General features: G+C 40.5%; 1 long non-coding RNA gene across 1 annotated transcript; it reads left to right on the top strand.

The window, feature by feature from the left end:
* The first annotated feature begins 53382 nt into the window (after nt 1-53382).
* Nucleotides 53383-55836, top strand: LOC122038115. Its single transcript, XR_006127800.1, has 3 exons — nt 53383-53484; nt 53581-53667; nt 55770-55836. It is a non-coding gene; the product is annotated as an uncharacterized LOC122038115 (long non-coding RNA).
* The last annotated feature ends 16253 nt before the right edge of the window (nt 55837-72089 follow it).

The raw sequence follows: 72089 nt of genomic DNA, 5'->3' as shown, positions 1-72089 counted from the left end.
TAGGAACCTCCGCCTTCGCACTTGAGTTTTGTCCTGTAGTGAGAGACAGCTGGCAGGCTAGGGCATCTTTTCGTTTCAGGAACCTTCGCCTTCGCCGCATTGTTGGTATGTAATGATTACCCCGACGGACCGTTGAGATTCTCCGCTCCCTGACACTTAGCTCCTTCGATTCATTGTGCCCCCGCACCACCGCACTGTGGTTCGATTTGTGCCTCCCACTGCACTGCAGCCCTAATCGTCTAGACATAGCTACCGATCTTCAACCCGCATCCGCGCTTTGTACTTCCCGGCCTCAACCGCAGTGTCTCAGAGCTCTGGCCGCTCGATCACCGCTGCCTCCGACCCATTGGCCTATACTTCCAGTTCTTGGCCTCGCTTAGCTCGCTGACACCGCCTTGATCCTCGACTTTGTACTTCCCGCCCTCAACCGCAGATCCGGTTCGGCCGACTCACTGACCGACCGCCTATGTGCTCTGTGTTTCCGGGCCCCATCGCACTGTGGATCGAGCCGACTCCTCTCGCCGACCCCGACCGCCCATGTGCTCTGTGTTTCCGGCCCCACGCAGCTCGTGGATCGAGCCGACCTCTCCGCCGCCCCAACCCGCTCGCCTATGCCGAGCCCCGATCGCCTGCTAGCCTGTCTTTTGACCGCCAAGTCGCCATGACTATTGACCGCCACCTCCTCGTGACTTTTGACCGCCACATAGCCTGGACTTTTCTAATCCTTTCCTCTTGGGCCCCTCCATCACTAACCGTATCACAAGCCTCCCCCACAAGTCTAGTCGAAGGAGGACGACAGTCTGACTGACTAGACCTCTGCACATTTCTGTGACTTCGGCCTATCTTTGTGACTTCAGCAGATCTCTGTGTATCTACCTCAGCATATCTCTATGATCTCAGCTTTTGTGTCACGTTGCTTGGGATATCATGCCTCCTTTACTGTGTCGCCAGCCGCTTGGGGCGCCGCGCCCACTTAGTTGCTTGGATTCAGCTGCCATTCCTCTTTATAAGGAGCCTTAAGGTTGCTTCTCCGTGCTATCGCTTCTTTTTTACGCTGTCTTTCCTGCGTTCTGCCAACCGCTTCTCCACACGATGCATTCTCCTCCTTCTTCTCAGGAAGTTGCCCAACCACCCTCCCGAGTAATGGTAAACGAACTCACCACGCTACTTGTCTCAAAAGAGCGTGAGCTGAATCGCGTGTCTCAGGATCGAGATCGCCAGGTAGCTGCTCTGCGTTCCATGGAAGACCAGTACCGCCTTGCGAAGTACTGCGTGGATGTGGAGAGGACGAGGAAGGAGCAGTGCCAGGCTAGCCTGCAGCGTCAACTCGGTATCCAGGAACAGTTGCGTCAAGAGCATGAACAAGCGCTCTCCCTCCTCCGCGCAGGCCTTGAGGATAAGCAACGTACTATCACTCAGCAGCAAGCGGTCATCAGATCTTTGCGCGCGGAGCTGGCTCAAGCTGTGAACGCTCCCGAATCCCCCGACAGGTCTTCCCGCGGAAGTGTTCATTCCCCCGGGCCAATTCCCTTGCTGAACGGCGTTGCTACGCTCGTTGATCCGTCCCCTTTTGGCCCAGTTTCTCCTGCTCAATTTTCATCTAGCAAACACATTTTTAGAAATTGGCCCTTGGGTAAGAGCCTAGAGTCGCTTCATGATTTCTTTTCATGCATGTATTTCGGATAATAAAGTCAATGTAGTGCTTGAAAACTGCAACTGAGATGAACGTGTAAAACCTGATTTTGTAGTTAATATTGGCGCTGTAGGAGTAGGGTAGATGGCCTTTCACACCCCTTGCCCTGCGTGTTTGCTGCATATTTGCAATTTGCATAAAATAAATCCAAATATAGCTGACCTGATTATGGAAAACGCTTTGCTCAAGGTGAGGCACATCTCTCGGAAAGGTAGTTAGGCATATGCACCGAGTTCGCTTATGATTTTCGCAGAGGGGCTGATTTTTGATTCCCGCATGGGGCCGACCTGAAAGGTCGTTGGTCGTGAGGACAGAGCTCACTTTTGATTCTCGCATGGGAGCCGACCTAAGAAGGTCGTTGGGCGTGAGGACAGAGCTCATTTTTGATTCTCGCATGGGAACCGACCTAAGAAGGTCGTTGGGCGTGAGGACAGAGCTCACTTATAACTCGTGTCGGGGCGAGAGTCCGGGACTACCGACCTAAAGGTCGTTGGAGCGCGAGGCTTACTTTTAATTCTCGCATGGGAGCCGACCTGTCGGTGGGCGTGAGGACAGAGCTCACTTATAACTCGTGACCGGGCGAGAGTTCTGGGACCACCGACCTGTGGTCGGTGTGAGCGGGCTCACTTTTAATTCTCAGATGGGAGCCGACCTAAAAGGTCGTTGAGGACAGATCTCACTTATAACTCAGACCGGGCGAGAGTTCTGGGACACCGACCTGTGTGTTGGAGCTGGGGCTCACTTTTAATTTCAGATGGGAGCCGACCTAAGAAGGTCGTGGGAGGACAGAGCTCACTTATAACTCACACCGGCGAGAGTTCTGACTACCGACCTGTAGGTCTGGGCGTGAGCTGGGCTCACTTTAATTTCGATGGGAGCCGACCTAAAGGTCGTGGGCGTGAGGACAGAGCTCACTTATAACTCGAACTGGGCGAGAGTCTGGGACCACTGACCTGTAAGAAGCATGGAGCGCGGGCTCACTTTAACTCAGATGGGAGCCGACCTAAAGGTCGCTGCGGAGGACAGAGCTCACTTATAACTCGTGACCGGGCGAGAGTCTGGGACTACCGACCTGAAGGTCGTTGGGCACTTTAATTCTCGCATGGGAGCCGACCTAAAGGTCGCTGGGAGGACAGAGCTCACTTATAACTCGTGACGCGGGCGAGTGGTACTCCGGCCCGAGACCTGATGCGGCGCCGGGTCCGAGACCAAGACGATATTCCGGTCCGAGACCGTGGCGATGGAGACTAGTAATGATATTCCGGTCTGAGACCGGTGGCGATGGCGCTGGTCCGAGACCAGTAATGATATTCCGGTCCGAGACCGGTGGCGATGGGAGACTAGTAATGATATTCCGGTCCGAGACCGGTGGCGATGGCGCTGGTCCGAGACCTGCTGGACCCTCCTCGCTAGTAGCACAAATGTGATGCTCTCTTCAGCCTCCATCTGCCTCATCTGCACCGCCTTAATTACTTCTACCGGGCTGGGCGTTATTCGCCAGTTTTGCGCTCGTTCTGCCGCATCCCTCGTCTTCCTGCAAGCATATCATGCATAGTATAGGATGTGGGCGGAAGATAGGGAACCTGAACCTTATTCGACCCCGGGCACGCAACGCTCTTCTAGCTTGTGGGAGCTTCGCATGCCTTTGCATGCTGGTGTGGTTAACGAACCGGCCTGGGGGCTGTCTCCACCGAGATGCTTGCCTAGCTATTCCGAGTAAGCAGCTCCCCTGGCCGCCCACCCGTGCCTTCCTAACCTCCGCTGATCAGCCCTGTTTCTTGCGCAATCCCTACTGAATCGCCTGGCCTTTGCAGCTCTGTAAAATCTCCCGCTTGACCTTACCGAGGGATGCCTCTTTTTTAGAACCACACCTTGTCATGATTACCCCACCACGCCTATCTTTAATAGGTTTATTCTTATGCTGACACCTGTCCGTTGCATTTATGGCCCACGCTTCCTGACGTCAGTTTCCATACCTTTTTCGTAGGCCTCCGTGCTTACTTCCCTTTAGACGGCGCGAGGCGGGTTACCCAAAAAGATACTCGGCCTGATTCTCGATGCTTCCTAGGCCTGAATGGGCTTTATAAACCCTAAAGGTCATCTGCCGCTTCCTTTCCAATGCTTCGTTCTCCTCCTCTCCTCCTCCGTGCTCGTCCTTGTCAGTGCAACTTGTCATCTTCCGGCCTGAGCTCGCGACCCCTCTGCCCTTCTGATCGTTCCTGGCCTGTGATCCTTCTCGCCTCAACCCTTCTTGCTTGCTTCTTCCCCGCGACGATGGATGGTAAGGACCTCCCCTGGTATTCATGCTATCTTTCGGATTTGGACCATCGTGACCTGTCGGTATTACAATCCCTTCTGCAATTGGATTCCTCCTATGAGCTTCGACTCCCATCACCTAATGAACATCCTTCGTCCCCTCCTGAAGGCTGTATCACTGTCTTTAGAGATCAGATTATGGGCGGTCTTCGCTTTCCTTTGCACCCCTTTATTTCAGACTTGTGCCAATATTGCGGCATCGGCGTCTCCCAGTTTGCTCCCAATGTATTTCGGGCTATCTGTGGAACCGTCATCTTATGCCGTATCTATCGAATTTCCTTGACGCCTCACCTATTCCAGACTTCTATTCTTTCCGTGAGCCGAGGCGGGGATATTCAACGTTCAGGCCAAGCCGGGCTTTAAGTTCTTTGACGGCCTACCTTCTTCCAATAAGGGCTGGAGGTCCCGCTTTTTCTTTCTTAAACCGCCTTCCCCCTTAGCCGGGTCTTCTCGGTGGCGCCCCTCCCGGCTTTTCCCTGCTTTGCAGCTGCGGACAAGTTGACCGGTGTTATTGTTCGCTTGTCTGTGTTGATGCTGGAAGGCATTTTATACACCTTCGGTCTTAGTCCCGTCCCTGCAGAAATCGGAGCTCCCTTTGGTAAGTTGTCTGTTCTTGCACGCCGTTCTTCGCTAACTGAGGTGCCTTTTCTTTTTTATTCTTGTAGCGGCCGCTATCCTCCGTTCCTTCGCCTGCCAAGAGACGCCCGCAGTTGCTGTCCTTGAAGCCCTGCATCAGGAGCTGACACCAGGCCTACCTTCTGATCCAGCTGCTGCCCTCGGTCCTCAACTTCCAGCACCCCCGACCTCTGATGTTGTGATTGCCCCGCCGCTCTCAGTGCTACCTTCCCCCAGCGCTACAGACCCAGCATTGTCTCACACCTCCGATCAACCGGCGACTGCTTTCTCGCCCACTAGACAGGCTCCTCCTCTCCGTCCTACTCTGCGGCTGCGTGTGACGTGCAATAGCAAACGGACGGTCCCGGTCACCGCCACTTCTCCTCCACCTTCACAGCGCCAACGCGTGGTGATTCTTTCTCCCCCCTCCAAGTCTTCGGGCACGAGCTTGGCTCAGGAGACAAGTTTGGGCCAGGAACAGGCCTATGACCTGGAGGTGGCAAGCCCGCCGTTAGACCGATTTACTACGGCGCCACTCCAGAGCGTGCTACCCGCCCCGCCTTCATCTTCTGGTGGCCAACCCTTGGATTCGTTGACTCCTCCAGCCTCCTCCCCTCTGATGTCAACGAGCTCGGCCGTGCCTATTTCGGAACCGCCCTCCTCGGACTGGGCCTTTAGGTCCCTCTGGAGGCTTCCTTCGGAGACTGACCCGGCCAACGTGCCGGCTGCCAACCCCTCCCCTTTTTTTGGCAGGGTCGACTTCCACGGGGCCTTGGCCAATTCCTGGCAATCGGCTAATCGGCAGTTCTGGGAAAGCGACTGCCCTCTGGAAGAGTTCGATCAGATTGCTTGTTCTCTGGTCGCGGTGAGTCTCTTCTTTCCTTTTTTCCTTCTTCTGGGCATGCGTGTGTTTCCATAACCTCATTTCCCTTCCTATGGGCACTTGCAGACCTGCTCGGCGAGTCTGAATGTAGTTCAGCGAGCGGCCGAGCTAGAGCGGGAGAATGCGGCACTCAAGGCCCGTCTCCGGGAACTGGAACCCCCTTCATCTTTCACAGCTCCTTCTGAGCCCTCCCTGGGAGGCCTGGACTCCTGTCTGCCTACCGCCGGGGAATCAGCGGCCTCTGCCCGGGCCCTTTCTGACGCCGCATCCAACAAACTGCGGGCATTGGAGGCGGCCTTAAAGGCGAGTGAGTCCTCTCGCCTCAAGTGGAACACCAGCGGCGACTCGAACTGAAAACCGAGAGGCGAGCCGCTTGCCCAGGAATTGGCTCACTGAAACAAGGTCGAGCTCCCACAGAGGGGTCAAGCCCAAACCGTGTCCAAGGCTGTGGGTCGGAAACCACCTGCATGAGCTCTGGGAAGCCAGCCCAGCTTCAATCTTTGCACGGAGCTAGGGCCCTGGAGGCGAGGTCTCGGTCGAGTGACTGGCTGCATGGAGGCTACCCAGACAAAGACGCCATGACAGTAGTACCGCGGAGAGCTGTGGTTGAAGGCCTACCGCAGCCTATGTTCGTTCTTCCTTCTTCCTTCGAAGCTGGGGAGCTGGTCCTGCTGCTGAGTTACGGGGCTGCGAGGGGTGAGACAAGCTTTCGAGCAAGGTTATTTGCGGCAGCCCCCGCCACTTTCTTGGACACTGCTCGCCTGGCCCGGGAATTGCCGCAGGACACGTTCCCCTCCTTCGAGGCGGATGACGGGCTCTTCTTCCAGGCTGCTCCTCCTCCTGCGGCCGATCCAACCCCCATAGAGGTGTCTCCCCAGGATCTTCCTGTCGCCGTCCCCGAAGCTTCTGATGCCCTTGCCCCTCCTCCTGCTGAGCCGGCCGACCCGGCACCCCCTCTGTCGGCTTTTGATGACCCGTCTCCTCCTTCTCCGAATGTAGTGTAATTAGAACTATGTTATGCTGCTTACTTTTTGATGCGTTGATACCGGATTTTCTTCGGTGGTATTTGTGTAATGGTACTGACCTCGGCCCGTTTGTCTTCGATTTCCCCTGCGATCCTACAACTGTGCTGTGTCCCCTTCGCGTACTTATAGCTTGCTTTCTTCGGCAAGTTGCTCGTTGGTTTCGGCCGAGCTCCGATGATCAGATTTTCCTTATCTACTTTCCTTCGCTACGTAGCCTTTCCTCCCATCGCCGCCCTTCTAATGAGCTTGCCTGGGCTAAAGGTTACCTCGCGTGTCCGTGCAACCCGCTGATTTGACTTATCCGCCTTCTGGTGACCCCTCCGTACACTTCTGTCCTGTTTGGAACAACTTCCTAGGGAGGTGCTTCGTATATCGAGCCCTTGTCGTTCCCTTAATACCCCCTGGTAACCTTCTCGAAGCTCATCACAGAGCGTTCCTCGTCTACTCCAAACCCTGCATCTACCGTCCGTTGCTAACTTACGAAAATGTCCTGCACCCACCATACCTATAAGTATCATCTGACTCTTTCTTTCATCATCACAGTAGAGCACTCAAACGTCGCCGCCGCCGACTAATTTCCTTCAAGACCTTGTAGTGATTCGTCCCTTCTCCTTTGGCGTTCCTTTGCGATTGTCCTTTCCACCCTCTAAGGTGTTATCTTCCTCCATGGCCTCTCCTTCCTGGGCCTCTCTGTTGGCGGAGCATTTCCCAGGCGTTTCGAACTTCGCCGAGTTAGATTGGGATGACCTACGGTACACTTATGAAATCCCTGCTAGCTTCCGCCCTATCATCCCTACTAGTGCAAACCTTTACTTCGATCCTCCGCCGGGTTCGTGTACTTTTTTCACTGAGCAATTTGTGTCTGGCCTTCGTCTACCTCCACATCCTTTCCTATCTGGAGTGTGCTGCTACTTCCACATCCCCTTGGGTCAGTTAACTCCCAACTCCATAAAGATTTTATGTGGCTTCGTGATACTTTGTGAGGTTTGCGAAGTTTCCTGGTCTGCTCCTCTCTTTCACTGCTTTTTCGCTCTCGCTCGGCGTGCCGATGGTCTTTTTGACTTTCAAGCTCGCAGTCAAACTGCCTTTTTCTCCCGTCTTCCTCCTCCTCACGCCAACTGGAGGAAAAAATTCTTTTTTCTCCGGTTTCCTGAAGAGACAGGCTGGCCTATGCATTGGCAACCTGAACTTCCTCCGCCTCCGGCGTTGGAAGAGTTTCACATGGACCTCTCCTATGCTGCAGCCGCGACAAGAATGGAGCATTGGCGCCTGGATCTGACGAGACTGTTATCTGAAGACATGCTTTCTTTCTTCCGGCTGAATCCCTCCTTCTCCGGGGCTCCGCGCTCCTTAGGTAAATCCACGCTTAGCTCTCCTCTCCTGCTTAAGCTTGTTTTCTCTGTAAGGGTAACCTTCCGTGTCGACGCCTACAGCGGAGGCCTTGTATTGTGCCTCAGAAGTTCTGCCCCTGCCCTTAGATGATCTGGAAATAATGTGACGTGGTCGAGTAATCTTGGAGAGGAGGCTACTCCCTCATCCCGGCCCCGTTTCCTTTGGGGCGGCAGTTCAACCCGTTTCCGACCCCACTGCGCATGAAGCTCCTCCTCCACCAGTCGCCCCAAGCGGGGATGGGGTCACGCTCAGACCAGCCATCGAGCTAGGCGGGTCTTCCGAGGAGCCCCCCGGGCCTCCCAAAGGGGTCGCGCGGCTCTTCATCGCGCGGGTCGAAACTTGTCTGGTCAAGGCGCTGCGGGTGGCAATGCCACGGCCCCCTCCCAGGGTCTGCCTAATTCTGACGATTCTGGCTCTGATGGTCAGCCCCAACTTCAAAGACGGCGCCGAAGACCAGGTCTGACTTCTCGCGGACTCGACACTGTTCCCTTATCGCCGCAGTGTTCCCTGTCGTCCTCCTGGCTGGCTCTAACAGCATTTCCTCTTGTTATTGTCGCGTTATTTCCCTGGCAGCCTCCCCCAACCCCTACAGGGGAAGACCCTCTGCATCTCGTTCTACCCCCATTCCTCAGGAGGAGGACAACCCCGGTGAGAGACGTGGCCCGGTATCAGGCGAGCCCACTCCCGAGTCGCCTCCTGCTCCTCCTGGCTCAGACGCAGGCCCTTCTCAACCCGCCGGCCCTTCTCAACCTGCCTGCCATTGTTATAGGACCACTATCCCCTCTGAGGCAGCTCAGGCTCGACGACATGATGTCTCTACTAGCGTCTTGGCAATGAAGGGCTGCCTTGGCGACTTGTGGGCAGAGAGCATGAATCAAATGGGTAGCTTGTCGCCCTTAGCTCAAATGGATAGGTTTTCGAAGTCTTGGGCTAAAGTAAGTACCCCGTTCCTTCTCCTGAATGCGAGTTTGTTTTAACTGAGGGCTGTTATTCTTGCTCCAGACTCACGCAGAGTCCTTAGTGCTGAACCAATCCTTCCACACCCTCCATCATGAAAGCAAAGACCTCCGGGACAAAGTCTCTGAACTAGAGCTACAACTGAATGATCCCGATCAAGCCAGCCAAGCTTTGCGAGCCGAGATTCGAGCTTTAACCAACCAGACTGAGCGACAAAAAAGGTCTCTGACGCAGGTCAGAGATGAGCTCCGAGCTGTGCGTGAAGAAAGTGCTGCACAAGAGGCGGGACATCAGCAACAGCTCTCCCATCAGGTTGGGGAGACTCAGTCCAGAGATACGCTGCTGCGGGAGAAGGACACTAAGCTGGAGGTTCAGGCAGCTAAATTGGCAGCCCAGGAAGTAGAGCTGCAGGCCTTGAGGGAGGAACTGTCTCAGTCTCGGGCGGCTCTGACGGGAGTGTCTACAGCCTTGTCAGCCTATCAAGAGGGAGAAGAAGCTCGTTGCCTGCGAAGCCGAATGTCGTATCTGACTTCCCCTGAATTTCTATCCCAGGCTGGGGCATGCTTTGCTATGACCGTGCCATATACGGCGGCGGGAGTTATCAGGCAACTAAACACGCAGGGCTTCTTGAGCTCCATCCCCGCAGCAGACTTCTTGAATCACAACCTAATCATTCAAGGCTTTCCGGATGAGATTTTTGCTCCTTTCAAATGATCTGTACTAGCCACTTAAACTAGGAAATCGTTACATGTACATATGTCTTTTCGAGTTTTCACTTGACTCTCCTACTGTTTTCACGCCCCTCGTCCGACCCAGCCTACGTCCACAGAGCCAACCCCCTCAAACTCGATAGGGCCGCAAGTAGTTGGCACTCCAAGGTCGATCCAACTTCCTTCCTTGAGCGTCTTGTAAATAGTAGGCTCCCGATGCCAATCTCTTGATAACCTTGTACGGCCCATCCCATTGAGGAGCTAACTTCGTCACTTCCCCTAAGGGCTTTATCTGCTTCCAGACCGGGTCACCTTCTCCGAAGAACCGAGGGATCACCTTCCTATTATTGTTCTGTCTCATCCTCTGTCTGTAGGCTTTCAACCTGGCAGCTGTTTGCTCACGAATTTCGCTGATGAAATCCAGTTCAGCCAGCCGCCGCTCGGTGTTCTCTTCGTCGTACATCATCCTTCTTACAGAAGGTATCCCGACCTCCAGAGGAACCACCGCTTCATTACCATAGACCAGATGAAAGGGTGTCAGACCTGTGCTCTCTCGGGGCGTCGTTCGGTAGGCCCACAAAATGCCTGGGAGCCCGTCCACCCAGCTACCTCCCATGTGATCCAGCTTGACTTTAAGCCCGCGTACTATCTCCCGATTGACCACCTCGGTCTGACCATTACTTTGAGGATGAGCCACTGAGGTGAAGGCCTGAGTTATGCCGAACCCCTTGCACCAATTCTGTATCCTGTGCCCCTGGAATTGTCTGTCATTATCCGACACTAACTTATGGGGTAAGCCGAATCTGCAAAAGATATTTTTCCATAGGAACTGGATCACCGCATCTTCAGTGATTCTGGCTAGGGCTTCTGCTTCTACCCACTTGGAGAAGTAGTCTACGGCTACCAACAAGAAGCGCCTCTGCCCGGTAGCCATCGAGAAAGGCCCCACGATATCCATACCCCATTGGTCGAAAGGGCAGGATACTGTAGAAGTTTTCAGCAGCTCTGTAGGTCTGTGCGTCAGGCTCTGGTACTTCCGAGCCAGCGTTCTTCCCCCAGCGTGATTACCACAGCATCTCGAATGTATCTCTCGCAAGGCCTGGTCCGCTTCCTCCATATTCAGGCACTTGAGTAGAGGTCTGGAGAAAGACCTTTTGTACAACTGATCCCCAATCATTGCATAAGAGTGGGCTTGCCTCCTGATCATACGCGCTTCCTCGGGGTTGGTGGATATGGTTCCTTGCTGAAGAAAGCTCATTATGGGCGCTCTCCAATCAATTACCTCTCCCGCGTTATTCTGTAAATCTATCTGGGCTACAAGGAAGGTCTGCGCTATAGATCGGTCGAGCGTCCATGTACTCAGGGAACTAGCCATTTTAGCCAACTCATCCGCTCTTTCATTTTCAACTCTAGAAATCTTCGTGACTGTGACCTCCTTGAATTCTCCCTTCATCTTTTCATAAGCCTCCTTATAAACTTGCATCCTCTCGCTATTCACCCCAAATTGCCCGGTTGCCTACTGCGTTACCAGCTGGGAATCGGAATATATGATGACTCGGCTCGCCCCCACATGCCGAGCTGCTTGCAGGCCTGTTAGTAGAGCTTCATATTCTGCCTCATTGTTGGTGGCTCTGAAATTTAACCGCACGACCAACTACATGATATCTCCCTGTGGGGATATGAGCAGTGCTCCTATGCCACTCCCCCGATGGGTAGCCGATCCGTCCACGTAGATTTTCCAGACCTCTTCTGAGTCCACTGGGTATACTTCTGTCAGGAAATCTGCCAGAGCCTATGCTTTGATTGCGGTTCGAGGCTGATATTGTATGTCATACTCCCCTAGCTCAGTTGCCCACTTGATAAGCCGACCCGCCACTTCCACCTTGGTGAGAGCTCGGCCCATTGTACTGTTCGTCAAGACGGTAATGGGGTGCGCTAAGAAATACGGTCGGAGACGCCGAGCCATGAGAACAAGTCCATAGACCAACTTTTCCAGGGCCGTATACCGAGACTCGGCCCCCTTCAATAAATGACTGAAAAAATACACCGGCCGTTGTACATTATCCTGCTCCTTAACTAGCACGGCCCCCACGGCCTCGGGGGTGGCTGACAAATAGACCCAAAGGGGCTCTCCCACAACAGGCTTGAACAGTGATGGCAAAGACTCCAGGTACTGCTTCAGCTCTTCAAAGGCCTGTGTGCATTCTTCCGTCCACTGAAACTTGGCCGCTTTTCTGAGCACTTTGAAGAAGGGCGCCGCTCTATCTGCAGATTTGGAGATAAATCGGGACAGGGCAGTTATCCTGCCGACCAGCTTCTGCGTCTCCTTCAGATTCTGAGGGATCTGCATGTTCCGAAGTGCTTGCACCTTCTCAGGGTTGGCCTCTATCCCTCGTTCGGTCACCAGATAGCCCAGAAACTTCCCTCCTTTGGCCCCGAACAGACATTTCAAGGGATTCAGCTTCACCCCATATTGCCTCAGAGTCCCACAGGTTTCTTCTACATCTTTTATCAGACTGGACGCCAGAGGGGACTTGATCAGGATGTCATCAACATAAACCTCTACGTTCCGCCCGATCTGAGCCCAAAAGACCTTGTCCATCATCCTTTGGTAGGTAGCTCCAGCGTTCCTGAGTCCGAATGGCATGACGGTATAGAAGAAAGTACCGTCAGCCGTTATGAAGCTGACCTTCTCCTGGTCTTCCTGGGCTAAGGGTATCTGATGATATCCCTGATAAGCGTCCATCATGCATATCCTTTCACAACCAGCCGTTGAGTCCACCACCTGATCGATACGCGGGAGAGGATAACAGTCTTTGGGAGTGGCTTTGTTGAGGTCGCGAAAGTCTATGCACACCCTCCACTTGTTGTTTGACTTCTTTACCAACACGACGTTAGAGAGCCAAGACGGGAATTGCACCTCTCGGACGTGTCCAGCCTTCAGGAGTTGCTCTACTTCAGCTCGGATAATTTTATTCTGCTCGACAGGGAAGTTTCTCTTCTTCTGCTTGACTGACTTAGCCTCGGGTATAATATGCAATTTGTGTTCGGCCACTTTTGGTCTGACCCCGGGCAACTCCTCTGGCGACCAAGCAAAGACGTCTCGGTTGCGGCTCAGACACTGTATCAGCTCCGCTTTAAGCTCCGGAGGTAAATCACTGGCGATGCGAGTGATGCTCTCTGATCTGTCGGGGTGTAGCTGGACCTCCTCCCAAGAGATCGATTCTTCAATAATAGATAGCGGTTCCTCTTGGATAGCGAGTACTCCCCCATCTTGCGTCCTCCGGCTTTTGCGCGCCTCTACTCGGACCATGTCTATGTAGCGCCTACGAGACGCTTCGCCTCCCTTGACCTCTCCGACCGCTCACCGACCGGAACTTGATCTTCCGTGAAAGGTGGAACGGCCGGAACTCATGCGGTATGGCCTTCCTGGATAACGTTGTAGGAGGAAGGCGAATCCACCACAATGAAAGTGCTCCTCCGCGTGCGCACCAATGGCTCGGTGCCCATGGAAATGGCTAGCTTGATCGACCCATGGGCTTGACTTCATTACCTGTAAACCTGTACAAGGAAGTGGTTACGGGTTGTAGCTCAGGAGCGTCGATCTGCATCTCCTCAAACGCAGCTCTGAATAAAATGTTAATCGAGCTCCCGGTATCCACAAAGACCCGAGCCACTCGGCTATTAGCAATAACAACCACGATTATGAGGGCATCATCGTGGGGCAGCTCTAAACCCTCCGAAGCTGAGGGCAGGGCCAGATGCTTGCTCGTAGCTGCATCCCACGGCCCCCACATATAGTCGCCGACTATGTGCTTTACGTGCTCGGCCTGAGTCTCCGTCAGTGGGCCCTCCTGAAATCATACCAATCTCTCGCACAGCCACGTTGCCCCGATTATCGAGTTCTCCGGCGTCTCTTCGGTCTTCGCCGGGGCCAGCCTGGTTAGATGGGTCAGCTAGGTCGGGCCGGGCCTGCCGAGCACGTCCAGCTGCAGCCCGTTCTTCCTCCATTCTCTGTATTTGGGGCGCCAGCGCCGGGGGGGGGGGGGGCAAACCTTGCTCCGCAGCTCGCCTGGAATCCCGGGCGAATTGGAAGCAGTTGCTGAGATCGTGTGTCCTGGACCGATGATATGTGCAATATGGTGCTCCCCTTGGTCCAGGCCTGGGCGCTTGTATGGCGGCAACTCGCGGAGCTGGCCTGGCTCCCTGAACGGGCTGGGGGGCAGGCCTGGGTTGAATGCACTGAAAGGGCTGGGCTGGTTGTGGTGCTCTTCTTTCAGGTCGGTTGCCTGGTGCCACCGTCTTCTCGGCTTTCCGCCTGGCGGCCTGCGCTTCTTCCACTTTGATGTAGCACGAAGCTTTCTCTACCATATCGTCAAAACTCCGGGCGGGGTTTTTGATGAGATCCCTGAAGAATTCCCCTTCTCGCAATCCGTGGGAGAAGGCGCTCATCGATATCTCGGAGGTGGCGGAGGGACGTCGTTGGCTACTTGATGAATCGATTGATGTAGCCGCAGGGCTCGTTGACTCCTGCTTGAGGGGTCGGTGTTTTGGTACTTACGACTGCTGGCGAAACGGCGCAGGAAGGCCGTTTTGAAGTCCCTGAAGCGGCTGATGGATTCTGGGGGCAATCCATCGAACCACTTTTGCGCCGATCCAGACAGAGTGTGCAGGAAGACTCGGCATTTGACGGCATCGCTATATTGATACAATATAACCGCGTTCTTGAACTTTCTCAAGTGCTCTTCTGGGTCCTTGCTCCCATCATATTCTCCAATGTTTGGGGCTCGGTAACCTCGCGGCAGGCTTTCTTTCAAGATCTGGGCAGAGAAAGGTACCTTATCGTCAGGATCTTCGGGCAGATCTTCAGCCATGATAACGGCCTTCCCCTTTCCTGAATCCCGAGGCGGGTGTAGAGAGCTTTCCGCCACTGAGGCTGGCGGCTCCTCCTTCTTTGGACTACGCCCGCGAGGTCCGGCCCGATGATAATCGTGGCGAGGCTCTCGGAATGAGGCACGCGGAAGTTCTTCCGGTTGCTTCCTCTTTGAGCTCCTGTCGGAAGCGGGAGTTAGTTCTTTGGATACCTCGAGGGCTGGGCGAGGTCGTGAAACTGTGCCTTGTCTTTCGGAGGCGGCCTGCTTCCTAACCTCCTTGAAAAGCTCGTACTCCCCCGCAGTCATAGTTACGTTGATCCTCCGGCTAGAGCTTCGACCGGAGTCCTCCATCTTCACGCTCCGGAACAGGTTGTGGTGTTCCCACAGACGACGCCAAATTTGATCCCGTCCGGAAGCTGAGTCGGACGAAGGCCGGTCGCGGTGGACTGGACGTTGACGGAAAGTCGCGGGCGGCGCAGGCTCCCCACGGGTGGCTGATGCGGCTGCAGGACCCTATACACACTCAGACGATCTCCCCCTTCCACGTTAGAGATCGAAACCCAAGGAAAAAGTCCCCGGATCAGGCCCTCCGACGCTCAAGTCAGGTAGAAAAACAGTTGTGGAAAAAAGTGACGAGAGAGTGTGTGCGCGTACCTGCGTACGAGGGATTTCTCCCCTTTTATCCGTCCCCCTGCTAGAACCTGCCCTCCTGTCAGAAAACGTTGGACGCCCGGCTTTGTCCTCTAGTCCTGGACACCTGTCGCGCTTCTATTTGTTGTGAAAGCATCTTTCTGTTTAGGAACCTCCGCCTTCGCACTTGAGTTTTGTCCTGTAGTGAGAGACAGCTGGCAGGCTACTACTGGCTACGAGGGCATCTTTTCGTTTCAGGAACCTTCGCCTTCGCTCGCATTGTTGGTATGTAATGATTACCCCTGACGGACCGTTGAGATTCTCCGCTCCCGTATTACTTAGCTCCTCCGATTCATTGTGCCCCCGCACCAGCCTGCACCTGTGGTTCGCATTTCCAGGCCTCCCACTCGCAGACCTGCAGCCCTAACTGTCTAGACATAGCTACGCTGATCTTCAACCTGCATCCTGCGCTTTGTACTTCCTGGCCCTCAACCGCAGGTCTGTAGCTCGGGCTGCTTCTGATCAGCTCTGCCGCTTCCGACCCATTGGCCTATACTTCCAGTTCTTGGCCTCTGCTTAGCTCTGCCGATACCGCCTTGCATCCTGCACTTTGTACTTCCTGGCCCTCAACCGCAGATCTGTGGTTCGGGCTGACTCCGCTCAGCTCTGCCGACCCTGACCGGCCTATGTGCTCTGTGTTTCCGGGCCCTCTACTGCAGGCCTGTGGATCGAGCTGACTCCTCTCAGCTCTGCCGACCTTGACCGGCCTATGTGCTCTGTGTTTCCGGGCCCTCTATTGCAGGCCTGTGGATCGAGCTGACTCCTCTCAGCTCTGCCGCTCCCAACCCGATTCTGCCTATGCTGAGCCCTGACTGCCCTGTCAGCCTGTCTTTTTGACCGCCCAGTCGCCATGACTATTGACCGCCACCTCCTCGTGACTTTTGACCGCCACATAGCCTGGACTTTTCTAATCCTTTCCTCTTGGGCCCCTCCATCACTAACCGTATCAATAATAAAAATCAAATAGCTTATAATTTATTGTATAGGTTAAAATGAAAAAGATGGTCTTGAGAGCATGAGAATGAATTTAGTTGTTTTTTTAAAAAAATTATTATTTTGTATTACATGGACGAAGAATTCCTACTTTCTATTTATTAGAATCACCAATAAAGAAGGAGACGAGCATCCTTTAAAATTGTAGAATCACCAACAAGGAAGAAGAAGTGAGTGAGATCACTGACTAGAAAGATAAAAGGTATAAAATCATTGATTAGGGAGGGGAAAAGCATGAGATTACGACAAGGGAAGGGAAGAGAATCGATTGGATTTAGAAAAATAAAATATCAACATGGGAGAGGAAAGGGATGCTAATTTTAAAAACTAACATATATAATTATAAAAAATAATTAAGAATTTTTTAATATAAATAATATTAGAATATTAGGAGTCTTATGCCAAATAAAATAAGAGCCTACCTCGAATTTTTTTGTTTCTTCCATTCATTTCTGTTTATTTATTATTTTTTATTCCAAACCTGTAGAACGCTATCTACGTGTATGTAATTTGACTCGTTTACCGATCAACTTCGTCATTATTATTATTATTATTATTATTATTATTATTATTAGTTAAAATTGTACTATTGCATTGAAATTCCTAACAGCTGTCTAATCCGAATTATTAGGAACTAATCTAATTTAACTGATTTCGTTTGATGAAATGAGGATTCTATATAAATTAAACAAGACCGCCCTATCTCAATCCACACCCATCAATTCTTTCTAGCTTCTCCTAAACTACCGCTTCTCTGCTCGTCTCTTCTCTTCACTGCTGCTTCAGCCAACTCCAGGAGGATCAACGCAGACGCCTCTGTCTCTAATCCGGTATAGTACGCTTCCACCGCCACTTGTTAATCAACCCCTATCGATGAGACCTTCACCTCTGACTGCCGCCTCCCCTGTCGAGGACGTTGTTCCTGTCGATCTTGCGCCTTGGATAGCAGTCTCAGGCGGTGTGGAACTGCGTGTGATGGCGCGGGCACATGTTCGGCTAGATCGCCTGGTTCCAGAACCGATAGCTCCGGCGCCCCGATTGATCGTTCGCTTCTGTCGGTGGACATTTCCTTCTCCGGAGCACCCGGGCGAGCTCGTTGGCTTAGTCATCCACCAACCTTTCCATCTACTCATGCAGCAGCAGGCATGGGAAAGGGAAACCCAAGTGATGTTGGTTCGTGTGGCGGCCAATTACGTACGGCGCGCCGACCTAGATCTTCTTGCAGAGGCGTTTCATGACTACACATCCTCCGTCGTCCGCCGGCTACCCATGATGAGTGTTGTTTTGTTGGAGATATATTCCATCATTTTTGTCCCCTTCGCGTCTTCGGGCGTCAGTCGCCTCCAGATATGGCTGCCTCTGGAAGAGTTTGCTCTGTTTTCCTAGAGCGAGGGCCACAACAACGCCCACTTCGATAGAGGTTCCAGGCCAGCATCTGCAGTGGCGTTGGAGGGCCTCAAGACGGTCGCCGCTGAGGAACCAGACTCTTGTTCCATATGTCTGGAGGATTTCGGGACAACGACTCCAATGTTGGCAATGCCTTGCAGTCATCTGTTCCATGCGGCATGTCTGAAGAAATGGCTGGAGCAGAGCTGTTGGTGCCCTCTCTGCCGCTTTTCGCTTCCTCAAGAATAATGACTCAATGATCAGTGATTCCTCATCGTTCATATTTTATTCATTCATTCCCATCCATTTGCTTTCTTACTTCTAGCTAGATGCTTTGTTTAATTAGGGTTTCGTTTGCTCCAATTATGATTAAGGTTGTGTTGCTACTTGCTAGTTGAAGTCTACAAGACTATGTATGCCCTCATGAGGCAGATATCAGAAGTTTATTTTTGAACGTGTATATTCTCTTTAGCATGAAAGGCATGCATGTACTGCACACAATTATATTGTTGATCTAATGTTTGAGTAATAAATGAACCATCATTACGTACATACTTTTACTATTTTATGTGTTCTTGGAATTAAATTGTATCTAAACGTAAATCTCAACAGCTGTTCTAGATTCAATCCAATTCGTGAAATGCCGTTATGTCAAAAACATATTCGTGAAGAAAAGTTTTTTCCACCCGAGATCACCATAAGCAGATATCAGATCTGGAACCCCAAGGTTGTTGTAAAAAGAAGGAATTTCCCATGTATAAAATTAAAAAAAAAAATTAAAAACAAAATCAGAGCTGAGATTCGAGGAGACAATTTTCATCACTTCATCGACAATGGATAAAAGAACTAGCAAAATAGGAACCCCAGGAATTACAGTCAACAATACTGGTTGCTGAGAGGGATTTCTCATGGAGAGAAGAAAACGAAGAATAACTTGGAACATTTGGCACTAGCATAAGAGTAACATGGTAATATGTATAATGAAATTTAGAGTTCATGAATAAATAAGGACCTCGAGGTTACTCTGAGCTGACGTTTAATTTGTCAACGCATTAATCAGGACATCCGGGAGCAGAGGTTCACTGGTACCAAAATTGTTGAAAACTTTCAACTAAATGCAATTAATAGATTTGCAAATGGAGTTAAATTGATATATTTTTTCCCATTACGATATGATCTAACAAAAAATTGACTTGTAAAGATTAAAAAAATCAAAAGTACATCCTAAATTATATAAATTATCAAAAGAATATTTAAAAAAATCAAAAAGATGTTTAATTATATTATTTATCTCAAAAATATCCTTATATATGGTATAATTATAACAACTATGATTAATTGTTTAAATATATAACAACTACTTTATAACTATTGCAACACTAATCAACAGGGCCGGTCCTAACTTTTGGGGGCCCTTGGGCAAAAAGAGAAAAGTGATCGGTTAGGAAAAAAATTTACTAACGTACAATTTGAATATAGTTTAATAAAAAAATTTGAAAATCAATATATTTCATTTAAAATATGATAAACTTCATACAAAATTTATTTCTCAATTATGATGATCATTTTCTCTCAATTCTTTCCGCTCATTGATTGTATGATTATTTAATTCTTCTTGATTACTCGATTGTTGCTCATTTGTTACATGATCATTTAGTTCTTCTTGACTTTCTTCTTTCAATTCATCAATTGAATTTCCAATTGAAGAGCTAGCTTTAAAAAACTTACGAAGAACATCTTTGTCAGTTTTAATAATTTGTTCCACTCTTTTTCTTTTGTTTCTTTTCTAACTCCAAGATTAATATTTTTTTAGAAATATGTTTGTATTACAAATTTCAAGTCTAAAAATAAAACACACAAAATCAACAACAAACCTAATAATGAAATAAACACAAGCAGTGAAAATAATAGTCAAAGAACAATAAAGTCTGATTTGTGCTTGAAGCAATCAATATAACTTATTCTATGATGATTAAAATTTGGATGATTTATTTAAACTTTTTTAAATCTATAAGAAAAATCATAAAATATTGACTCCAATACAATATTAAAAATCAATATTGAATATTGACAATAAGAAAAAAGATAGATAAGTAGGTAACTTACGTTGTAAGTTTGTATATTGATGAATGATGATGTTGATAAAATTAAAATTAATAAACTTTTCTAATTTAATTAGAAGAGATTAAAAGGAGAAGAAAAGAGGAAATTAGCATTCAAGATCCATACTTTACTCTTTAGAATCTTATAACTTCTGTAAATAAATTAATGAAGAAAGAAATGTACAAGAAATAAAATATTGGAAAGAGAAAAAAAAAGGATCATTTACCTTGCTTCTTTTTTTTTCTTTCTTTTCTTTTTAGATTTTTTTCTTAAATTTTAATAGAAAATATATTTTTTGGACCTTTATTAAAATAATTCAATAATATATATATTTTTGGACCTTTATTAAAATAATCCAATCAAATATATTTTTTATATTTTTATTAAAACAATCTAAGTATATATAATATATATTATATATGAATGCCAAATTTGGGGGCTTCTAAAAATCGGGGGCCCTTGGCCATCACCCCTAGTGACATGCCTCAAAGCCAGTCTTGCTAATCAACGCTAATAGCAACTACTACTTAATAGTTTTTACAACTGTGTAGTAGTTATTTAGGGAATTGCTATAATAATGTAACAATTTATACCATTGTACCTTAGGATTTAAGATTTGGAGTTTAAAGTTTAAAATTTAGAGTTTTACACCTTTAACTGATTTAAAATAATTTTGATTAAATTTAATTTCAATCAAATACAGTATTTTGATATAATAATATTGTATGTATAGTAATTTCGACTAAAATGAAAATGATCATGTTGTAGCAACTACTCTAGCAACTATAGAGTAGCTATGACCCCCGGGCCAATGGTGCAATAGTTAGGTCCTAAAACGGATAATTAAGTGATCTATGGTTCGAATCTCAACTACGACATATTGTAGAAGATTTTTCTTTCAGTAAGAAACGGAGCTAAGTATACTGACTATCTAGATGGGCATTACCTTAGTGATTGATAGAAAACTTACATGGGTCCAAGTCGATCGCCTCAGATTAGTCTATTTAAAATATTAAATAGATGATAGCAACTAAACAAAATTATAGAGTAACTATGACATTGAAATAAATACTATTTTTGATACAAAATATATAGTGGTGAAGCGTTCTTTTTCGATCAATATAATTTGAGACATCCTTTTAATTGTATTTGACTTGTAATATTTTATTTTTATTTTTTTAAATGAAAGATAAACTATTAAAATAATTTTTTATATAATATAAAAAAAAAGTGGATCTGCTACCCTAACGACCCATAGAGCCGGTCCTATGAGTATGGAGAGAGATAAATTCAGGTATACAAACAAGAGGTGCATGATGAGATGAATTCCAAATCACGAGATTGTTCTATTTATAATTTGTCCTACTCATCTCTTGGATTCGTTCAAAATAGCATGAGTTACAAATTAAAATAAGCGTGAGTAAGAAGTTGGAGTTTTGAAATCTCATGTGTTTCAGTTAAGATTGAAATTTTGAAATCTCTGATGTCTTAGTTAAACTTGGAGTTTTGATTTGCCTCTCAAGTTAAATTTATAAATTAGTTTAATTGATGAAAAATTAATAATATAATGTTTTCTCATTTAAATCGATCTAATCGTTTGAATGCTTTAAAGCTTGAAAGAAAAAACTTGACCTAATAAATTAAATTAACAATGGACTTTGTGGACTAAATGTATATATATGATGTAAGATTATTTATTCTATTTCATAGAAAAAATACACTAATTCTAAAGACGCCTATTTGACTCGTTTAGCCAACTTAGTTAATTACCTAATTTGATTATTGATAACATTTAGCATCTAATTTTGTTTATATTTTATTTAAATATTTTAAAGTCGACCAACAACAATTAATCGGTAATTGAATAGTCATGTAGTTATAACCTAAATCGGCTACTATATATTACATTTATTTTGTTAACGAAATAATAATCAGTAACTGAATCATCGTGATCATGTATAATTTGTCGCAATCTAACGAATATATCTTATTTAATTTGGAAGTTGAAGTTGTTGAGGAATTATCGGAAAAATAGTTGGAAGGAAAAAAAATTATTTAAATAAATTGAATTTAACGGTTTAGTAAAAAATATAGCAGATTTATGGTTGCTCTATATAGATAATACCACCCCGGAAGACATGTTCCATATCAGCATTATTTCTTCTTAATCAGTCCTCTTGATGGAACCTTCATCTCCAACTGTCACCGCCCCTGTAAAGGACGTTGTTTTGGTGGTTCTTCCGTCGCGCATAACCATCTCACGTGGCGTGGAACATAGTGTGACGACACGGGCGCACGTTCGGCAAGGTCACCTGATTCCATTGCCGATAGCCCCACCCAGATTGTCCATCCGCTTCTCTCTTCTGGCGTGTCCATCTCGGGAGCCTGTCAACCTACACTTTTTTGCACAAGTATTCTGCAGTTACACCTCCTTCTCCATCTGCTGGCTATGCATGATGGATGTTGTTTCAATGGAGTTATCTTCCACCATTTTCGTCCGCACAAATTATTCGACCGCCATTGGCCTCCTGAACATCAGTGACGACGATGATGACAACGACTACGATGATGACGATGAGTATGACGATGATGACAACGACGACAATGATGATGACGATGATAGTGATGAAGACAATGAAGACGACGATGATGAGGATGATGAGGATGACTACTTCGACTTAGTTATCGACGATGACTACCACACCTACTTCGACGGAGGTTCCGAGCCAGCATCTGCAGCGGCGGTGGAGGGCATTAAGATGGTCACTACCGAGGAACCAGACTCTTGTTCCATATGTTTAGAGGATTTGGGGATGGCGGCTCTAGTGTTGGCGATGCCTTGCGGTCATCTCTTCCATCCGAAGTGTCTAAAGCAATGGCTGGAACGGAGTTGTTCATGCCCTCTCTGCCGCTTCTCACTTTCTCAATGATCCGCGATTCCTTCCATATGTCTCATTCTTCCATTTGCTTTCTTCTGCTTTAGACTCCTTGCTAGATGCTCTGTTTAATTAGGGTTTCATTTGCTCCAATTATGATTAAGAGCATATTGATATATAGGTATAGTGCACATATTTTTTACTTCGTGATTAATTAGTAAGATCTTTGCAAAATATGATCAGTTGGATTTTACTCGTGCTCATGCCAAACTACATTAATTTCTTGTCGTGGTTTCTTTTTCTTCTTTTTGCACCTGCTTTATTTCAACTGAAATAACATAAAATTATATTGTGCCCGTTATTAGAACTACTACAACGTATAACATCTATGGTTGCATGACCATATAATACTTTTGAAAATAAATGTATTTTTGAAAATAGAAATAGAATGAGAAGTATTGTTTTGATAGTAAATAAAATATATTTTTTTACTATTTCAATAGAAAAAAAATACTCTTTTACTTTTGCTCTTTTATTTTACTTGTGTATTTATAACCAATGTGGCAATAGATTGCATGGTGTTGATGTTTGAAACCTATTTTTAAACTGCCTTCTTAATAGAAATGGTTACAACTGAAATTGGAGTTAATCAACTCATTTAAACTTTTAATGGATCTATTGATCTCATTTAACTTAATTGTCTAGTTTGATTGCTAATATCATTTAGCATAGAGTTTCGATTATTTTATATTTTAATTTATTGATCAATGACTCTAATATCTGGATTAGACATATGCTTAATTTAGTCCATAATTTTAGTTTCATTTTCAATCAAAGAACCGATTCAGTCTTGATATGATTTAGATTGACCCAATTAGAAATGAGTTAATGTCTTAATCATACAGTCTGATTAATGAATAAAAAAATAAAAACAATTAAGAAATGTCAATAGTCAACCTTTTTTTTTTGTTACCGTCTCGTTTTTTTCAAATTTTTTTGTTATTAGATATTGAATCCATTGGATTTTCTTAGTCTGAATATTTTGCATAAAATGTTATTTAGCATATGTCTAATCCTAATTATAAGGATCCAACAGATTGAACTGATTTCATTTGATCTCACTCGCCTGATTTAAGGATTCTATATAACTTAAACAAGGCCGCCTGCTAACACAATGCACATCATCACTGTTTTTTCACAGATTCCCTTAAACCATCTCTTCTCTTCTTCTTCTTCTTCTTCTTCGTCTTCTTCTTCTTCTTCATGGATCCTTTAGCCAGAGGATCAACTCAGATGCCATCGTCTCATCGAGGGAGATTCCTGATTGGGCAGCAGACACAGTCGACATCACTCTTCTCATTAATGCGCGAGTGGTGGCATGGCTCTCGAAGCCTGATCAAGAGATACAGCCACAATTGATCTCGCACTTCTGCCACCAAACGATTTCTTCTTCCGAACACGTCACTGCTAAGTATGCCCACTTCACCATCCCCCAGCCATAGAGATATAAGAAACCGAAAGTTGTCAAATCACCACACGCTCGCAAACAAATGAAAATCAATCTCTACATGCTTGATATGAGCATGAAAAATAAGATTTGCCGCAAGATAAGTTGCTTCAATATTATCACACCATATTTTAGGTATAGCAGTTGGGAAAAAGTGTAATTTTGAAAGAAGAGCTTATAGCCAAATAATTTCTAACATCACGTTAGCGATAGCTTTATATTCAGCTTCAGTACTTGAGCGAGATTTCTACAACACCTTGGAGCACAAAATTTAGCTTCTTCCTTCTTTAATTCCTCTTCCAGCACCTTAATTCCAGCACCAGATTTCTACAACAATAGTTAGCAACAACGTGAACATCTTGGAGCACAACAGCAACTTGGAGCAACCCAAAGATCAGCGTGCTCCATTAACATCTTGCATTCTCATAGACAGCGTACTTTCTTGTTACTTTTGTGCGGCAACCTCGGGAACTTCGACAACTATAGTAACAATTTTTTTATCTCTACTAGTTTGGTTTTCGATTCTCTACAATGAAAAAAAAATTGGATTTTGGTTGGCGTATCTGTTCGCTTTTATGTTTTGCTCTTAAGATGTCTATTCAGTTGGATTAAAAAAAATCGAGAAAAAAAGTTAGAAAAACACCGAGAAAAAAAGTGAGAAAAAAATTGGATTTTGGTTATCTTACGTTGCTGCGAATCACGTGCGCCCTACCAACCTCGATCTTCTCTCGCTGGCTTTCCATAGATACACCTACGCGGTGCTTGACCTATTTCTGATCACAGCGCTGGTAGCCATTATGGAGTTCTTCTCCGTTAGTTGAAATCCCCATTACTCCTTCCGCTTTTGCCAGCCAACTTCATTACTCGCACTACAAGAAAATTGGGATTTTAAAACACTTAAACGACAACGCTTTTTATAAAAAGTGTAGGCGCAGCGGAGACCGACAAGAGGGGGGGGGGTGAATTGCTGAAAACAAAAATAAAAATACCCTCCTCGGATTTCAACTCAGAAATAAGTGAAGCAATAAAATAAAAGCAACTAAATTCAAGGAAACTGAAAAAGAAATAGAAACAGAAGAGACCCAAGGATTTAACCTGGTTACAACCAAGGAGGTTGTTAATCCAGGATAGTAGAAAAAGCGCAGTAAGAAAAATCTCCTTCTCTGAAGGCGGAGAAGCCTTTTACACTTTGGAAGCTCACTAGTTGCTCAGAAATTGCTTACAGATTGATTACTTGAGTTGTTATTGAATTCTTAGCTCCAGGGGCCTTTATATAGCTCCTGGAAAGTCTATCCCGAGGGTCCAAGGCACCTATAGCTCGGTCAGCGGATAAAGTTTTATCCGCAACGCAAACGGTCAAAACTGACCTGTTGAAGGCGCCTTCAACAGGGTTGAAGGCGCCTTGAAGCTGGAGGCGCCTCCTAGCCTGCTGGAGGCGCCTCCAAGCTGGCAGCTCCATTTTCATCTTGGTTTCTGCAGCTTCCGACGCTCCGTTCTTTTGGGTGATTGCGGCCAACTGGAATAGGGCTCACCCGAACCCAATTCCCGGCCTTCTCCTCGAGCAGCCTTCCATCCCAGCTTAATGTCCCTCGAACACCGCACACGCTCTTCACGCCCACCGGAGTACTCTTCCGCAGCTCTCTCGTCCTTCGGACGCACCGAGCCCGTCGGCTCCCTTCCCGTGCCGTCCTTCTCGCTAGCTGCGTCTTCCGCTCGACTTCCTGTGCTCCTAAGCTCCTGCACACTCAGACACAGGGATCAAACACAGCAGGACCTAACCAACTTGGTTGATCACATCAAAACTACCACGGGGTCCAACAATCTCCCCCTTTTTGATGTGCATCAACCCAAGTTCAAGTTAGTGTTTACAAATAGACATAAATAGTAATTTTAAAGAAAAAATTACTAAACTAACATATTTAAGCAAAATTTTACAATAAATAAAATTGCAACACATCTTAAAAAAATAGGTAAAATTATCATTTTCCTAATTCTCCTTACACCCCCTAAACTTGTACCTTACTCCCCCCCTTTGATCACAGCAAAAATGGGGTCTTTAAGTAAGATTTTTTTTAAAAAAAATAAAATTGAGGTTTTGAAAATTTTCTAAGTAAAAATGAATTTTTGAAAAAATTGCGAAGTTAAATTGAATTTTAAAAAAAAATCTAAGTAAAAAAAAATCCTAAGTAAAATTTTTAAGTGTTCCAAAAATAAACCGTCTAAGTCAAATGAAGTCTTCCAAAAAAAATTTCTATCCAAAAAAAAATTAAGTTAGAATTTTTCAAGAAAAAATTTCTAAGAAATTTTAACAAATATTTGATAAACTTTCAAAGCATTATTTAATTCTTGTTTAATGTTTTTTCAGAAAGTTAATTAAACATTTTCTTTCAATATTTTAGCTTCCAGGTCGTGACGAGACACTAGGCCTTCTTGGTTATTGGAGCAACAACCACTTTCTTAGACAAAGCTTCCATAAAGAATTTCAATGTTTAATTTTCTCTCTTAAAGCTTTTTAATTAAAAAAAAATTAATTTAGCACAAATTTTGGAACCCAATAAAGGTTTCTTCCAACAAGATTAGTCAAAAACTTAGGGAGTATATAATCCTTAGGAATTTTCCTAAGTTGACCCTGATGCTTCCGTATATACCAATTTAATTTTCCATAAATTTTAAGTTTTGATTTTGGAAAAACATTTATCTTTAAGCATGCATCAGTTAATTTTTCAATTTAAATTTTAAATTTTCAATTTTAAATTTTAAATTTTCATTTTCCGATTTCAAATTTTCATTTTCATTTTCTAATTTATCTAATTCTCTAGAAAGAGCTTTAATAAATCTAAATGATTGATTTGTGGTTAGATTGCGTACCTTACTTACCTGATCTGGTGACGCTCCCCCTTCACTGCTGCTTTCTTCTGACGTTTCTCCCCCTTCGTCGATGCTCATCTCTGAGCTGGACGTTTCTTCTAGCTGATGGCTGGCCATCAGTGCTAGTCCCGAGAATTCTTCGACTTCCGATTCGGAGGATGACGAATCATCCCACGTGGCCTTCAAATTCTTGTGTTTGGAGGGTTCTGGTTTCTTGTATTTTGACTTTTCTTTTTCTTTCTCCTTTCTCTTTAGCTTTGGGCAGTCATCTTTGATGTGCTCCTCTTTGTTGCAGTTGTAGCAACGAACCGTCCTCTTCTTTCGATGATGCCTCTGCGATTTAAATTTGTTAGTACTGAAAAACTTATTGAAGCGTCTTACCAGTAGTGCCGCTTCGGATTCGTCGACTGAGGCTTCGGAGTCAGAACTGTTCATCTTTGCCTTTAAGGCAATATTTTGACTTGTCTTCTCTGCTCCGTTGGGTTCTGAAACTCGAGACTCGTGAAGTTTGAAAGTGGAAAATAATTGTTCTAAAGTACTTACCTCGAGATCCTTAGAGATGTAATACGCATCTACTAAGGAAGCCCACTCCGGAATTCTCGGGAACACATTGAGTGCGTATCGGATAGAATCCCGGTTGGTTACCTCTTCTCCAAGGTTCATTAGTTGCATTATCAGCTCCTTGATTCTCGCTTGGAGTTGCGCTACCTTCTCGCCTTGGTTCATCCGGAGGTTCGTTAACTGGTTCCGGAGGCTGTCGCGCTTTGCTAGCTTCGCTTCGGAAGTACCTTCGTGAAGCTTCAGGAATTTGTCCCAGAGATCTTTCGCGGAGTCGTAGCTTCCGACCCGATTTACCTCCTGCGGCGGTAGAACGCTGAGTAGATGGAACTCAGCCTTTCCATTGGCGATGAAATCTGCTTGCTCTTTTTTCGTCCAGGTATTTTCCTCCTTATATTTCGAAACTGCATAGCCATATTTCATTATTAACAGAATGTCAAATTCGGTTTTAAAAAGTACTTCCATTTTGCGCTTCCATGTTGCGAAGTCTCCGTCGAACTTCGGGGGATGGATGTTCACTCCGGCCATCGTCTTGATCATAGTGCTTCAGTTGGCGGTTAGTCCTTCTGAGGCGATCAGGCTCTGATACCAATTGTAGGCGCAGCGGAGACCGGCAAGAGGGGGGTGAATTGCTGAAAACAAAAATAAAAATACCCTCCTCGGATTTCAACTCAGAAATAAGTGCAGCAATAAAATAAAAGCAACTAAATTCAGGGAAACAGAAAAAGAAATAGAAACAGAAGAGACTCAAGGATTTAACCTGGTTACAACCAAGGAGGTTGTTAATCCAGGACAGTAGAAAAAGCGCAGTAAGAAAAATCTCCTTCTCTGAAGGCGGAGAAGCCTTTTACACTTTGGAAGCTCACTAGTTGCTCAGGAATTGCTTACAGATTGATTGCTTGAGTTGTTATTGAATTCCTAGCTCCAGGGGCCTTTATATAGCTCCTGGAAAGTCTATCCCGAGGGTCCAAGGCGCCTCCAACAAGGTTTAAGGCGCCTCTAGCTCGGTCAGCAGATAAAGTTTTATTCGCAACGCAAACGGTCAAAACTGACCTGTTGAAGGCGCCTCCCAGCCTGCTGGAGGCGCCTCCAAGCTGGCAGCTCCATTTTCAGCTTGGTTTCTTCAGCTTCCGACGCTCTGTTCTTTTGGGTGATTGCGGCCAACCGGAATAGGGCTCACCCGAACCCAATTCTCGGCCTTCTCCTCGAGCAGCCTTTCGTCTCGGCTTGACGTCCCTCGAACACCGCGCACGCTCTTCATGCCCACCGGAGTACTCTTCCGCAGCTCTCTCGTCCTTCGGACGCACCGAGCCCGTCACCTCCCTTCCCGTGCCGTCCTTCTCGCTAGCTGCGTCTTCCGCTCGACTTCCTGTGCTCCTAAGCTCCTGCACACTCAGACACAGGGATCAAACACAGCAGGACCTAACCAACTTGGTTGATCACATCAAAACTACCACAGGGTCCAACAAAAAGTGTTGTCTAATTTTTTTAACAACGCTTTTAGTGAAAAGTGTTGTCTATTTCATTATCTTCTTATTAATAGACATCGCTTTTCTAAAAACCGTTGTCTATTAGTGATTTTTACGGGTCAAAGACAACGCTTCGTAAAAAGCGTTGTCTATTAGACTTTTATTTAGTGTCTATGACAACGTTTTATAAAAAGTGTTGTCTATGTTTAAATTCTCATCTAAATCTTGATTAATACAAACCGTTGGATCTAGGTAAGGAGTAGAAAAACCGAACCCTTCTCCCAACTTCTATCTTCCGATCGTTTTTGATCCCGAACCCTTCTCTCAACTCCTCATCTCACGCGGCCTTCTCCATCCAACTCCTCTCCGGCAAACCCCTCTCAGCGAACCACTCCTCGGAACTCCTCTCCGGCAAGACCACACCTTCGTCAAGTGGCAGATCCCGGTGTTGAGGCGATCGACCACGGCAGATCGACCCATCTCTTCGCCTCCTTCGCCCCTGCAGCAGATCCCGTTGTCTTCTGGTATGCTTCTTAACCCCAATGATTCCTTGTCCTAGTACCTTTTAAGTTGTTACTCCAAGCCTTGAAACTCCTTGTGAGAGTGATTTCATCTTGTATGCTACTGTAACCCCAATGACGCTGAGGTAATGTGCTTTCGGTAGCTTCCTTGTGAGAATTTCAGACCTTTTGTGAAATTTTGAGATCTTTCTCAAGCTCCCTTCTTTGGTCTTGTTTCTTTTTCCTTGTTGTTGTCCTTTGTCTTGCCATTGCATTCGAGTCCCAAATCAGCATTCAGTAGCCTCCAAGAAGTCAAAATACTAATTGTAATTTCACCCAAGAAACAAAATCATTCTCTTTCATTAAATCCATCTTCTAATCCAAGCTAATCATATAATAATTGCATCCAAGAAGTCAAACTTCATTCTCTAGCTGTTTAGATTTTCATCACAAGTGAAAAACTCAATTTTCCCTTATCTTTACAAAATATTAACCACCTACTTCTGTTGGGAGATATAAATATTGTTGGTATTAAATTGTTCGATGCGCAACGGAAGATGTGAAAATAGATTAAACGCCTTTTAAAATTTTTCACAACAAAACAATTTTGTTTAGATCTAACAAACGATCTTGTTTAATTAAAAATCTCTTAAAATTCAACATGAAAACTTTATAATATTTTATTTATAATTCAACAAAAATAGAATCTTTACCTTGAGTTCGCGCCTAAGATTCGCAGGTCGTCGGAGTTCTTCACAGGTTGCCGGAGTTCTTCCAATGCCACGATCTTCCTCTCCAATTCTTCGAATCAACGGATGAACAAAAGTGAGGGCTAACTCTTTTAACTTTTCTCACAAAATGAACTATAGAATTTTTCACCAAAAATTCTCTTTTTCATTCTTTCTCCTTTCGAGAGAGAAAGAGAGATGTATAATATAGTAAGGAGAGAGGGGAACGTGTATTATGAACATGGGAGAGAAAGAGGGAAATGTGTATTATTGAGTGGGAGAGAAAAGAGGGGAACATGTATACAAAAGTGAAAAAATGGGAACGTGTATTATAAAGTGAGAGAGAAAATTTATAATATTCACAAATATTGATTTCTCTCTTTTATATTTTATTCGTAATTAAATTACAAATAGAATATCTAAATACTTGATTTTTCTCTTATATATATATTATTTGTAATCAAATTACAAATAGAATATCCAAATATTTGATTTCTCTCTTTCATATTTTATTCGTAATCAAATTACAAATAGAATATCTGAATATTTGATTTATGTCTTTTTTATATTTTATTCGTAATCAAATTACAAATAGAATATCTGTATATTTGATTTCTCTCTCTTTTATATTTTATTCGTAATCAAATTACAAATAAAATATCTGAATATTTGATTTCTCTCTTTTTTATATTTTATTCGTAATCAAATTGCAAATAGAATATCTGAATATTTGATTTCTCTCTTTTATATTTTATTCATAATCAAATTACAAATAGAATATCTCCTTTTAGTAAAAATAATAAACAATTTATTAGTTAATAAATTTTGTGAGAATAAACAATTAATCAAATTAATTATTTAAGAGTATCCATCATGATTATACGAAGATGGTTTGGGGACCATGGACCCATAATTTCAAGCTCCAATAAATTTAGATACAATTAATTAAAGCTCTTTAGCTAATTATCTAATTTATTAATTCCGAGATTATTCCACTAAAATCCGGAATTGCACTCTTGAGAATTATGGAACATATTTACTCAAAAGATTTGAACAGTCCATTGATATAATCATTACATGTCGATCAACCCTCCGTTCATGGTTCACAAATAGAGCTAGGCGAAATTATCGTTTTACCTCTCTATTTGTATCTAAAACCTTAAGTACCATTGATTCACTAGTGAATAATTAATTCATAATCTAATTATGAATTAGAGTGCTCAAACTATTCAGTGCTAGAATCAACACTCAAGAGAACCATTTTAGCATCTTTTCGGAAGTTACAGATTCCGTATATATAAATCATATTCCCAGCTGAATGTATAACTGAGTCTCCAAAATGTAAGTGTTACACCTATTATTTAAAATAGATTTTAACAAACAAATCTAGAGACTTGTTAATACAAACAAGGAGTCTATGACAACTCAGGATTTAGATTGATCTACATATGATCATCTTAGCGATGTTGATTCGAGTCTTTGTAACGGTACTTAAACATAGACACTTAAATCACATCTGGTCCTTGTCCTATATAATTATATTATATAAAATGCCTCTGCTTAGTGTCATTACACTGATTGTTCGGATAAGACTATCATATTCATAATGTCAGCAAACTGCATTCATGATTCCAATTAAAGATCCATACTTTAATCAATCATGGACATTTTAAATATATTATCTATGATTTTAATCCTCTTGTATATAACAATCTTATATACTAAAATCATAGTTACATCAATATATTGTGGATTTTATACAGATATTCATTTTTATACAAATAAGCATAAAACAATCAAACAATAAAATAAATGCTTCTTTTATTTAATTCAGCAATTAATAATAAATATCTGTTTTATGGGCATATTCCCAACAAACTTCCACTTTACCTAAAACAGATGAGACATATCTCTAAGACCCATTCCCTCTAAGTGACCTATTAACATTTTTTCAAGTAATGTCTTGGTGAACGGATCTGCAAGGTTCTCTTTCGACACTATCTTCATAACGTTGACATCTCCTCGACGTACAAACTCCCTAAGGAGATGATACTTTCTTTCTATGTGCTTGCTTCTTTTATGACTCCGTGGTTCTTTTGAATTTTCCACAGCCCCACTGTTGTCACAATACAGGGTTAATGGTTTATCCATATCTGGAACTATTTCCATATCAGAGTAGAACTTTTTCAGCCAAACTGATTCCTTAGCGGCTTCACAAGCTGCTATATATTCTGCTTCCATGGTAGAATCTGCTATGTTGGATTGTTTAATGCTTCTCCAAACAACTACTCCTCCACCAAGAATAAATATTGATCTAGACGTCGACTTTCGAGAGTCCTTATCTGACTGGAAATCAGAATCAGTATATCCCAAGGGGTTCAGGATTCCTCCTGAATAGACAAGCATATAGTTTCTTGTTCTTCGCAGGTACTTGAGAATATGTTTTACTGCCCAATGATCTAATCCTGGGTTTGACTGGTACCGACTAACCATTCCCACTGCATAGAAAATATCAGGCCTAGTGCACAACATAGCATACATAAGTCTCCCCACTACTGATGCATATGGGATACGTCTCATATGCTCTTCCTCTTGCAATGTTTTGGGACATTGTGCCTTCGAAAGAGTAATTCCATGTTGGGTTGGTAAGAGACCTTTCTTGGAATTTTGCATTGGAAAACATGTGAGCACCTTATCAATATAAGTTGCTTGAGATAATGCTAGGAGTTTATTCTTCCTATCCCGAATAATCTGGATCCCAATAACATAACTTGCTTCTCCCAAATCTTTCATTTGGAATTGCTCAGTCAACCAAGTCTTTACATGAGATAACACTATTATATCATTCCCAATGAGTAAAATGTCATCTACGTAAAGGGCTAAGAAAACCACACTTTTAGCATTGATGAGCTTGTAAACACAAGGTTCATCAATATTTTGTTAGAATCCATAGGTCTTAATAATCTCATCAAACCTAAGATTCCATGATCTAGATGCTTGCTTAAGTCCGTAAATGGACCTTTGTAGCTTGCAAACTTTCTGCTCATGATCTTTAACTACGAACCCTTCTGGTTGCACCATATAGATGCTTTCTTCAAGATGACCATTCAAAAAGGCTGTCTTGACATCCATTTGCCAAATCTCATAGTCAAGACAAGTGGCAATGGACAAGAGAATGCGGATAGCCTTTATCATGGCAACCGGAGAGAAAGTTTCTTCATAATCAACTCCTTCCTTTTGGGTATAACCCTTTGCCACTAGTCTAGCTTTGAAAATCTCTACTTCTCCATTCACACCTCTCTTTTTCTTGAAGATCCATTTACATCCTATGGGCTTGACATCTTCAGGTGGATCTACAAGTTCCCAGACCGAATTAGAGTACATTGACTCTATTTCTTGGTTCATGGCTTTTTGCCATTTTTCCTTATCAAGATCATTCATTGCATGTTGATATGATGCTGGATCATCATCATTGGTATCGGCTACAACAATATTTGTTTCACCGTCCTGTCTGTAGCGGGTAGGAGTTCTAACAACTCTCCCACTTCGTCTAGGTACCAAACTTTCCTGATTAGGAATAGTGGTTTCTTTTTCTTTCCTATTATCTTCAACAATCATCGGTTGTGAAATGATCTGATCATTTAGCAATTCCTCGAGTACAACTTTACTTCGAGGTTTGAAGTTTGTCATATAGTCGTTCTCAAGGAAAGTAGCATGTGTTGATACAAATACTTTCTTTTCTTGTGGGCTAAAAAACAAACCTCCTCTCGTGCCTTTTGTGTAGCCAACAAACAAACACACTTCTGTTCGTGGTTCCAATTTCCCAGATTTCCCTTTTAGTACATGTGCTGGACATCCCCAAATTCTAAAATGGCGCAAACTAGGTTTACGCTCATTCCACATTTCTATTGGGGTCTTAGGGACTGATTTTGATGGTACCACATTCAAAATATAGACCGCTGTTTGTAAAGCGTATCCCCAAAAAGATGTAGGTAGCGAGGCATAACTCATCATGGATCTAACCATATCTAACAAAGTTTGATTCCTTCTTTCGGCAACATCATTTTGTTGCAGAGTTCTAGGAGCCAAGAGATGGGATATAATCCCTTTCTCAATTAGGTGATTCTTGAACTCGATATCAAGGTACTCACCTCCTCGATCTGATCGAAGTATTTTTAGTGATTTACCTAATTGCTTTTTAGCTTCAGCTAGAAACTCCTTAAACTTTCCAAAAGTTTCTGATTTCCTTTACATTAGGTAAACATATCCATATCTCGAATAATCATCTATAAATGTGACGAAATATTCATAACCTCCTCGTGCGTGGACATTCAATGGTTCACACACATCAGTATGCACTAACTCAAGTGGTTCTTTGGCCCTTTTGCCCTTCAAAAAGAAAGGTCTTTTAGTCATTTTCCCTTCTAGACAAGATTCACAAACTGGTAGAGTGTTAACAATTAACTCTCTCAAAGGACCATCCTTTGTTAGTCTATTTAGCTTATCTAAATTGATATGACCTAACCTAAGGTGCCATAGATATGTTTCTGTTGGTGCGGTTAGCACTAACGGTCTAACTCAGGTTTTGATGAATGACAAATCAGGTTAAGTTAGGTTCGTCGTTATCTAACACTCTGATCGAGTGTGCAGGATAAGTCCAGACAGGTCGACGGGCTGATCGGATGTCTGGCACGAAGTCCAAGCGGGTCGACGGGCTGACCGGACGCTTGGCGAGAAGTCCAACTAGGTTGATGGGCTGACCGGATAGCTGGCGAGAAGTCCAAGCGGGTCGACGGGCTGACCGGACGCTTGGCGAGAAGTCCAGCTAGGTCGACGGGCTGACCGGATAGATGGCGAGAAGTCCAGACGGGTCGAAGGGCTGACCGGACGTCTGGCAGGTAAGTAAGGTAAGTCACTGGAGGGGAGTGACTGCGAGGACGCGTTCCTGGGAAGGGAACATTAGGCGTCGATCCGGCTTAGATCCATTTCGGATGTCTAAGTCGAGATCGTGACTAGATTCCGGTCTCGGAAAGACGGAATCTAAGTCATACTATTTGTGCTAATTCATACTATTATAAAATGTGCTAACAATCTATTTTGCAGGATATATATTACCTCGGACTAACTTTGTTTTGCAGTAAAAGGGAGCTTTCTGGAACAAAGTGGTCCGGGCGCCGGAAGGTCCGGGCGCCCGGAAAGCAAATTATATCCAGGCCAAGTCGTTGCCACGTGGAGCATCTCGGTTTGAGCAGCTACGTCATATTCCAGGCGCCCGGAAGGAATCCAGGCGCCCGGAAGGAATCCAGGCGCCCGGAGCAACATATAAAAGAAGCCCCAGGCAGGAGCTTCAGAATCATCTTTCACATCTGAGAACTCTGAGATTACTCGCTCTGCTGCTCTGCGCTCCAACGACGCTCACAAAGCTCCGATGACACGTTCCCGGCTCTTTTAAATTCCTTGTCTGTCGGTACAGCTTTGTTTTTCTTTTCATTAGCATCTTTTTGTACTTAAAGTGTAATTATCTGAATTGCTAGTGAATTGCCCAACGAAAGTACTCAAGGAGTACGGGCCTTCGAGTAGGAGTCGTCACAGGCTCCGAACGAAGTAAAAACACCCTGTGTCTACTTTACTTTTCCGCTGCGCTTATACTCGATAATTTCGAATCGATATTCACCCCCCTCTATCGAATCTAACGGTCCTACAAGTGGTATCAGAGCAGGTACCGCTCTGATTTGGTGCAACCACCAATCAGGCAAAGGGGGGACCTTTCGTTTTTTTCCCTCCAAAACTATTTTTGAAAAATACATCGCCATCTCTTCACCATTGCTTAGTATTGACAAAATATTACATTTTCAAAAAGTTGAAATAATATTTTTTTATTAATATTTTAATAATATTTTATTACTTTTTTCGAAAATAGTGAAATATTATTTTTTTCCAGCACTGCTAATCCAAGACCAAGTCTTGGGATAATTTTTGTTTGTTTCTCTGTGTGCAAGAATAATGACTCTTCTAGAAGGACGGAACCCTCACGAACCTCCACCATACGATCATGAAGACTTCAACTACTGGAAGCGATTAATGGAATGCTTCTTAGGAAGCGTAGACATCGATTATATGCTAATTTTGAGGAAACCTTCTCAAAACTCGGAATTGAACAAAAAGGTAAGTAACATTATTTGTAATGTTTTACCTAACAATATTTTATGCAGATTAGAAAAGTACAAGAATGCATATGAGCTGTGGACCCAGTTGATTAAGCTTCACGAGACGCCGATAGAGCTAGAAGATCAAGTTAAAGTCAAATATGGACTCGAGTCAAATCCAACGGAGAAGCCTACTGAATTAGGGGTTGCGCTCAAGGTTAGTAATATTTACCAAAATACCCCTGCTAATAGTAGTTTAAATAATCAACATGATGATAGGTATGAAATTAGTCTAAGTATGGTGCATGGTAATCTAGATTTAAATGATTTAGATTCAAAATCACAAAATAATCTAGACTCTGATCAAGTCAATCAAGACTCTGATCAATTTGGCATCAACCTTGACTTGGTCAAACAGAACAATGACCAAATCAATTCAAATAATTTAATCAATTCAGAAAATTTAAAACTAGGTGAGCATTTAGACATAAATAAGTCAAACATTAAAATAAATTTGAATTTAAATGCTAAAAATGAGAAAATGGATAAAATCAATAAATACCTTGATAAAATATTTAGTAATCAAGATAAAATCAGTCTAGAAAATGCTATCCAAAACCAAGATAATTTAATTAATAAAAAAATAAACTTTAAAGATAAAACTAATCTAATAAATTCAATTAACCATATCAATTTAAAAGGCAAAGAAAATGTAAGGATAAAATCAAACACTTTGATAAAATCAAAACGGAATTTAACAAACTTAAAATTAAATGTTAAAGATAACATATTAAACAAAAATAATCTAGAAATTTCAAAATTAACAATTAATAAAAAGCTATTAAAGAAAGATAATTCAATTAACCTAATAAAATTGAAATTGAAAGAACATTCAAATATTAAATACACTCTCTTAAAGAAAGATAATTTGACCAATTTAATTAATTCAAAATTAAAAACTTAAATTTAAATTACAAATTAAACATTAAAACTTAACTAAAACCAACTCTAATTATACAAAAATCTTAAATTAAAGACCAATGACCAATGATTCAGGGGGAGGCTCCAGAATAGCTGGCACCTCCAAAACTAACTTACCCGACAGGGTAACCCAAACAAACTAACCCGGCACTGTGATTAGGATTAGTTAAAAAGAGACCGCGTCTAACTTGAATCCTGGTACTGGTGAAGTTTTTGGATGATAGTACGTTAGGGAAGCTTGGGCATCGCATGTCTAGAAAGATATGGCTTCAATCTGGTGCATTTGGCCAAGTGGAACTGACCGAAGCGACCCTTAAATGGATCCTAACTAGTTAGACCAAGGTTTAGTACTAAGCTCCGTGGATAGGACTATTCGGAAAACCTTGAAAGGTTTGTTACTTCTAATGATGTCCAAGTGACTCACCAAGCTTAGAAGTTTATCCGAAGAATGCCTATTTGTTGAGACCAAAGCTAAACCTGAATCTAACACAAGTTAAACCAAACTCTATAATTAAATCTAATTCATCTCACAAAATTATAGGATTCCCTGATTGAAAACTTAGATCGGGTGAGATGACTAAGGATCAAAACTAAATTTTGAATTAAATTAATTAAATTAAATTTCGAATTAAGTTAATTAAAATAAATTTCGAATTAAGTTAATTAAATTAAATTTCGAATTAATTAAATTAAATTTCGAATTAAGTTAATTAAATTAAATTTTGAATCAAATTAATTAAATTAAATTTCGAATTAAATTAATTAAATTTCGAATTAAATTAATTAAATTAAATTTTGAATTAAGTTAATTAAATTAAATTTCGAACTAAATTAATTAAATTAAATTTCGAATTAAATTAATTAAATTAAACTTCGAATTAAATAACTAACAAGAACTACGATTAATATATGTTAAATTTTAAATTAACTTTAAAAATTATTTTAAAATTAAATTAACTTTAAAAATTATTTTAATTAAATTAACTTTAAAAATTATTTTAAAATTAAATTAACTTTAAAAATTACTTTAAAAATTAAATTAACTTTAAAAATTTATTTTAAAATTAAATTAACTTTAAAAATTATTTTAAAATTAAATTAACTTTAAAAATTATTTTAAAATTAAATTAACTTTAAAAAAAAATTTATTTTAAAATTAAATTAACTTTTAAAATTATTTTAAAAATTAAATTAACTTTAAAAATTATTTTAAACTTAAAAATATTTTAAAAATTTTATATTTAACTTAATAAATTTAACTTTAAAAATTTTATTCTAAACTTAAAAATTATTTTAAAATTCTTTAAAAACTCTTTTAAAAATTCTTTAAAAACTATTTAAAAATAAAAAATTTCTTTAAAAAACTCTTTTAAAAATTCTTTAAAAATTATTTCAAAAATTCTTTAAAAACTCTTTTAAAAATTCTTTAAAAAATTATTTTAAAATCCTTTAAAAAAAACTCTTTTAAAAATTCTTTAAAAACTATTTTAAAAATTCTTTAAAAACTATTTTAAAATTATTTAAAAACTCTTTTAAAAATTATTTAAAATATTATTTTAAAATTCTTTAAAGACTATTTTAAAAATTCTTTAAAAACTATTTTAAAAATTCTTTAAAAACTATTTTAAAAATTCTTTAAAAAATTCTTTTAAAATTCTTTAAAAACTATTTTAAAAATTCTTTAAAAACTATTTTAAAAATTCTTTAAAAACTATTTAAAAATTCTTTAAAAACTCTTTTAAAAATTCTTTAAAAAGTTATTTTAAAATTCTTTAAAAACAATTTTAAAAATTCTTTAAAATCTATTTTAAAAATTCTTTAAAAACTCTTTTAAAAATTCTTTAAAAAATCATTTTAAATTTTTTTAAAAAATTCTTTTAAAAATTCTTTAAAAACTATTTTAAAATTCTTTAAAAACTCTTTAAAAACTGTTTTAAAAATTCTTTAAAAACTATTTTAAAAATTCGTTAAAAATTATTTTAAAATTCTTTAAAAACTCTTTTAAAAATTCTTTAAAAACTCTTTTAAAAATTCTTTAAAAACTATAATAAAATTCTATTAACTTTAAAAAAAATTGTAATAATAATAAATTATTTCTTTAAATTATTTTCACTTTAAAAATTATTATTTTGACTTTAAACTCATTTTTAATCTTAAACAACATTTTAACCTAAAAATTATTTTTTAATTTAACTTAACTGTAAATCTTATATTAAATATTCTTAGCAAATATTTTCAAAAGCTTTATTTTAAATATCAGGTTTAGGGGGAGGATTAAATCAATACTTAGCACCTAAATTATTTTCTCCACCTTAAAATTTGTTTTGAAATTGAATTTCGGTGTTCAAATTTAAAGGTTTTACAAACTTAGTCAGTATTGAAAAGTAGATTTTTTTTCAAACTTAGTTTTGAAATCCTTAATCTTGAGAACTTATCTTTTTAAACCTATTCTTGAAAACTAGTTTCTCTAAAACTAAATTCTTCAATTTGACTTTATAAACTAAGGTTTTGAAAATTGAATCTTTTGCAAACTCAGTCTTGAAACTTTGATTTTGAAAATTCATGTTTGAAAAGTGTTTTAAAAGTTGAAACTTACTTTGAAAATTTGATCTTAAAATTTGTAACTTATAACCCCATGTTTGGAAATTAGAATATCTAAACTTAGCGTTCCTAAACTTAAGCTTGAAAATTAGCTTTCAAAAATGTCTCTTAAGTTTACAAAGTCAATTAATTTTGCAGATATTATCTTTCAAAATTACTCAAAATGTACTAAATACTAAGTTATGTTGCTAAATTAGCTATTTTCAAAACTTAGTTATTTTACAAAAGTTAAGAAACAAAAGCTAAATTACTATTTAAACTCCCCCAAGTTACCTTGACATTTTTTTTACAAGTTTTACTTTTTCTGCATTCCAAAATTACTTGGCTTAAGTCCGTATTTGATGAATGCCAAAGGGGGAGAGATACAAACTTGAAAAACTAACTTAAAACCTTAAAAACCTCGAAAATCATGCTTGATTTTTGCATATATTTATCACTAACTTAACCAGGTTGTCATTCCATCAAAAAGGGGGAGATTGTTGGTGCGGTTAGCACTAACGGTCTAACTCAGGTTTTGATGAATGACAAATCAGGTAAAGTTAGGTTCGTCGTTATCTAACACTCTGATCGAGTGTGCAGGATAAGTCCAGACAGGTCGACGAGCTGACCAGATGTCTGGCACGAAGTCCAAGCGGGTCGACGGGCTGACCGGACGCTTGGCGAGAAGTCCAGCTAGGTCGATGGGCTGACCGGATAGCTGGCGAGAAGTCCAAGCGGGTCGACGGGCTGACCGGACGCTTGGCGAGAAGTCCAGCTAGGTCGACGGGCTGACCGGATAGTTGGCGAGAAGTCCAGACGGGTCGAAGGGCTGACCGGACGTCTGGCAGGTAAGTAAGGTAAGTCACTGGAGGGGAGTGACTGCGAGGACGCGTTCCCGGGAAGGGAACATTAGACGTCGATCTGGCTGAGATCCATTTCGGATGTCTAAGTCGAGATCGTGACTAGATTCCGGTCTCGGAAAGACGGAATCTAAGTCATACTATTTGTGCTAATTCATACTATTATAAAATGTGCTAACAATCTATTTTGCAGGATATATATTGCCTCGGACTAACTTTGTTTTGCAGGAAAAGGGAGCTTTCTGGAACAAAGTGGTCCGGGCGCCCGAAAAGCAAATTATATCCAGGCCAAGTCGTCGCCACGTGGAGCATCTCGGTTTGAGCAGCTACGTCATATTCCAGGCGCCCGGAAGGAATCCAGGCGCCCGTAGCAACATATAAAAGAAGCCCCAGGCAAGGGCTTCAGAATCATCTTTCACATCTGAGAACTCTGAGATTACTCGCTCTGCTGCTCTGCGCTCCAACGACGCTCACAAAGCTCCGACGACACGTTCCCGGCTCTTTTAAATTCCTTGTCTGTCGGTACAGCTTTGTTTTTCTTTTCATTAGCATCTTTTTGTACTTAAATTGTAATTATCCGAATTGCTAGTGAATTGCCCAACGAAAGTACTCAAGCCGTACGGGCCTTCGAGTAGGAGTCGTCACAGGCTCCGAACGAAGTAAAAACACCCTGTGTTTACTTTACTTTTCCGCTGCGCTTATACTCGATATTTTCGAATCGATATTCACCCCCCCTCTATCGAATCTAACGGTCCTACAGTTTCATCACTGTTTGTAAGCTTTTGCCTTTTGTTAGATTTTGGATAAGCTACTTTGAATAGTTCAATATTTAATGATAAATTTTCACAAGGCTTAAGGACATATAACCCGTTTTTCATACCTGCATGACAAATTTCAAGACCATTTCTTGAAATAGAAATTCCATTTTCATAAAAGGAAATACCAAATAATTGTTCATGCAATTTTGAAATAGAAATCAAATTCCTACAAAATCCAGGAATAAAATAAACGTCGTTCAACACTAAATATTTATTTTTAAAATTTAAACGGGTGACTCCCACTGCCTTGACTGAAACTAATGCCCCATTGCCAACTCTAAGTGTCAACTCCCCATCTGCAAGCTCCCTTAAAGAACTAAGTAACTATATAGAAGAACAAACATGATTAGTGGCTCCTGAATCAACTATCCAGGAGGAGGAGTCATCCTCTACTAAACAAGCTTCTAAGACAAGTAAATCAAATTTACCTTTCTTCTTCTCCTTCAACTCTGCGAGGTATTTTGGACAGTTCCTTTTCCAGTGTCCATCTACACCGCAGTGGAAACATTTTCCTTTAGGTTTCTTCTCGACCTTCTTGCATATGGTTTTGTTGTTCTTAGACTCATCCTTTGTCTTTTTGAATTTACCACCAGATTTACCACCTTTAGCCATTTTTCTCTTCAAACCTTTTGAAGAATTGGGTTTATTAACAATATTTGCTTTAGCCTTGTTCTTCACAAGCCCTAAGATAACTTCAAAGGTTTGTAGTTCATTCAGCAGCTGAGTCATCTCATAATTCAGCTTATTCATAATATAGTTGCTGGTGAACGGGATGAAGTCACTGGAGAGCGAATTCAAAATTATGCTCACTTGTGTACCCTCATCAATTACAGCCCCATGCATCTTAGCCTCAGAAAAATAATTTGTTATCTGCATGACATGATCACGAACATGAGTGCCAAGAATCATTCTAGCATTTGTGTACTTTCTTGTGGCCTCATGATGAGCTTGCTCAGATTGTTGCCAAACATTTCTTGCAGAGATTCCATGATCTCAAAAGCACACTCTTTGGGCTCCATCTTGCTTCTTAGTGCATCAGACATGCTCGCAAGCATATATGCCTTAGCCTTATTGTTGGACGCAATCCAACGATCATACAGTTCTCTAACAGCACGAGCGGCATTTGCAGGTGGTACCGGTGGACATTCCTCTGTAAGAACAAACCTATTGTTCTCACTGACCAACATGATATTAATATTGCTTTTCCACTTAGGAAAGTTTTCCCCAGTCAAAGTATTGTTTGCGAGTAAAGACATAATTGGATTTCCCATTGACATTATTGTTGAATTCAAATAAATAGCATGATTAAATTGTTTGAAAAAAAATATCCATATGTATATATTTAGGAATAGTAAACATGATGTAAGAATGCAAGGATAAAATCAAAAATCCCATATACTATTCCTTCGATAATTCAACTATCCACAAAGAATGATGCCATCGTTGGGAAGGTCACATTGCTTGCTTAGTCAAACCAAGACTCTTCTTGATTAACATATGTGTACCAAAATAACTTTTATTCACACACATATTAACTACCGGAAAAAAATTGGTCAAAGATATAATCAACAATTTTGATCTCATATCTTTATGAGTAAAAACCTTCGTTTCAAATTTTAGACTTAACTCAAGAGCGCCTTGATATTGAATCAAAACGGACACCACCCGCAGGGTAACGAAATCAAAGCGTTAAGAGGCATCATTCTAACTCTCACGGTGCTAGACCAACGAAGGAGACCAATAAATAATTACTCATTATTTAATTTCTTAGATAACTAATTATCCACTAGTCCTAGATTTTAATAATCATTTTATTAATCAGACATCTCATGTCATAATTACCTAGGTCTATAGAATTCTCAATAATTCTAATTAATTGTAACATAAACAATTTATGAATTACAATTATACATGATGTTTGCAACATGCAACAAGCGATATGCTATAATGCACAGAATAGATCCATCTAATTCTAAATGACATATTTCTATTATGAACATAAAACATCATTGAATAATATATGGAATTAAGTTAAAATTGTAATCTTTAATTGCCTCTAATTAATAGTTCATGACCTTGAACTATTTTGTCAAAATTATAAAATTAACTAATTGAATTAATTTTATCAACTTTTGAATTCAAGTATTTAACTTTCGATAATTACATTAATTATCAAAACTATTAAATAAATTAATTATTTCGAATAAATTAATTATATTCCTTCTGGTTTGATGATTATATTAATTATCAAAACTATATCTCACTTTTGATAGTTATATTAATTATCAAAACTATTAAATATTTAAAAATGGATAATTCAATTTTGTCCATTGAAGTAATCGAAATATTTAACTTTTGATAATTACATTAATTATCAAAACTATTAAATATATCAACTAGTTTAAATAAAACAATTTTATACTAGAACAGTGGATCTCTTAGGCTAATAAGTGTACGGTGGAATTAGAAAACTACGTATCCATAAAATCCAAACTCTTTGGTAATTAAAGAAAATAATTTTAGCCTGATCTTAATAATAAAATCAGAAACAAACAGAGTCATAAAATTAGCCAATCACTATCATGCATTAAAAATATATAATACATGACATTTAATCAAATATCAAACAAATCATGTGATCATTCATATAAATAAAATATCATAATATTTTCAATAACCTGCTCTGATACCATATGTTGCTATTAAATTGTTCGATGCGCAACGGAAGGTGTGAAAATAGATTAAACGCCTTTTAAATTTTTTCACAACAAAACAATTTTATTTAGATCGAACAAAAGATCTTGTTTAATTATAAAATATCTTATAATTCAACATGTAAACATTATAATATTTTATTTATAATTCTACAAAAATAGAATCTTTACCTTGAGTTCGCGCCTAAGATTCGCAGGTCGCTGGAGTTCTTCACAGGTTGTCGGAGTTCTTCCAATGCCACGATCTTCCTCTCCAATTCTTCGAATCAACGGATGGACAAAAATGTGGGCTAACTCTTTTAACTTTTCTCACAAAATGAACTATAGAATTTTTCACCAAAAATTCTCTTTTTCATTCTTTCTCCTTTCGAGAGAGAAAGAGAGGTGTATAATATAGTAAGGAGAGAGGAGAACGTGTATTATGAACATGGGAGAGAAAGAGGGAAACGTGTATTATCAAGTGGGAGAGAAAAGAGGGGAACATGTATACAAAAGTGGAAGAGAAAAAATGGGAACATGTATTATAAAGTGAGAGAGAAAATTTATAATATTCGCAAATATTGATTTCTCTCTTTTATATTTTATTCGTAATTAATTTACAATTAGAATATCTAAATACTTGATTTTTCTCTTATATATATTTTATTTGTAATCAAATTACAAATAGAATATCTGAATATTTGATTTATCTCTCTTTTATATTTTATTCGTAATCAAATTACAAATAGAATATCTGAATATTTGATTTCTCTCTCTTTTATATTTTATTCGTAATCAAATTACAAATAGAATATCTCCTTTTAGTAAAAATAATAAACAATTTATTAGTTAATAAATTTTGTGAGAATAAACAATTAATCAAATTAATTATTTAAGAGTATCCATCATGATTATACGAAGATGGTTTGGGGACCATGGACCCATAATTTCAAGCTCCAATAAATTTAGATACAATTAATTAAAGTTCTTTAGCTAATTATCTAATTTATTAATTCCGAGATTATTCCACTAAAATCCGGAATTGCACTCTTGAGAATTATGGAACATATTTACTCAAAAGATTTGAACAGTCCATTGATATAATCATTACATGTCGATTAACCCTCCGTTCATGGTTCACAAATAGAGCTAGGTGAAATTACCGTTTTACCTCTCTATTTGTATCTAAAACCTTAAGTACCATTGATTCACTAGTGAATAGTTAATTCATAATCTAATTATGAATCAGAGCGCTCAAACTATTGAGTGCTAGAATCAACACTCAAGAGAACCATTTTAACATCAGATTCAGATTCTGTATCTATAAATCATATTCCCAGCTGAATGTATAATTGAGTCTCCAAAATGTAAGTGTTACACCTATTATTTAAAATAGATTTTAACAAACAAATCAAGAGACTTGTTAATACAAACAGGGAGTCTATGACAACTCAGGATTTAGATTGATCTACATATGATCATCTTAGCGATGTTGATTCGAGTCTTTGTAACGGTACTTAAACATAGACACTTAAATCACATCTGGTCCTTGTCCTATATAATTATATTATATAAAATGCCTCTGCTTAGTGTCATTACACTGATTGTCCGGATAAGACTATCATATTCATAATGTCAGCAAACTGCATTCATGATTTCCAATTAAAGATCCATACTTTAATCAATCATGAACATTTTAAATATATTATCTATGATTTTAATACTCTTGTATATAACAATCTTATATACTAAAATCATAGTAACATCAATATATTATGGATTTTATATAGATATTCATTTTTATACAAATAAGCATAAAACAATCAAACGATAAAATAAATGATTCTTTTATTTAATTCAGCAATTAATAATAAATATCTATTTTATGGGCATATTCCCAACAAATATCTCCACTGCATTAGCAAACTTATGCCTAGAAAACATAATTCATAAATATCTGCTGTTGTTTGCTGTTTTCTTTTGTTGTTGATATTCTAAAATATTTGTAATTAATATCTATTGTTATTTTTATTTTTGTTTTTTGTTATCTACCTTTCCTTTGTTATCTATTGTTTTAAAACTTGTGTTTGTGTTAATATTTTGTATATTATTTACAACTATTTTGAAGGTATTAGCTCACTGTTGGTTATTTAGTTGTTACAAGAATGGACAAAGAATGGATGTCAAAGGATAGACTATCATGTGAATATGAGTTTGGAGTATAGTCTTTCTTGCAATTTGCAATGACAAATGCTAATGATCGTAATGCAATACCTTGCCCATGTGCAAAATGTGGTAATTTAAAGAAGAGAAATGTACAAACTATCAGAGCACATATGTATTGTAATGGTATAGATTTAACATATCATACATGGATATGGCACGGTGAAAGAGCTACGATAGGGAACTCAAAGAATGATAGTGATCAAGTAGGGTCAGATGAACAAAAATATGTTGCTGAAGACCCAATAGATATGGTACATGCTGCATTTGATAGTTATACCGAGAATCCAACCCAATTCAATAAGCTACTTGAAGATGCCGAGAAACCTTTATATCCTGGATGCACTAAATTTACAATGTTATCTGCAGTTGTGAAATTATTCAACTTGAAGGCCAAATATAGTTGGAGTGATAAAAGTTTCACTGACTTACTTAGTTTGTTAGGAGAAATCCTTCCAGATGACAATGAATTGCCTTTACCTTCTTATGATGTAAAGAAAAGCTTATGTGCATTAGGGATGGATTATGTGAAAATTCATGCTTGCCCTAATGATTGTATCTTATATCGGAAGGAGTATGAGGATTTTATCAATTGCCCTACTTGCGGGATGTCAAAGTGGAAGTTGGGTCAAACAAATACGATAAAGGAAGGAGCTCCTGCAAAGGTTCTATGGTACTTCCCCCCTATTCCAAGATTTCAAAGAATGTTTCAAAATAAGGAGATATCCAAGGAGTTGACTTGGCATGCTGATAAAAGACTTCGTGATGGATACTTACGCCATCCAGCTGATGCACCATCTTGGTAAATAGTTGATCACAAGTGGCCAGATTTTTCTACTGAGGTAAGAAATCTTAGATTGGCCATATCAGCTGACGGGATGAATCCCCATGGTTCGATGAGTTCTGCATATAGTTGTTGGCCAGTTTTAATGATCACTTATAATCTTCCTCCATGGTTGTGTATGAAGGGAAAATTTATGATGCTCACATTGTTGATATCTGGTCCCAAATAACCGGGAAATGATATTGATGTTTACTTAGCACCTCTAATTGATGACTTAAAATGCTTATGGGATATAGGCGTTGAAACATATGATGCATATCGACAAGAAACTTTCTCACTTAGAGCTGTCTTACTATGGACTATTAATGACTTCCCTGCATATGGGAACATGTCAGGATGTATTGTAAAAGGATATCATGCATGCCCTATTTGTGGTGAAGAACCCATTCACAAAGGTTGAAGCATAGTAGGAAGATGTCATATACAGGCCATAGAAGGTTTCTACCTGCAACTCATCCTTATCGAAGGAAAAGGAAGGCATTTAATGGAAACCAAGAGTTTATCCCTGCACCAAAACCATTGAGTGGCGATGAAGTTTTTGAAAGAGTTGAAAGAATTAATTGTCATTGGGGAAAAATCAGTGGGAATATTTAGTCGAAGAAGGATGATGTAAAATCATACTGGAAAAAGAAATCAATATTCTTTGAACTTCAGTATTGGAAACATCTACACATTCGACATGTTCTTGATGTGATGCATATTGAAAAGAACATCTGTGAAAGTCTCATCGGTACGTTACTTGATATTCCAGGAAAAACAAAGGATGGAGTAGCATCGAGATTAGACTTTTTGGAAATGAATGTGAGGATAGATTTGGCACCAAGGATGGGGGAGAAGAGAATGTTTTTGCCAACAACCTGTTATACACTTAGTAAGGATGAGAAAAGAAAGATTTTGAAATCTTTGTTTGGAATACAACTTCTGACATGTTACTCATCCAATTTTAAAAATCTTGTGTCGATGAAAGATTTGAAACTTATTGGCCTTAAGTCACATGACTACCACACTTTAATGCAACAATTACTTCGAGTTGCCATCCGTGGTGTCATGCCCAAACATGTCAGACACACTATCACTCGCTTGTGTTTCTTCTTCAATGGGTTATGCAATAAAGTGATAGATGTCTCAAAGTTGGATGATATGCAAAGAGAGATTGTGACGATATTATGTTTACTTGAAAAGTATTTTCCTCCATCATTTTTTGATATAATGATTCATCTAACTGTTCATCTTGTACGAGAGGTGAAATTATGTGGACCAGTTTGGTATAGGTATATGTACCCATTTGAAAGATACATGAAGATTTTGAAAAGTTATGTGCGAAATCGCAATCGGCCTGAAGGGTGTATAGCTGAATGTTATATTGCTGAAGAGGTTGTTGAATTTTGCTCAGATTATCTTTGTAGTGTGCACACAATTGGGATCCCATTAAGTCATCGACAAATAGAACTTACTAAGCCATTATCGGGTGTTGTGGTGCACTCCACTAGTCATGATGAGTTACAACAAGCACATCGTTACGTATTGGCAAATGATGCGGAGATTGATTTCTATATCGAGTAATTTCTCCAACTTATTAATACTTTCATTTGGTTAGCTTACATTCTATTGGTTTATTTATTCCTAATAATTTTATTAGGGAACACATGGCATATTTGAATGCAATATTTCTTCAAAGGGCTAAGTCCAAGAAGTGGTTACAAGATGAGCATAACTGAACGTTTGCTACTTGGTTACATGATCGTCTAAGTTCCTTTAGTATTACGTATTGACATACATTCATTATCATATTTATGCATAATTAACAATTTATCACATAAAAAATATAGGTTGCACGTGTAGACCCTTCCACTCATCAAGTATAAGAAAGATTGAAATGGATAGCGCGCGGACCTAACAAGCAAATCTTAAAGTACTCTAGTTATTTGATTGATGGGGTTACTTATGCTACAAAAGAGCATGATGGTATACGAGTTGTACAAAACTCCGAAGTCAGCTTAGTCGCAAAGACAATGCAAATTGCTAGTGCAAAGGATAAAAAACCTATTGTGTCAGATATGGGTTTTTATGGAGTTATAGAAGAAATATGGGTAGTTGATTACACCAAATTTCAAATTCCAATGTTCAAATGTAATTGGGTGGAGAATAATAATGGTATTAAAGTTGATGATCTTGGTTTCACATTGGTAAACCTCAATCGAATTGGATTCAAATCCGACTCTTTTATCTTGGCTAGTCAAGGAAAGCAAGTATTTTACATCAAAGATCCTGAAGATCCTTTATGGAGTGTTGTACTTGCAACTCCAAGTAGAGAGTACTTTGAATACATAAATGGTACAGAGGTTGAAGAAACTGGAATCCACTATCAATGTTTTAGCAGATGGTTACCACCAATGGATGTTGACGGAGAAGATGATAATGAACCACCATGCATTCGGGATGACTGTGATGGGAATTGGGTCGACAATATTTAATATTGAACTTTTTACTTTTCAAGATGAGTTTGTAAACAATTTAAATTGATATGTTATTTACCTTTGAAGAATGATATGTTGTTGACAATATTGATATGCAGTGGAAAACAAGTCTGGCAGTGGAAAACATCACTATGGCAACCAGTCCTAATTTCACAGTAACCTAGTTTTGTGAACAACACCACACAAAACATCTAGGAAGTTCTTTTCTTGTATCTGTTGTCTATTTACTTTTTTCTATGATTATTTTTATCATGTCGTTGTGATCAGCAGAAGGTGTGGACTCCATGGAAGCCTCTAGAAAGCATGAAAAAAAAGGTAAGGGCAAGGAAAAAATTGAAACTCCAGCCCCTACCGAAAGTTGGGATGGTAACACAGAGTTGGATTCTACAAACACCCAAACAACAAGAATGTCTAGAGGTCGTACACACCTACATAATCTAGCTAAGCAAAGGATTTAAGGAGTTAGAAAGGATGTTGCATTCAATAAACTTGGATAGCCAATAGGAGAAGCAGCTATTGCAATGCAAAGTTATATTGGTGTGCTGACTCGAGAAAAGGTTCAAATTAGTTACAAGACTTGGAAATATGTTCCAAGTGATGTTAAAGAACTGATCTGGGAATCAGTTAATATAAGTAAATTAGCATGTTTTATCAATTATTATAATATATTTACTGTTTGTCTTAATTTTTTTTAACATATTTTCATTTTTGTGATTTACAGTTGATGTACAATGTTGACCCAAAGTGGAAGAATGATTGTTTGAAATCAGCAAACAATAAGTGGCGTCAATACAAAAGTTATCTCACTAAGACGTTCATTTTAAGTAAGCTTGATAAACCTGAGGAGTTGGATGAGCCACCTATTGACTATGGTATTACAAGAGATACTTGGAGGTCGTTTGTGATTAGTCGCATGTCTGAAGACTTCATGGTAAGATTTGTAATTTAATCTTTTAAAACTTGTTTATTTATATTCAAGTTTAACAACACATGTATCCTCACTAACTAGAAACTAAGTGATCAACAAAAAGAAAGAAGAAAATAACACATGTATCCTCATCGGCTTTCACGTAAAGGATATGAACGATTTGCGGAAGAAATAATAAGTATTTTTTTAGCATATTTTCTTATGAATCCTCCAATTTATTCACATAAAATTATTTGAATTTTCTCTGTGCCAGTGGGATCACTGATTGTGTCTTGCTGTTTTCCCATTTTCCCTACTATTTGGTGGCTTTTCACTGTCAATGTGGTTGCTGAGACGCAAGTTCTATGCAGTAGACACAAATTCTATGCAGGAGCAAACCACCTTTGGTACCGCATACTCAACACCTGAGTCTGAAACTGAGTATGTGGGGGGCTGGCTTGTTGCTGCAAGTTGTTGGCAGTTAGTGATACATTTGGTACCCCATGCCTTAAAGCTTTTCCCTAATTTCCCATTTCATTTAATGATTGTGCCTCTACGAGATGTGCAATTCAGTTGGCTCTAATCCTGATCATAATCCTGATTGTTCTAGTGCTGCAATTTGATGACTAATTCTTGTGAGTTTGTTTCATTTAATGACTAATTTTATTCATTTAACTGTTATTGGAATTTTCTTGTTGTAGGCGACTGAATTATGTGATGATGACGACATTAATAGAGCTATTATGTGGAAGAAAGGACGAGTCACCAAAGCAGGTGGCATTGAAGGAGAGCATTTGATAAAAAAATCCAACAGATTGTAAGCAAAATAACAATAAGTAAAAGTATGATTTTTATTGAACTGATAACTCTTTTAGTAATAATGCTTTTTAATGTGCCTGACAGGATGGTTACATTCAACAAAAGAGGGAGGGTAAGCTGCTAATTGAAGGAAGCAAAGAGGATATACTTACCAAAGCACTTGACACTGAAGAATATAATGGCCGTGTGAGGGGTATTGGAGGTCATATCACTCCAACAATATATTTCAATTCTGGTAGAAGATGGAAGCATGCTGATGTAATCACTGAGCATAAAAGGGAGCTGATGGAGACGAGGAAGAAAATTTTAGAACAAGATGCACGTATACAAAACCTTGAAGTAATGGTGTATAAAAAGGGTACCATGTGTGATAATTCGATTGATGACAAAGGCAGTTGCTCAGTAAAGTTGCAACCCATGATTGAAGATGACATTAAGAACGATGATGATGACCTACAAATTTTGTGTCAAGCTGATGTTTTGCAGGTATAACACTAGTTGCATTAATTGTGACCTGCTGCTATTTGTGACCTGCAACTTTTACATTTTAGGGAAAACCAGTTGCATTGACATTGGAATCTAGCACAAATATTGTTGCACATGGTACAATTGTTTGTGGCAATGAATCTGATATAATGCTTTATGGTGTTCCATTTCCCAATAATTGTATGCGAGTCTCCATTGATGAAGCAGTAGAAAAATCAACACCTTTGCCATATCCAATTCCAAGTGAATTTGAAGTAATTGGTGATGCTGTAGAAACCCATGTGGCTTGGCCAAAACACTTGATAGTGAACCAAGATGAGGTATTTGTTAGATTTTATTTCAAATTAAATTGTCACTTGTTTTATTAATCATCCTATCTAACTATCATGATTTGAAATTATTAGAAGCCTCGAAGGAAGAAGCTTGAACAACCAAAAAAGAAACATACTTTGTCAATAAGTGCCCCAAGAGCATTACATATGTTATATTGTTATAGTAAGAGTGCTTTAGATGATGGCAGATATATATCAGTGAGTTTTGATTATGACGTGTTTGATGATGATTATGAACTTGTTCTACACCTTGAGGATATCATTCCTTTGTGTCATTTGGAGCCCCTTTCAGGCAATTGTGTAGTTGGCTACATATGGTAAGTGTTTAGATTTAGCAATTTAAATATAATTTTAACAGGTTTACTGTAATCTATGATAATCATCCATTTTGTGAATAACTTTCATTTTTCAATCTACCTCTTCGTTTTATTATGTTTGCAATGGCAGACATCTTTATAAAAAACTGCTGAAAGATAACAAGAAAGAAAAATTCAGATTTGTGAATCCACATAAAATCCCATATATGGCAAACACTGCACATGACAAAAAAAGGTAAGCTTGAAAGGCTAAAGCAAAGGGCAAGTCATTTGGCAGGCAGGCTAAGTGGTGCATCTGTAGATCAACTTGTATTAGTGCCATGTAATATCGGGTAAGTAAGAATTAAAACATCACTTTCAATTGTTGTCTTTTGATAATTTATTGAATTATATGCACTAATTATGTGTTTGTTGCATAGTTTCCATTGGATTCTCACTGTTATTGACCCTTACAATGAAGTTATTTATTTGTTGGATTCTCTAAGGCACCACATTCATGATGAGGATTGGAAATATATAGTGGAAATATGAGTTCATATTTCTTTTTTATTAAGCATTTATGTTAATACAAAACTCATATATAAAAAATTTTTAACGTATGAAGGGCCTTAAGATTGTTTAATTCAAACAAGGGAAGGAAAGGTAGAAAAAAAAGGCTATGTGGGTAATAGTAAAGGTATGTGTAATTACGTATAACATATATTTTAATGTGTATGTTTATCATTAATAATATGTCTCTAATTTCCATAGGCTCCTCGACAACAAGATGCCAAACAATGTGGTTACTATGTGATGCGATTTATGAGACAAATTGTTGAAGAAGTTGAAATTATTGAAAGAGATTCACTACGATCTATAGTAATGTTTACTTGCTTATGTCTCAAATTATTTGAAATAAACTATTTTAAATATGCAAAGTCAATGTTGATTTTTTTTCCTCATTAATGTTCACAGTTCACACAAGCAGAGTATTCTCGAGAAGAAATTGATGAGGTGCGATCGGAGTTGGAAGAATGTATACAAGATCATATTTATGAGTAGGTGCGTTCAAGTTTATGTAAGTTCATTACCTTGTTTAAGCTAAGGTTTATATAATTAAGTTCATTATCTTTAGCAAGAAGCAACTTTTTGCTTCTTTAGAATCCATTTTCAGCTATGAGATGCAATCTACCCTTGTTTGTTATTCTAAGTTTAATCTGTGATAAAGAGTCTTCTTGGTCATTAACTGAATTATATAAACTGAATGCATTTTAGAATGGAGAAATACTGAGATGTGCTCCCTGAGCTTCTAATTTTGACAATTGTTTGCTAAATTTTTTATATCAGTTGTAGCCATATGATAGTCCACTTGCTCAATTCTTCTGTTATTTCAATAATCTGGAGAGTTTAGATGAATCATATTGTCACGTCAACAATAATAATATGGTATACATGAAGGGATATAATGCTTATGTTCTTAGCTACGATATTTATGTCTATTCTCTATCGTGGCAGTATTAAAAATGTAAACACTTCATTCTGTTAAATTATGGAGAATCTAGTAAGTGGACTAATTGATGGTTTGATTGTTACAAATGAAATCATTTGTGCACACAATTTGGGAAATAAAAAGTCTACTCTATATATGTTTGTTTGCATAAGTACCATAAATATGAATTTCGGGCTATATTGAGTTTCTACCCTTCATTTTGGCTTTTCTAATGACTCCATGCAAATAAATTAGAAAGGAATGTAAACAACACAAACCTCAACTGATGTCTCATAAGAAGTTCTTATAGAACTTCATTGGTTGTAGGCGTAGAAGCTTACTATAGATCTGTATTATTGAACTTCAGGATATTTGCTTGTATTACAAGATATATACTTCATGTAAATAAGAAATAAAAAACACAGATGCAACATAAGACAAAAACTGAGAAATGGATGTTATACTGAGTACTACAAACCACAGTTTATCATATTATAGTTGATTCTCTAGCAAAGTTTCACATTTTGAACTCGTTTATTTTGATTTGAAATGTCTACAACTTTTACTAATGTTTGATGGTAAAATTTGGTGTTTGGTTCTTTATGCAACTTTTTATTGTTTGCTATGAAGTCGCCATAGCAATGTTGTAACCTTCACAACTCTAATGTTGATCAATACCAGTGGGTATTCTCTGAGTACCTCCATTTATGCTCGAAAGTTTCTTATATGGGTTGTTCACCTTTTTGGTACCTCCATTTAGCCTTGTGTAGCGAAATCACTCGTTTCCCTTTGAACATAATTGAAGAAAATTTCATGAACGATGGTTGCTAGTCTTTTTTAATCCTCTCTTGGTTTTCCCAAAAACACAGCAAGACAAGTCAAGTCAGTTGATGGTTGATGATTATGAAAACTCAAGGCAGGTTCAGTTATTAGATATTGTAGAGTATCAGATGTAGAAATCAGAATTAAAAAAAAGGGGTTCTTTCATACTCCTTGGAATGGTGTTCGAGAATTTGTATGTACCATTGAAGGTCTTCCCTCCAATTTGCTGCTATAAATGGTCTCATCAGTCCCTATTTCACTGGTTGTTGAAAACATCTGTTGCTTCAGAATTTGCCAGGACAGTAATCTGATTTTTGAAATTGCACATCTGAACTGCAGTGCAAAAATTGAGAAACCTACTATTCTCCATACTAATCTGTAATGACTCCGCCATTGTCCTTGTTTTCTCAGCCTTATTAAACACGTATGCATTAGAAAGTCCCTCTCCTTCATGCTGCCCAGCCATTAATGGCTTGATACTCAACTGCTGCAAATGAGAGCTTATAGGCTTCCGTTTTCCAGCACTTGTTGCATCTGTGTTATGGCTTGTAGGTACTGATTTGTTGAACCACTCGAGATACACATCAAGTTTAGAAGATCTTAAAAGTGCAGATGTCATAATTGAAGCCATTGTGGAATCTGAAGTAAAAAAAAAAAGTAGTTATTTTTAGAACTTGATAGGATTTCAAAAGTTTATGCAATTTTAGCATCTAATACTGTTCTCCAATGATTGTTCATCTAATATTGGTTGTGAGTATTCATTCATTCGTCTCCAGTGATTGTTTTGTTTCTTTTGAGAGCCATCAATAATGCTCATGTATGGACTTGAAACATATTGTTGCTACTTTTGTAGGTGGATACAGGACAGTCGAGATCAGTACACTAAGGAGCGTATGGATTCAGTAATTGATCAGTACACTAAGCGACTGGATTCAGTAACTACTGTATTGTTTTGAGTAAACAGATTGTTGGCTACTTCTTCAGTATTCAGTATTCAGTAGCTACTTCTTAGAAGTAAACAGATTGTTGGCTAAACAGATTGTAGCTGTTCAAAACAAATTTTTTGTGCTCTTTTATTTTATATGTGAATATCACTATCTACTTTGAAACAGAATTAGTGTTAATTTTGATATTTACTAGCTTCTCATGTAATTAAATACTAATATTACTTCAACGTCAGATTTCTATTATTTTGGTATGAGTTTGAAATCATTAGCTGAGTTGATTATATGTAAAATTCGAATCTAGACATGGTAAAAGAAAAATAATAGTTTCGTAAATATAAAAATAATGATTTTTAAATAATTTTTTTTCTTTAAAACGACAACGCTTTTAAAGCGTTGCAAAAAGTGTTGTCTTTATAAAAAACAACAACGCTTTTAAAGCATTGTAATAGTGTTGTCTTTGCAAAATATGACTACGCTTTTAAAGCGTTGCAAAAGCGTTGTCTTTTCTACCAAAAACAACGCTTTAAAAGCGTTGCCTTTGCATAAACCGACAACGCTTTTAAAGCGTTGCAAAAGCGTTGTCTTTGCTGCAAACGACAACACTTTAAAAGCGTTGTCGTTGAGCAGACTTTTAATAACAGTGCCTTTAACAATGCTTTTTCAGGCACAAAGACAACGTTTTAAAAGCGTTGTCTATTAGCTTTTTTCTTGTAGTGTCGGTGCCTTAGGAGGTCGGCGTCCACAGCTGCGGTGGAGGGACTCCTGATGGTAACTACTATGGAAGATAATAGCTTGTGTTCCATCTGCCTTGACGATTTTCAGATGATGACTCAGGCTCTGGTAATAGCCTGCGACCATTCGTTTAAAGAGAAAATTAAAGAGATTCCCTTGTTCATCCATTATCTCGTTTGATGATCATTAGTAATTATGTTCTACTGTAGATTACTATAGAACAACTCCTTTCTTGTATACTATTGTTAATTGTTTGATCGAACCAAACTGATATTTTTTAGTAAACTAAACGAAACTGATTTTCGATAAAAACCAAGTAACGCACAGCACAATCAACGTCGGAAAATGTGACTTTTGGCGACTCTTGGAGCGTTTCACATTGCTAAAAGATAGAAACATTAATTAGGAGGGAATTTTTCCATATATATTTTGTATCATTTAACGACGCGTTAATATGCGTTACCAAAAGAAGGCATTCGGCGACGTGCACATGACTCCACGTTGCTATTAGTAGTGGAAATTTTTTTCGACCTCAAATTGTGGTAATTTGGCGACGTAAAGACATTAAGTGTCGCTAAAATAAAATCTGGGAATAAAAATTTTTCAGATATGTGAAAAGACCTCGCTCCAACCCTATCTATGAAAAGCCCTCGCCCAACTTGTTATGGTGAGGTCACGAGGTCAGAACTCGCTCGTTACGAGGTTGGACCTTGTCCCGATCTTTTTAAATGAAATTAAAATTTATTTTAAATTTTAATAAATCATAAATATATATATTAAAAATGATCTATTTTTTTTAAAAAATTATAAATCAAAATAAATATCATTTGAAAACATATCTTGAATGCGGTCATGGATTGAAGACTTTGGTTGAACATTATCACAAAGTTGTAAGTTTTATTTGAAAATAAAATTTCTTATGACAATTTATATGATAATAAATTGTTTCATTTTTTTAAGGCTGATCCTATGATGTGAGAGATTCCGAGTGTGATCGACACCTTCGAGAATAAATTGTTTCATTTTTTATTAAGGGTGAGCATTGAAAACGTATAACTATTTTTTCTACCCTTCCCTTCTATTTCTTATGGTGCATGTCAAGCTATTCATGTTCTGTTGACTATTGACATATGCCAATATACGTTGTTTCATTTTTGTATCCAACCCTTCTGATTTATTATTACATTCATAGACCCTTTATTATTTTATACATGAATAGGAGGATGAAAATAATCAATTTTTATAATGTATAAACAGTTGTTACTCTAGTCCATTAACTATTAGTTTTGCTTTTGTACACTATTAATTACTATTGCATATACTATTCAATGTAATTCTTTATCAATGTCCTTATGTATGTATGTCTTGAAATGTGTATTTATACACCTTGAGAGTCTCTTTACCAAAGTGAGAAGCTCATTGTGCATTAGATGTTTGCACACTTTGAATTGCATTTACTATGATCAGGAGCAAATTCAGGATTTTAAATTTGGAAAAGCCACATAATAAAAATCATCTACACCTTTGAACCTAGAAATTGTCCCAACACATTTTTCAAGACCTCAACACAACCCTAAACACTTGAATAATTAAATAAGGAAAAGAATGACTAGTTTAGCATTTATAGTCATTCCATGAAATTACATGCAATTAGATTACTAATTTGTGCTATTCATCCCATAAAGCATTGTCACTTTCATACATTTTTAAATGAATGATGCAACGACATTCTATTAACATTATCTAAAATAAACAAAAAAATAACAAAAAATATTCAGCAATTTACCAAAAGACGTACTTAGATTTATGAAATGACCAAAAAGCATACTATACTTTGATATTTACCAAATAAAGTACTTAATTTTCTATTATTTCCGTTCTACCTCTCAATCATTTGTCAATCTCTTTCATCTTTTTTATGCATGCAATTTCTTTTCTCTTTCCTCTCTGCAATGCACGCATCCTCTCTTCTTTTTCCTCCCATCTTCTCTTTCCTTACTCTTTAGAAGATATGCACGCATACAAAGCATAATATGGGCCTGATATGATTTCATATCAGGCTCACGAGATTAGAGTTTAACATATTTTTCTTTATAACATTTTAACACCTTTGGAGAAGTCAAAATATGCGATGGACAGTACCGTTAGACTCCTTACAAGCTCAGAAATCTACAAGACCTGAAATGAGTCCAATTCGAGGTCTCTAGGTCCATCAATGGATTTTGATCAAAATCCATTGATGGATCTAGAGATCTTGGATTGGACTCATTTTAGGTCTTATAGATTACTGAGGCTGCAAGGAGTTCAACGGTGTCATCCATCACATATTTCAACTTCTCCGAAGGTGTTAAAATATCGTCGAAAGGATCAACTAAAAGAACCCAATGTGGGCCTGATATGAACCATGGGCCTGATATGGTTCGTATCAGACCCATGTTGGGCCTGATATGGTTCCATATCAGCCTCAATATGGGCCTGATATTAACCATATCAGGCCCATGTTGCCTGAGGCAATATGGGCCTGATATTAACCATATTAGGCCCTATTGCCTGAGGATGCGTGCTTCTAGATTCCAACTACTTCCGGACTATTATTAAGATACAAATATTCATATCAAATAAACACATTGCCTGAGGAACGCCAAAGGCTCAACAAGTGGCTGGGAGTAAATCTGGGGTCCCCGAGTCAAAAAGCGTTAAGAGTTGAAGGTTGATGAATGGGCTAAAAGATCTAAGGGTACCCTTATCATAGCCAAGTTGGCGATATTTGTTTGTTTTTCATGTTACGGATTTTCGAGATTTATCTGATACCAATTTATTGGTATCAGAGCGGGTTAGGATACCTGCTTTTGGTGTTTTGGATTTTAGGGTTAGCTCAAGTTTGCCAGTAAACTTGGGTATTTATTTTCGGATATGTACGGTTTCTGTCGATTTCTCATCCGAAATTTTGAGGTAAAATGGGGACTGGACAGCGACGAAACATCTCCAGACAGCACATAGGTATAAAGGTAATTATATAATTTTTTTTTTATACTTATAGTGATATTTGTGTTATAACTTAACAGATATGAGGAGATCTACACGAGTAGCTGCGAGACGTGGTGATGGACGACCACGTAAGAGGACTTTGGAATCTCTGGCAACATACTCGCCAGAGATCCCTACTGGGGTTGAGCCTGTTGGTCAGGGACAGACTCAAGATATTGCGGGTGCATCGGGCTCTTAGACTCTAATGGCTTCGTTGGAGGTACCCACCCATACCGTACACACTGTACCACCCGTGGCAAACCTGATACCTCCACCAGTAGAGCCTATGGTGTACCCGACACCACCACCACCTAGACCTACCGTGTACCCGACACCAGCGGCACCTGTGCCCTACAGTGTACCCAGCAGCACCTGCACCAGCGATACCGGTTGCTCCACATTCGGTACCACTACCTATCGTACCTCCAGCCGCGGCCACCTATGCTGACCCTGCAGTGCCACCGGCGGCATATGCCCCAGTTTATGCAGTAGCATCGGGAGTACCTCCCTCGGTCTATCCAGCGGTACTACCTGTAGCACCAGCTCCAGTGGTTCCGCCAATTCCAACAGCTGTCCCTACCCACCTCACAGATATTGTCACGGCACGAGCTCGGATCCCAGCATTGGTAGAGTCGATGAAGAATCGATTCACACTCCCCCAAGGAGAGACTGATCCGAGTGTGGCCCAGTCCTAGTTAGAGACCATGGAGCGAACCTTCTTCTACATGGCTTGTTCCGAGTGGGAGAAAGTGGAGGTGGTTGCTTTCCATTTACAGGACGAGGCTGACACCTGGTGGGTTACGCAGTGTTCCATCATAGGCAAGCAGAACATCACCTGGGCCAGATTCAGAGAGGCTTTTGAGAGTCGTTACTTTCCACGAGCCTATCAAATGACTCGCCGTCAGGATTTTCTAAGTCTACGACAGAACAACCGATCGATCACAGAGTACAATGCCAAGTTTAATCGGTTGGCCAAATTTTGTCCAGAACTGGTTGCTGAGGATAGTTCCCGTATGTAGTAGTTTATTCAGGGATTGGATGGACATCTGCAAGTAAAGCTTGTCGAGTTTGGGAACTAATCTTACATAGAGACACTGGATAGAGCCCTGATGATAGAGTCAACTCACCAGAGAGAGTATCCAGACAAGAAAAGGAAGCAGACGGATCAGACATCTGGACAGATCCAGCAGCCATAGGCTACACAACAGTAGAGTGGTCGCAGTCGGCCAGGTCAGGGTACTTCTGGGGCTTCTAGTCAGCCACAGAAGTCGTGGCGGTCTTCATCAGGATATTTCTGGCCTCCTCAGCAGACCCGGAGACAAACCACTAGTGACATCCACTGCGCCCGGTGTGGATCCAGAGAGCACACCACATTAGCCTGCACCTTGGGGCAGTCACTTTGCCATTATTTTAAACTGCCTCAGCACATGAGCCGAGATTGTTCGTTGAAGGCTCAGCATATTGCTTCCGGAGTTTCTGGTCATGGAGTTCAGATCAATTAGACAAGGACTTAGTGAGGAGGGCATAGAGCCCAATCCTCACATCATCAGTAGAGGATAGCTCCCCCTGCAGCAGCTGCATTTGGCATGCTCGGACAGGAGTAATCCAATACTCTTATAGTACCACAGAGCTCTGTTCTGGGACCACAGTATCTGAGTCAGGGGTAGTATCAGCTGCAACCCCAGCCACTGGATCAGTACCAGTCATCGCCTCAGTCCCTAGTACAGTAGCAGCCACAACCACTAGTCCAGTACCAGTCATCGCCCCAATCGCCGGTCCAGTATCAGTCTCAGCCTACCTATCAGTCTTTGGCTCAGTACCCGGCACCGTCATAGTGGCAGGCTCAGACTCAGGCGCAACAACCTTTGGCAACACTACCACCTCCTCCACCGCCAGAGACTAGACGTATTCATGCGGTGACCAAAGAGGATGCGCAGCGGGCCGACGGATCCGTTTTCCACGGTACGATTTCTATTTATACCTTATCTGCAGATATGCTGATAGATACAAGTAGCTTGCATTCTTTCATATTCCGTACCTTTATGCAGGAGATTGGTAGATTACCCACTTTCAGACTGCAGCGACTGACTGTATCTCTACCGTCCGGTGATACCTTGGACGTCACTCAGGAGGTCAGAGGTTGCCCGTTAGATTTTTGCAACATGATACTTATGGTAGATCTTTTAGTATTGGAAATGGTCGACTTTGATATTATTCTTGGCATGGACTGTCTGTCAGCATATCATGCCACTGTTGATTGCAAGACGGGGGTAGTCACATTCTGGCCTCCGAACCAACCCTCGTGGGATTTCACTAGCATCAGAGACGACGACATATCGACCATTTCGGCGATTCAGGCTTAGAAGCTACTGTCACATGGTTGTCAGGGTTTTATGTTATCCTTGATTCATATTGAAGACGGCAGTAGTTCTCAACTTTCTGACGTTTCAGTAGTCTGAGAGTATCCGGATGTATTTCCACAGGAGCTACCAGGTTTGCCTCCTAGAAGGCAAGTGGAGTTTGCTATTGAGTTGATTCCGGGAACCGCGCCGACATCAAAAGCTCCTTACCGTATGACACCAAAAGAGTTCAACGAACTGAAGGTTCAACTCCAGAAGCTTTTAGACAGGGGATTTATACGCCCTAGTGCTTCTCCATGGGGTTCTCCGATATTATTTGTCAAGAAAAAGGATGGTACACTGAGGTTGTGCATTGACTACAGATAGCTGAATACAGTGACAGTCAGAAATAAGTACCCCTTACCGTGGATCTAGGATTTGTTTGATCAGCTCAGAGTTACATCAGTATATTCTAAGATTGATCTGCAATCCGGATATCATTAGCCAAGAGTCAGAGAATTGGATATTCAGAAGACAGCATTCCGTACCAGATACGACCATTATGAGTTTTTGGTAATGTCATTTGGGCTTACCAATGCTCCAGCAGTGTTTATGGATTTGATAAACCGTGTCTTCCTGGAGTATCTTGATCAGTTTGTTATCGTTTTCATCGATGACATATTGGTCTATTTGCATTCCGAGGAGGAACATGCATAGCATCTTGGCACAGTCTTGGAGACTCTTCGACGACATCAGCTATATGCGAAGTTCAGCAAGTGTGCCTTTTGGCTATCTTCAGTCGGTTTTCTGGGACATGTGGTCTCTAGCAGAGGTATTTCAGTAAACCCTTAGAAGATCGAGGCTGTCACCAGTTGGGAGCAGCCGAAATTAGTGCAGGAGATCTGCAATTTTCTGGGACTAGCAGGATATTACAGACAGTTTGTCGAGCGTTTCTCGCGTATTGCTATGCCGCTGACAAGCCTGACCAGGAAAGGTGTGAAGTTCACTTGGACTGAGGACTACGAGACCAGCTTTCAGGAGCTGAAGCAGATATTAGTGTCAGCTCCAGTTTTGGTTTTGCCCGCTGGAGAGGACGGATTCGTACTCTACACTGACGTGTCTCTTCAGGGTTTGGGCATTGTTCTGATGTAGCATGGCAGGGTAGTCTCCTATGCTTCTCGACAGTTGAAGGAGCATGAGAAGAACTACCCAGTACATGATCTGGAACTAGCCGCCATTATCTTTGCTTTGAAGATTTGGCGACATCATCTATACGACATTACTTTTGAAATTCTTACAGATCATAAGAGTCTCAAATATATTTTCACCCAGAAGGAACTTAATCTCCGACAGAGGAGATGGATGGAGTTCTTGAAGGATTATGATTGTACCATTAGCTACCACCCGGGGAAAGCTAATGTGGTTACCGATGCACTCAGCAGGAAGTCCATAGGGACTTTGGCTTACCACCGGGCTTCAGTCACAGACTTGATTCAGGGTTTCTCCGAGTTAGGCCTTGAGGAGCAGGGACAGATAGAGTAGCGTATTCTTGTTACCATGGTTGCTCAGTCGTCAATCATAACGAGGATCCGAGAGGCCCAAGCCAGTGATTAACATTTTCAGTTTATTGGCAGCCAGATAGCTTCCGGGCAGCAGACCGAGTTCACACGAGATGAGGAGGGTATTATATACTTCCGAGGTAGATTATGCGTACCTCAGTCTCACCCGGTCCTATAGGAGCTACTTCAGGAGGCTCTACACTCTCGATTTGCGATCCACCCAGGTGGGACCAGCATGTATCGAGATTTGAGGCGTTCCTACTGGTGGAACGCTATAAAGAAAGACATTGCGGAATTTGTAGTGAGATGTCTTATCTGTCAGCAGGTGAAGGCTGAGCACTAGAGACTTGCTAGATTACTTCAGCGGATTCCTATTCCTAAGTGAAAATGGGAACACATTACCATGGACTTTGTGGTGGGTTTGCCTAGGACACGACGAGGCCATGACGCGATTTGGGTAATCGTTGATCGATTAACCAAATCAACGCACTTCTTAGCGATCCGGAAGATTGATTCCCTGGATCGATTGGTAGATCTGTATTTCTGGGAGATCATCAGATTACATGGTGTTCCTTTGAGTATTATTTCGGATAGAGACCCTTGGTTCATATCTCGATTCTGGCAGAGTCCACAGCAGGCATTGGGCACTCAGCTCCATTTCAGTACAGCTTTCCATCCGCAGATAGATGGATAGTCAGAGCGGATCATTCAGACTCTAGAGGACTTGCGGAGGTCATGTGTATTGGATTTTTGAGGCATTTGGGAGGACCATTTGCCATTGGTAGAGTTCACCTACAATAATAGCTTTCATTCGGCTATTCAGATGACACCGTTTGAAGCGTTGTATGGTAGACCTTGTCGGACACTCACCCTCTGGGATGAGGTTGGGGAGACCCAGCTATTGGGACCTTATAGAGTTGAACATGAGGCAGAGTTAGTTCGTACTATCAGACGGAGAATGTCAGAGGCGCAGGACCGCCAGAAGAGTTATGCTGATCGGAGACGCAGACCCCTAAAGCTCTCTACAGGCGACCATGTATTTCTATGAGTTTCACACACGAAAGGGGTGAAGAGATTTGACCTTAGAGGTAAGCTAGCTCCGCGGTACATTGGCCCTTTCCAGATCCTGGAGAGGATTGGAGCGGTAGCTTATCGTCTGGCACTACCACCGTCCCTGGCAGGCGTCCACGACGTATTCCACGTATCTATACTGAGGAGATACATACCCGACCCGACACATGTGCTGACAGATATCTCAGTTCCCGTTCAGCTTGACGTTACCTACGAGGAGGTTCTGGTATGAATTCTGGACCAGAAAGAGCTTCAGCTGCGGAACAAGACTATCCGACTGGTTAAAGTCAGATGGCAGCATCATTCAGATGAGGAGGCTACCTGGGAGCTCGAGGATACGATTCGATACCCCCACCTTTTCACTTGAAGTATGTGGGTTATTTTCCGTTCAGCATTTATACTTTATATCTGTTGTTAGTACTTGCTGATGGTAGATAACGAAATTTAGGGACTAAATTTTTATTAGTGGGGGAGAATCTAAAATATCGAAAATGGGCGAATCACCATAAGGAAATTTTTTAAAATTTTTAGAAATTTTTCAGGAATTTTTTGAAGCTCGTATGACGAGTTTACGGGGATAAAACTGGGTCCCGGGAAAACCTATTTAGGCTACCCCATTTAAACGAGGAAAAGTTGATTTCCCTTTTCTCTTTTTATTTTCTTTTTTCATTCTCCCTAGCCGAACGTCGTTTCCGCTGAGCCTTCTTCTCCTCTGATCTGCCCTAACCGCAAGTCGTCGATTCCTTCTCCTCCCGCGTGCATAAAGCCGTGACCAAGAGAAAATCGGCACATCTCTTCCTCTTTCTTCCTTTGCCCGATCTCCACCCCTCTCCGTGCGAAATCCCGTGCTTCCTCTCCAACCTCATCTTCACTGTCGTAGTAGCCGTAGCCTCTTCAAGGGCATCGTCGGGTTCCGGGAGTTGCCGGCCAAACTTCTGTTTCCCCATCTCTTCCTCCTCTCGGCCGATCGCCGGTCGCCACCGCCTGCCGTGCCACCGACGGACCTCACCGTGCCCTAGCTGATGCCACCACCGCCGTCTTCCTCAACCCTAGCACCGGTCAAGTTCCCATCTCTGCCCTAGCACTGACTGTGGCCACTGTTCCCTGCCGACGCTGCTGTCGTCGCTCAACCCGAGCAGCGCCTCTGCCCTAGATCGGATCTACTTCAATCGTTGAGGTGCAGATCTGCTACTATAGAAGCCACAGGTTTCAACAGGACCTCGCCTGATCTTTGGTCATCATAGGCAGTTAGAGGAAGAGGTAAGGTGCACCGATTGATCTAGAATTAGGTTATCGTTGGTGTGATGATTTCTTGAGCTCCATTTTGATATGGACAGTGAACCGTAGGTTATTTCTTGGGTTCTAGCAGCTACCCCTGTTCGGGCAGCAACATCACCGGTTGAGGCTTCAGAATTAGGTAAGTGGAGGAGGTAATTTCGAATACGAACTAGATTTAATTCTAGCTATGAAAGGGATAGGGTTATTAGGGCGATAAGTAATGATTAGGGTTAAGGAACTAACCCTAGTTGACCTATTGATTTTATTTAATTAAGGGTTGATGTCTATGTTGATCAGGGTGTTTCCTAATTAGGTTAGGGTATTTCATTTAGCTGCTTAATGCATATGAATATAGCTAAATAAAATATATTTATATTGGTGACACAGGACTTTGATACGAGATGAGTATCTCGACGTTGGATTTGGACCAGATACGATCCTCTTATTGGAGGCGGGTACTTTGACTTATCTTTTTAGATATGTCATTTGATATGCATAGTAATATTTTTAACAAATAGTAATGATTATGTTTCTTATCTGCATTGGTTGGTCACTACCCGATACCTGTTACATGCTTGTTTTGTTTATTTGTTATGCACTTCATGTTAGTATCTACTTGATTATACATGCTTATAAGGGTAGTGACATAACCATGTTTTATTATGTTTAGGACCTAGGGTTTGATAGCTTATCTGACCTGTGTACCTAGACCATTGATTTGGTCAATGTATTCTATGGTACACATTTTGTAGAGATGGATAGGCTCAGGATATTTTTCATGCTTAGTGTCATGCATCATCTCGCATGATTGCATGCTGTGCGATAGTCGACTCCATTATTGTTGAGCACATCGCCAATTACATGGATTTGTACACACAACCACTCATGGGTTAGTGGTTCTTATTAGGCAGGGTGTGTTGAAGCAGGTTGCTCTGTCAAGGGCTCCGTTGGTCCACTCATGGGTAGTGTGACGCAGCGTTGTAGTAGGACAGGGATCCCTCCTCTGGACTTGCTCAGGGAGATGATAGCATTGAGCTCCCCCACTTATGATTTGGGATAGGAGGATAGTGTAGGACCGTTGCGGCCGGCTAGGTGGGGGTTGTTGGATAGTCTTGCAAATTCAAAAACAAACAACCCTTCCTCGAACTCTTTAAGCTAACACTTGCATAAATAAAGCAGAGCAGTAATTAAAAACATAAAGAACGAGACACAAGTATTTACTTGGTTACAACCGATGTGGTTGTTAATCCAAGGAAGATAAAGTCCACTATCAATCTCCTTCAGGCGGAGAAGCCTCTTACAACGTTGACGCGCAGAAACAGAAGCTCAACTACAACTCTACAGCACACAAACGTTGGAAATGAATTACTCGAGTTCGTTGAAAAGCTTCTGGACCAAGGCTATATTTCTAGCCTTGGTCGGGCGCCCCGAAGGGGTTCCGGGCGCCCTGGGGGGATAAAACTTTATCCCCAACGTTCATATCGAGTTTTGACTCGATCTGGTCAAATTCAAGGTCCAAGCGCCCCTGACTGCTCCGGGTGCCCAGAATCATTCCTGGCGCCCCGGAGCCCAATGTCAACAGATGTTGACTTTTTCACCCGGTACCTCTTCTCAGGTTAAGTCCCGCCTCGGTCCGGTTCTTCTGCTCCGGATCCGCTCGCTTGGGTGATCTCTGCCATCCGGAAGAGGGCTCACTCGAACCCAAGTTCTGGTCTTCTCGAGCAGCCTTGCGCCCCGGCTTCTCGTCCCTCGGAATCGCTGCATGTTTCATTCTCGTCCACCAGCGTACCCATCCGCAGTCTTCATCCCTCGGTCACACCCCGTGTCGACCTTCTCGCTAGCTGCGTCTCTTGCTACTCGAGTAATCTTCCGCTCCGACTTTCGTTCCTCGGAACCACCACACACTTCCTTCTCGCCCGCCGGTGTACTCTTCCGCAGGACCTCGTCCCTCGGACGCACCACGTGCCGTCCTTCTCGCTAGCTGCGTCTTTCGCTCGAGTACCTGTACTCCTAAGCTCCTGCACACTTAGACACATGGTTAGAGACACACATGACCTAACTTAACTTGTTGTTCACACCAAAACAACCTTGGGGTTCCAACAATCTCCCACTTTTTGATGTGATCAACCCAAGTAAAGCTAGGGTCAAAATAGATATGAAAATTAAACAATTTATATTGCAATAACGTGCAACAAGATAGAAAAATTAAATTTCAAAAATTTTAATTTTCAATTTCTACCTCCCCCTAGACTTATACATTTTTCTTCTCCACCTTTGATCACATAAAAAATTGGGGTTGCAAAAAAATCTAAGGGATGACACTTAGACAAAATTATAAAAATCTATTTCAATGATTTTTTGGAAAATATTTCTAACTCAAGAAAAATTTCTAAGTCAAAAATAACTTTTGAAAAATTGCTAAGTATTCGTCATCAAGAATTAAAAACTTTATAAGCCGAAAACTTTATGCAAAAAAAATTTAAAACAATTTTGGAGAATATTTTAAAAAAAATTTCTATGCATTTATTTTATTTTATTATTTTATTTTTTTTAATTCTCATGATTTTATCATATAGTTTTAAATTTTCATTTTAATTTATCATAACTTCTTAAATCATAATTTTTCAGATTTAAGGTAACAAATATTAAACATGCTAAAAATTTTATTCGATCTTTTAACATGTCATCTTCTGTTATTTTTTGATGTTGTACTTCACAAAAATATTTCAATAACATAAATTCTAACTTGATAAAATTTTTCGACAATATAATTTGTAAAAATTCTTTCGGCAATGTGCAAAATTCGTTTGAAAGAATATTTTATAATTTGCAAGAATTTTTTAACAACAAAAATTCTAAATTGTAGGAATCTATTAATAATAGATTTCTTAATCCGAAAATTTTTTTCGATGACTCAATTTCTAATTCGCAAAAATCTTTCGAGAAAGTAATTTGTAATTCGAAAAAATATTCGAAGAAAGTTTTCTACAATATTTCTAATTTGCATAATTCTTTCGAAAAAATGTTTTGTAATTCACAAAAGTCTTTCGGCGAATTTTCTAACTTCCAAAATTCTTTTGTCAAAATATTTTGTAATTTACAAAATTCTTTCAAAATGATTGGTAAATCGAAACACTCTTTCGATAATTCAATTTTTAAATCGCTAAAATCTTCAGACAACGTTTCTATTGAATTAACGAGTTGTTCAGAGGGTAGAGACCATATCTTACTTACCTCATCGGCCATTCGTCCTCCCCTGTTGAATTACTTTCTTTGAAGATTCTCCCCCTTCATCGATGCTCATTGAAGAAGGGCTTTCTGTGTCATTGGGATGAACTTCGGTTGTTTCGCTAGTTTTTTTCATTCTCGGACTGTTCTGTCGACGGCTTGGTGTCTATTGAGTTGTCGGCTTCCAAAGGTTCTTCGTAGAGCTTCAAGAACTTCTCCCAAAGTTCTTTTCCACTTTTGTATTCTCCGACTCTAACAAGATCTTCATTTGGTATTACGGTTAGAATGTGAAATTCTGCCCGACCGTTTGCCATTGAGTCGTCACGTTGCTTCTTGTTCCAGAGGCGTAGATCGAGTTCTTCTCCATTCGTTATCTTTGGTGCTTCATAACCGCATTTCAATATTAAAGAAATACCAAAATCTGAATTCAAATATACCTCCATTTGTTGCTTCCAGGAAGAAAACTCCCCCTCGAATGTTGGTGGGCAGTCGCTAGCTCCGACCATCGTTTTGTTACTTCAGACAGCGGTTAGTCCTTCTTAGGCGTCTCTGCTCTGATACCACTTGTAGGACCGTTGCGGCCGGCTAGGAGGGGGTTGTTGGATAGTCCTGCAAATTCAAAAACAAACAACCCTTCCTCGAACTCTTTAAGCTAACACTTGCATAAATAAAGCAGAGCAGTAAATTAAAAACATAAAGAATGAGGCACAAGTATTTACTTGGTTACAACTGATGTGGTTGTTAATCCAAGGAAGATAAAGCCCACTATCAATCTCCTTCAGGCGGAGAAGCCTCTTACAACGTTGACGCGCAGAAACAGAAGTTCAACTACAACTCTACAACACACAAGCGTTGGAAATGAATTACTCGAGTTCGTTGAAAAGCTTCTGGACCAAGGCTATATTTATAGCCTTGGTTGGGGCGCCCTGGGGGGATAAAACTTTATCTCCAACGTTCAGATCGAGTTTTTACTCGATCTGGTCAAATTCCAGTTCCGGGCGCCCGGAAGCATTTCGGGCGCCCCGGATTGCTCCGGGCGTCCGGAATCATTCCGGGCGCCCTGGAGCCCAAAGTCAACAGATGTTGACTTTTTCGTCCGGGACCTCTTCTCAGGTTAAGTCCCACCTCGGTCCAATTCTTCTGCTCCGGATCCGCTCGCTTGGGTGATCTCTGCCATCCGGAAGAGGGCTCACCCGAACCCAAGTTCCGGTCTTCTCGAGCAGCCTTCCGCCCTGGCTTCTCATCTCTCGGAATCGCTGCGTGTTTCCTTCAATTCCACCAGCGTACTCATCCGTAGTTTTCGTCCCTCGGTCGCACCCCGTGCCGACCTTCTCATTAGCTGCGTCTCTTACTCCCCGAGCAATCTTCCGCTCCAGCTTTCATCCCTCGGAACCACCGCACGCTTCCTTCTCGTCCGCCGGTGTACTCTTCCGCAGCACCTCGTCCCTCGGACGCACCGCATGCCGTCCTTCTCACTACTGCGTCTTTCGCTCGAGTACCTGTGCTCCTAAGCTCCTGCACACTTAGACACAAGGTTAGAGACACACAAGACCTAACTTAACTTGTTGATCACACCAAAACAACCTTGGGGTTCCAACAGATAGGTGTACTCTGACAGCATCTCATCCACTCAGTCACTCATCAGGAGCAGTGATGGCAGAGTGCACGGTTGTCACAACCCTACCCACTCGGTCTCACCATCGTGTGTGAGATGGTTGACTGGCAGTAGGGGTGACCAGGACATGTCATTGGCATCATACGCATTGATGCATTTATTGCTTGTATTTGCTGCACTTGTATGCTGCATATTGGATGGAGGCATTTGTTTGACATGCATACAGGATTCTTATACCTCTTGGTTGATTATCTATATACCAGGTCCTGGTTAGTACAGTTTTCTCCTGTTTATTTCAGTGGCATTTATCATTCTTATATCAGGAGACTGTACGCATGATTAGTGCTAGTTATTATTTTCTTACTATACAAGTTAATATTATCCGCTGAGGAGTTGACTCACCCCGTGGTTATTATTATATTTCAGGTTGAGGCTGTCCGGAGAGTTCTAGTCACTAGTCCCCTGCAGATCACAAGGATGTATTTTATCTTTTGGTTTTCTTATTGTACTTTTTAGACTTGTTCTAGTTTTGACACTTGGATATTATGTTATCTTTATTGTCGATGAGTTTTATTTGGATGAGTTTTTGCTACATGCCTGCTTGGATGGCAGAAGAGGTGAGTTCGTTGTGATTTGTATTTTATGAGTGTAGTTGAGTAGGATTTTTGACTTGATTTTCTTATCGTTCCATTTGTTTAGTTTTACTATTAAACTGCGTGGTGATTGCTTATATTTATATATATTGTTTCGGCCGTGTTGGCCGAGGTATTTGAATGGATGTAGAAAATTTTAGATTGTCACTCGTACAGGGGAGGTGCTGTCGAAATTTCTTCTGGCAGGGACTCCCCCGGGGCGTGACAACCCTATGGAGTCCAATTGTTGCATATTTAGGAGAGATTTTAAATTATGTACTTAAATAAGATATAAGCATGCATTTAGGCAGGATGAACATATAACTCAAGATGGAGAATTTAGACTCCTTTGGATTTTGTATTACTGTTATAACTTAAAGGCTTGGTAGCTACCAACCTGATTTCTTAGAGCTAAAGATGAAACTTGTGTCGGAGCTCTTGCATGTGAATTTTCACAACTTGGATGTTGTGTTGGATCCTGATATTTGACTACCGCTCAAAGCTTTTATCACATTCCATCGCCACATTGTCTTTCTGTTCGAATTTAAGTTCCCAAGTTGGCCAGTAGTGAAAGTCCTGCTTCAATGTCAGCACATGAGGCTTCCCATTCAAATGGACTGTCCTCACTCTCACAAATTCTCTGTGCTCCAGTCCCTGTGTTTTTTGAAAGAAAAACAATCTTGTGCATCTTAAATTCACAAAAGAAAAGGCAAAGATTGGCAGCACAAGATGTACCTTTACTACT

Source organism: Zingiber officinale, chromosome 1A (assembly GCF_018446385.1).
Source record: "Zingiber officinale cultivar Zhangliang chromosome 1A, Zo_v1.1, whole genome shotgun sequence".
Classification (NCBI taxonomy): Eukaryota; Viridiplantae; Streptophyta; class Magnoliopsida; order Zingiberales; family Zingiberaceae; genus Zingiber; species Zingiber officinale.
The sequence above is the reverse complement of the archived record's forward strand: the minus strand, read 5'-3'. Positions and strand labels throughout refer to the sequence as shown.